This window comes from Meles meles, chromosome 10 (genome assembly GCF_922984935.1).
Source record: "Meles meles chromosome 10, mMelMel3.1 paternal haplotype, whole genome shotgun sequence".
NCBI lineage: Eukaryota > Metazoa > Chordata > Mammalia > Carnivora > Mustelidae > Meles > Meles meles.
Genome location: NC_060075.1, coordinates 102,648,972 through 102,721,060, shown reverse-complemented (window position 1 = coordinate 102,721,060; position 72,089 = coordinate 102,648,972). Strand labels below are relative to the sequence as shown.

The 72,089-nt window shown below is 35.2% G+C and overlaps 1 pseudogene; it reads left to right on the top strand.

Moving 5' to 3' along the window:
- Positions 1–28,262: 28,262 nt before the first annotated feature.
- On the top strand, positions 28,263–48,188 carry LOC123951565 (annotated as a pseudogene).
- The last annotated feature ends 23,901 nt before the right edge of the window (positions 48,189–72,089 follow it).

Below are 72,089 nucleotides of genomic sequence, written 5' to 3'. Positions count from 1 at the left end.
GCAATTAAGTTCAATTAAATTTCAATCTCTTCTTTTTTTGTCATATTGCTTTGTTAGAACTCCCAGAAAAAACATTTAAAAATATAAACAAATCCAGGCATGCTTTTCTTACCTTTATTTTAGGGAAAATCTTTGGGGGATTTTTGGAGTTAAGTGTAAGGCCAATAGTAGTTTTAAATTTGTGTTTTATAATTAAAGAACTAATTATTGGAAACTAAGTGTGCTTTGGTCAGAAATTGATTTGGAATTTTAGTTGTATATCAAAATTTTGAATAGTTAATTCTGTTCTATTCTTAACAAAATGCTTTTTTTTAAAGCTAAATTATAGAGATTTCTATAACCAATGTGGGATTCAAACTCATGACCCCAAGATCAAGAGTTCCATATTCTACTAAGCCAGCTAAGCATGTCTTAACAAAATACTTTCAGTTCTGATTTTAACATTAGTTTAAGTTCACTGGAGAACATAAAATATTACAAAAAAGTTAGGAGGAAGCAATACTACTTATAAGCTCACTTAAAAACAAATTGACATGATAATGTATGGATTTTAATTCTTTTCTATGAAATGTCCATATACATAAGACTTTCTAAAAATGGGATTTTAATACTCAGGTTTTTTACACACTGCTGTTTTTGTTTTTTGTTTTTGTTTTTTTTTAAAGATTTTATTTATTTATTTGACACAGAGAGAGAGATCACAAGTAGGCAGAGAGGCAGGCAGAGAGAGAGGAGGAAGCAGGCTCCCTGCGGAGCAGAGAGCCTGATGTGGGGCTCGATCCCAGGACCCTGAGATCATGACCTGAGCCAAAGGCAGCGGCTTAATCCACTGAGCCACCCAGGCGCCCCCACACTGCTGTTTTAATATCACGATTTATTGTAGATCCATATCGATACAAGTGAGATATACACTTACATCATTATTTAATTAGTAAATAGCTTTCTTTTTTTTTTATTTTTTAAGTCCCACATTTAAATATTTACGTGGTTTAACATCTGGCTTTGGTTCCTAGAAAATGTATTTATATTTCCTTTTCATTTTGTCTGTCTTTCTCCAGACAAGGCTGCAGTTGTGCATGTGTGCATACACACACAGAATGAGAAGAAGATCCCCAAAGTTTAGAAAGAACACAAACAAGGGTAATAGCTTGATTGTTTACCCCACAGTGACCAGGGTGGTGAAGGATGGAGGGGGCAGAGGCTAAGATTAACTATCCCCATAAACTGCAGGGAAAAAAATCTCATGAATTCATGAGTCTCTCATAATAGAGAGTTAATAGTTGGATTTGACCTAGAGAAAATGAGTATATTTAGCAATAATAAAATATAATTAATCACCCTAATGCCTGAGATTCATTTCCACCTATGTACATCTAAAAGACATAGGATTGCCTTTTAAAAATATGGCTACAATCCCTCTACTTTTTGTACAATAAAAAAATATTGGTGTGACTGCTGGGTATTTACCCCAAAGATACAGATGTAGTGAAAAGAAGAGCCATCTGTACCCCAATGTTTATTACAGCAATGGCCACGGTCGCCAAACTGTGGAAAGGACCAAGATACCCTTCAACGGATGAATGGATAAGGAAGATGTGGTCCATATACACGATGGAGTATTATGCCTGCATCAGAAAGGATGAATACCCAACTTTTGTAGCAACATGGACGGGACTGGAAGAGATTGTGCTGAGTGAAATAAGTCAAGCAGAGAGAGTCAAGTATCATATAATTTCACTTATTTGTGGAGCATAACAAAGAACACGTGGACATGGGGAGATGGAGAGGAGAGGGAGTTGAGGGAAACTGGAAGGGGAGATGAACCATGAGAGACTATGGACTCTGAAAAACAACCAGAGGGTTTTGAAGGGGTGGGGGGTGGGAGGTTGAGGAACCAGGTGGTGGGTAATAGGGAGGGCACATACTGCATGGAGCACTGGGTGTGATGCCAAAACAATGAACACTGTTACGCTGAAAATAAACAAATTTAAAAAAAATTAAATAAATAAAATCTTCAAAAAAAATATTGGCATGATCATAGATCTTAAATTCAACCTACTTGATCTGAACTTAATAGAAAAAGTACCACATGATTCAAAAGTTCTAGAACACAATATATATATTATGATCTTCATGTTGTGTAATTACTACTACATAACTAAAACAAGTAAAAAAATGATTAGGGTTAAGGAGAAGAGGAAGCAAGAACTTTGTCACTAGGGGTGCCTGGGTGGCTTAGTTGGTTAAATGTCTGCCTTCAGCTCAGTTCACGATCCCAGGGTCCTGGGACTGAGTCTCACACTGAGTTCTTTGCCCAGCCTGCTTCTCTCTCTGCCTCTGCCTGCTTGTGCTCTCTCTCTCTTTGACATATAAATAAATAAATAAAATCTTAAAAAACAAAACAAAACAAACAACAACAATAAAACCTCTCTGCCTCTGCCTACTTGTGCTCTCTCTCTCTGACAAATAAATAAACAAAATCTTAAAACAAACAAACAGACAAAAAAACTTTTCCACCAGATATTTGTTAAAACCAGTCTTAGATCATAGTGGTAAATGTAAAGACATAATGAAAAATAAAATAACAAGACCATTAAAGAACAAAATTTGTGGATGAGCACAAGGCTATCAAAGCAAAATTAATTCTGTGGTGCTATCATTGGATAGGAAGGAAAATAAAACAATTTGAGACTGAGTTTATGATAATATAAACAGAAGAAAAAGTAAACTTATGTAAAGAAAGAGAAATTCAACCGTTTATTATATAGACTGTTCTAGATTCCCTATAGCATTCAGGTGGATTCTACCACTGATCAAGGACCCAACAATGAGCAAAACAGACAATAGACACAAAGTCTTCCCCACAGAACTTACAGTCTGGGTGAAGGAAATACACAGTTAGCACATATCCCACAACATATTCAGTGATAAGGCTACAGAGAGAAGGGAGCAAGAGAAAGGGTAGGGAGAGGACCGGGGCAGTGTATGAAGAGGAGGAGTGGCTCCTTTTCATGGGATGGTCAGAGGAGTCTTCTGCTAAGGTGATGGCTGGGTAGGAATCTGAGGAAAGTAAGGGTCATGCTGACAGAGTTCAAGCAAAATGCAAAGAGCCTGGGATGGAAGAATGCTTGAAGTGTTTGTGGCACAGTTGGGAGACCAGTGTGGCTGAAGAGGAGTAGCCAATGGAGACAGGTTGGGAAATGTATCAGAGAGGTTGTGGCCCTTGAAAACCACTGTGTGTGGTGGATAAACAATGAATTTTGGAACACTGAAAATAAAATAAAATAAAATAAAATTAAGAAAAGTAAAGAAAAAAAAGACAGAAAGAAACCCACTGGTGGTATTTCTGACATTCCTCCTCCTTGCAATGATTCCTGGCTTTAGCTACACACTTGGAATCCTCTGCAGAGTTTATAAAACCACAGATGTCTTGGTCTCACTTTCAGAAAGGGACTTAGGTATAGGTTAGGCATTAAAGATAAAATAAAAAGTCCCCAGATGATTATAATTTGCAGCCAATGAAGGACCACTGGGATAAAGTGAAGCAAGGTGAAGTAAAAGAAAAATCAAGGGAGAGTGATGTTCTGGAAGTCAAGATAAGAAAGTGACCTGAAGGGCGCCTGGGTGGCTCAGTTGGTTAAGCGACTGCCTTCAGCTCAGGTCATGATCCCAGGGTCCTAGGATGAGTCCCACATCGGGCTCCCAGCTCCACGGGGAGTCTGCTTCTCCCGCTGACTTTCTCCTCATTCATGCTCTCACTGTCTCTCTCTCAAACAAATAAAATGTTAAAAAAAAAAAAAAAAGAAAGAAAGAAAGTGACTTGAAAAAGGAGAAAAAATCGTGTTTTGTCAAATGCAGACTTTCTTGGGTCCACAAAATAAAACCCGATTCACCTATAGGAATTGACATTTTAGGGATCATTAGAGATTCTAAGAGTTGTTTGAGTTATGGTGATGAAATCCTGATTGGCATGGCTTCAAGGGACAAAATGAGGACAGAGAAAATGAACATGCTCAGTATATACAACTGTTTCAGAGACTTTTCCGGTGGAGCTCAGCAGAAGAATGTCCCATTTCTAAAGCAGGATTTGTGCTGGAGAAGCGCTTATTGGAGATGAGGTCATGCTTTCTAATAGAAATAATTTAGTAGAGAGAAAAATCTGATAATTAAATGAGTTAATAATTGTAAAGCATTTTGGAACATTGCCTAGCTCATAGTAAATGCGATATAAATGTTTGTTTAATGGATGAAATATTCAAGAGAATGGATTGGTGGGGGACTTAGCAGAAGAAAATTAGTGATGAGCCTGAGACAGGTGACTTAGCTCAATGATGGGGAACTGTCCTTAAATGGTTTCTCACCTTCCTACTTGGTAGAGTGTTAGTTATGTGATTTGACTTGATGGAAAGAGTGTAGAGTTTTATTCAAAGTTTCTTAACCTAAGTGAAATAAAAAGCAATGTCATCTGTTGAAAGTAATGGGGTAAGAAGTATTCGAGTTCGGGGAGCCTAGAAACTGAGACAGAGAATGATTTGAGGTTTCGGTCTGGAAGTTAATGTGAGACCACCCAACAAGGTTGCATACCCTGTCCATTAGTTACTGATCTGTATGTTTTGTTTTTTGCAAATACATATATAGTATTCTTCCCAATTTCATCCTAATAAACTATGTAACACTTCATGTTAACTGGGGTACACTTCATAATGAAAATGGATACCACTGTATCAAATGTAGATAATTGAACTGTTTCCAGTATTTTGATATAAAAATATGTATAAAACTAATAATTTTATACATATTTCATATTTTTGCTAGAATTTGACAACTTGTTGGGTCAAAGGATAAATGCATGTGTCATTTTGCTCATTTGTTTTCATTTGATATTTGTACCATATCAGACAATTAAGCACACTGTTTTAGAAAATCTTATAGAACTGAAGACAGATATTTCCACAAATATACGATAATTAACTTCCAATATGTTCTCAGCCACACGCAGCACTATTAACTATCTCTGTCTCCCTTTAGACCTACTCTTCCTACTCCTTCCTGTCCCTCATTGGTCACACAGCATATTCTCTGGATGGGACGTTCTTGCTACTGTACCTACAACCCACCTCCATCTCTAATCCCCTCTCCTTCTTTTTAAATTTAATAGGAGAGACATACCTCCTCCAAATAAAGTCTGGTCTTTATTACCCCTTCTGCCTTATTGGAAACCACTCATTATTGATTATCTCTTCAGTATGTAGTAAACATGGTTCAGTGGAGTAAGTCTCATTAGCATTTAAGTTTCTTGAGTTTTTTACATCTTAAAAACACTCTCCATTTTCGACTTCTATGATCCCACATTCTTAGTGTTATCTCACCACTTCTTTGGGTCTGAAAGCTTCTCTTCCTCTGCTAGACCATTATTCTTAGGAACTGACTCTCCTCTTTTTTCATTCTGTGATTTCTCCCAGGGCAAATTTATCCCTATCCGCAGCCTTATCATAAACACTCACTGTTAGTACCTAAGGCTGAACATTCACGTTGCTAGCTCTGATGGACTTCTTTTCACTCCACATTCCTATATTCATTGCTAAAGACCGTAGCCCAAATCTTGGCCCCATTTTTCTATTTTCCAGGAGCTAAGAATGTTTTCTTTAATCTTTTTAACGAATTCCAGATATACAAAAAGCAAGTAAGTAAATCAACAGAAGAATTTGTACTACGGACTGTATGTGACCTGCAGAACCCCAAATATTTACTACTCTGTCCTTTACAGACAAAATGTGTTAACTACTATTTTAGATGATTCAAAGTCCTGTGAAATCGCATGAACTAAGACAGAATTCATAGTCTGGATATTCCACATTCTTAAACAATGTTTCTTCATTGAATGACATCATTATTCACTGAAGCAGACTCATCTAAAACCTAGTGCTTATGCTTGTACACCTTTACCTCCCATGTCCAGTCTGTTATTACGCCTTATATTGTAAAGCATTCTGAAGTCAATCTGCTAGCATTTATTTCAATATTATCATCCCAGTCCAATATATTATCATTTTGTACCTACCCTCTCCTTTGTCCAGCCCACCCCTCCAACTGCCCTTCATATTCTTACTAGAATCACCTTTCCTTAGTGAATTGCTAATCATTCAACTCCTAATTAATACTCTTCAGTGATTTCTGGGTGATTTTAGGATTATAAAGATTTATTACATTGTCCTGTAGGGTTCTGCGTGGTCTGACTCTCATCCTGTTCAAGACTTACCCCATATCACCCTGTCCTTCCCTTTCTCAGTTCAGCCACACTAGTTTTCTTTCTACAGTTTAGTGAGACCAGCTCCCTCAAAATACAGGGCATTTCTACAGGTGATTCCCTATGCCCGATACCTTTCTTGTTTATTAAATCCAACCCTACTTCTCCACTAAACTGCACCTCAACATCACTTCTTCGGAGAGGATGTCCTTTATACATTATTTAGGTCAGGTCCCATTTTAATATGCTCTCCTACAATAACCCTTTGTGTGATATTTGGCTAACACATCTTCCCCGCTCATGATGATAAAGATCATGAGAGGAGATCTGTCTGCTGCTTGCTCTTGTGTTTCCTGAACTTAAACCTGTACCCGTTAACTATAGCACTGGAAATAAATATGTCATCAATGAATGGATTGAGTCTCTATTATAAAAATTTGTTATATAAAAGCAGTGGAGAAATGACATATTAATTCAATAAATAAGTATATATACAATGGACCATTTTTATTTATTTATTTTTATTTATTTATTTATTTATTTATTTTAAGAAAGGCAGACTGCCACGTGCAGCGCCTCATTTGGATGTGTCTGGAGTCTTGGAAGCTTGACTACCCTACGTTCTCCTACAAATGGACCTTGAGAGCTTGTTTGGAGGTTCTAGCAGGGGAGCGCAGCTACTCGTATACCCTTGACCGAAGAACGGTCCTCTCCTCTATCGGGGAAGGTCGTCCTCTTCGACCGAGCGCGCAGCTTCGGGAGGGACGCACATGGAGCGGTGGGGGAGGACGGGGACACCCGCCTAGCCAGCCAGATCACCGAATCAACCCTGGCGATCAATGGGGTGACAGATGTCGCAGCCAGATCGCCCTCCCATCCTACAATGGACCATTTTTAAAACTTATTTAGTTATTTACTTAAAAATTACTTTTAAAATCTTTACCCATGTTATTAATAAAAACAAGTGCAGGAAGTTAAATTATTTTATGTGAAGGAAGCAATACATTTACGGAAAGACTTTTTAAGCATAATTCTAAAGGTTGAAATGAAAAAGGAAAAAATGAAGGGATTTGACTGCATTAAGGAATAAAAAAAGCCAACACATATCCACATTCAAAAATTCTCCATGGAAAAGATTATAACCAATGTTAAAAGTGGAAATTAGAAAAATAAAATGTAAAACAGATTGTTTCTAGTCTGCAATCATGTGAAATTCACTCCATCGCCATTGTTTGTCACATGCATTTCAGGTGAAATCTCAGTAAACATGTATTGCTATGTTTATTTGTATAGCTTTGTGCCTATCCAGCATTCATTTGGACCCATTTATAATAAATTTATCAATGAATTGTTAAGAATCAATAATGACTGATAAACAGTAGTAGTCATTAATGTGAGACAAATTTAAAGCTACTTCCTCCCACTCCATCTCCCACTGGAGTGCATTATTATTTCTGAGAGGAAGCACTGGCTGCAGACAGAAATAGAAAAATTGTACTCCACTCAGTGAACAATATTCTACCAAGACGCCTTACATGAATGGAATGCTTCAAGAGACACACCTTATGGGGCCCTTGTGTTTTACTTCCTAAGAGACTCTTCTTTTCTTGTCAGGTAATGATCCCATCTTTTGAGCTTTGGATCATTAAATTTTCTGTGTTATGTATCTTAAATTCACTAAAGAATTTCTTTTCTTCCCCCTCCTTGTGTGTAAATGACTCTATATTGATTGGTTGAAAAGTGAAAACTCCCGTCATTCCTTTAAACATTTTTCATGCAATTTAAACATGAATTGATGGTTCAGTATTTTGTAAGTATAAGAAAACACATTTTTTGAACATGAAATAACTGCATTAGGAAGATGATGAAATATGTTATTCTGCTTTCATAAATATAAGCAGATTTAGCATTAAGACAGTTTTTGAGAATAATCTTTCCTTGCGCAATAATAACATTTTTTAAATGAATGATGGGACTATATATAATTTTTTTAGTGATTGGCACTTCAATTTTATTATTATTATACTTATTTTTGGCGTTTTACTTTTTAAAATTTTTAAGTCAAAGCAAAACTGAATATAGTACCAAATACCACAAGGAAGTCACGAGCATTGAAATAAATTTCTTGGACTGTTTCCAAAATTTCAGATGATGTTGAGACTTTGGAGATCTGTGTGACAGCCTCTTCTTACCTGTGATTATTAAAAAAAACAAACAAACAAACAAAAAAAAACTTAGGCCCTCTTGAACTGAGCCCATGTTTTGCTGGCTAGATTAGCTTTAGGAAACATGTTATAAGAGTCGAAACTTATCATTTCATTAAATTTATAATGTAACTGTAACTTGAAAACTAGTTGAATAAAATAGTCCAGAGGCAGATAGATGGACAAATCAGACCCAGCACAAAATTATGAAGCTTATTAGGAAAGATGCTTATTAAGTAGGAGAATGAGCTCCTCTCATACCTTTCTTTCTTCTATTTCCTTTTTTTTTTTTTTTAAGATTTATTTATTTGACAGATAGAGATCACAAGTAGGCAGAGAGGCAGGCAGAGAGAGAAAGAGGGGAGGAAGCAGGCTCCCAGCCAAGCAGAGAGCCCGATGCGGGGCTCGATCCCAGGACCCTGGGATCATGACCTGAGCTGAAGGCAGAGGCTTTAACCTGCTGAGCCACCCAGGCGCCCCTCTTTCTTCTATTTCAATAACAGCTTTATGGTTAAGAACCCCCTCCTCAGCAGAAATTTTATATGACTCAATGTAACAACAGAACAGTAATAAAAATTACATTCTAATTACTGCAAAAAACCCAGAGCAAACAGGCAGGGAAATGGCTTCTATTATTGCCTAATTTAAACCACAGAGCTTCAGTAGTCTCTGTGGTTCTAAGTTCAAATCCCAGTTCAGTGCATCATGGGAGCATTAACGGATTAAGGACCTGGTGTTTTGGTTTCATCAACTCAATTTACGGACTGGCCAACTCCACGTTAGCACTGTCTGTTACCAGTGATCTCTTCCCAGTCCGTCTTAAGTTAGCAATCTCCCTTGTAAACCTAAGTGGATAGGTCAACAATCTATTTGACAATTTTTCACTGTTATAAATGGCAATTTCATGTAGTTCAACCTAATAATGAAAATGCAGACAACAGAGGATTTCTTTCTCATTTTTAAGATTTTGTTTATTTTAGAGAGAAAGAGGGAACATGGAAAAGGGGAGAAGAGGAGGGAGAGGGAGAATCTCAACCAGACTCCACACTGAGTGCCCAGCCTGATGCTGGGCTGTATCTCAGGAACCTGAGACCAAGAATTGGACATTTAACTGGCTGAGTCACCCAGGTGACCCAGGTGATTTTTTTTTTCTTAAATGTTGTCATTCTGGTAGATATAAATACATCCATTAGACAAATCCACATAGGATACTGGGTTTTCCTTGAATTTCCTTATCTTTCCAAATGACTGGGTTTATAAAGCACTGATAACAAAATCTGAGGTAAAAAGAGCCTTGGAAAATACATACTTTACAAAGTGCTTCTTCATAAAATATCTCCTTTAATTTTTGTAAAAAACCCTAGGACCTCAGTATTATCTTCTGCATTTTCTAGCTGAACTAAGATTCAACTTTATTCAGATTTCTTTGTCCATGCTCACACCTGCTGAACTGTATTGCTCTCATGTGCAAACCCATTGAGATAGACTTCAAATTTTAACTTCATTTCCAAGATAAAAAAAAACAAACAAAACAAAACTAAAATCAAAAGAGGTTACACCCTTAACCCAGGTCACATTTTCTACTCTGCTCCAGTTCTCTTCACAGCTGGGTCTAAAATAGATTAAAATGTCAGAGCAGTGTTCTTTCCCATAAATACACATTTAGCTCAAAATAGTCTTCTATTTATTCTTTCAATCACAGCAGATGATAGTATCTTAATTATATGCAATTTTGTGGTTCCTATTTGTCAACTAGGGCTCTTTAATGTTACAAGGAGTCAAAAGCAATAAGAACAATGAAAATAGGTTTAAATAAACAAAAAAAAAATTGAATTGAGTCCCTCATCAAATTTTGAAGTCCACAGATAGGACAAGCTCTGGGTTTGTCTTGATTTAGTGGTTACAAGTTGACGAAGAACCAATTTCTTTCTCTTTCCAAGTATGGCAGATTTTTTGTTTGTTTTTGTTTTGTTTTGTTTTGTTTCTCCTAAGGCTGGATTCTCACATATGGTAACAATACGAGGCTTTAAATTCATGACTTCTATTAGCTCTTTCTGATGATCAAGGAATACTATTTCACTAGAGTCTCAACAAGTCTTCTTTCATGGTTGACTTTAATTGGGTCGATGCTAATTGCTGATCAATTCTTATAGCCCCAGTACTCTGTATGTTAAATGGCTTAGTCCTGATTAGGTTAGTTCAGATTCTAACTAAAGGCGATAGTGTGATCTGATTGAAGCAATCAACGTTCAGCTAAGGAACTAGGTCAATGGTATTCCCACCCCCACCCACCAAAAAAACAAAACCAAAGAGTGATGCTTAACAGGAGAGGAACAGAAGGATTGTTGTTGAGATGTAAAACGCCAGCAAAGCCATGGTCCAGGAAATTCACAATGTGACAGTGATCCTTTCCTAAGGAGGCACCCTGGGTACCTTCTGGAACATTTGTGTTATTGTTCTTATGTTTTAACCTTTTATTTTATTTGTTTTTCAAGATTTTATTTTTTTATTTATTTGTGAGAGAGAGAGAAAGAGAGAGAGCATGAGCAGGGAGGAGGGGCTGAGACAGAGGGAGAAGCAGGCTCCCCGCCTGAGCAGGGAGCCTAATGGGCTGGATCCCAGTATCATGACCTGAGCAGAAGGCAAACACTCAACCGACTGAGCTACCCAGGCACCCTTTATGTTTTAAACTTTTAACTGTGAAATATAATTTACACACTGAAAAGTCCATTAAATATAAATGTATGACATCATTAATCATTGTCAGTAGAACATTGGTATAACCTTTATCTAGGTCAAATAAAAACACACTGTCAGACCTGAAAAGGCTTCTCATGGGCACCGTCATAACCACAAATTCCTTTCGATTTCCCTGAAGGTTACCATTATTACACGTTATGGTAACCTTGTCCTGGCTTTACTTAACACTTCTACTGCCTACCACCTTAATGTGACTTCCTAAGCATTATAACTTAGATTTTCCCATTTGTAGCACTTCACAGAAATCAAGTTGTACAGTGTGGGGACTGGCTCTGAAAGTCTGTAAAATTCCTTCATGTTGTTGTGGGTGTGTCTGCATTCCAGTGAGTAAAGCTATCACATTTGATTTTTACATTTTACTGTTAATGAACATTCATGTTAGCTACCATGAACATTCTTGAATGTGTCTCATGGGACACACTTGACTTCATTTCTGTCAGATATATGCCTCTAGATTTGAGTCATGAAAAATATATCTGTTTAGCCTATTAGATACCGTTAAAGGGTTTCCCAAAGTAATCTAACCATTTTATTGTCCTGCTAGCAATCATGGAGTTTCTCTTCTTCCACATCCATTGCTAAATCATGATACTGCCAGGTGAATTTCAGCTGTTCTGGTTGTAGCTTTACTGTGTATATTCCTGGTTAGAAAAAGATCTGTTGGTCTTTTCTCTGTTCTTTTCTGTTAAGTGACTGTTAAGTACTTTGCATGATCTTTTTCTCAATTAGATTATCTGATTTCTTTTGTACTTAGAGGTTTCATATATTCTGATATGAGTTACTTGACGATTTTTTTTGTATTGCAAATATCTTCTCCTGTTTTTCATTTTCACTTTCTTGATGCTTCCTTTGACAAATAGTAGTCAAATCTATCAGTATTTTAATTTATACTTACTGATTTTGTGTTCTACAAAACTACCTATGATAGATCAAAAACTAAATTATTTAAGTTTCATTGCTTTCTTTTTTTTCTTTGACATATATAGTTACAACAAACAGAATTGCTACTTGTGTATGTATGGTATGCAATATTATTTTATATATCATTTTCTATTTATCTTTACATATTATCTCCAATGCCACAGCACCAGTTTATGGGGGAAAATCTGTTTTGGCTATTTTAGATAATGCTGCAATAAATATGCAGGTGCTCTTCAAACTAGTGATTTTGTTTCTTTTGGGAATATACTGCAAAGTGGAATTGGATCATATTGAAGTTCTGTTTTTAATTATTTGAGCAAAATCCATGTTTTCCATAATGACGTACCAATTTATATTCCCACTAAGAGAGCACAAAGGTTCCTTTTCTCCACAACCTCGCCAACACTTATCTCTCAACTTTTTGACAATAGCTATTCTAAAAGGTGTGAGGTGACTTCTTATTTTGGTTTTGATTTGCATTTCCCTGATGATTAGTGATGTCGAGCACCTTCCCATGTACCTTCTGGCCATTTAAATATCTTCTTTGAAATAATGCTTATTCAAGTTCATTGCAGCATTATTTATAATAGCCAGGACATGGAAACACCCTAAGTGACCATTGATGGATGAACTGATGAAGAAAATGTGGTATGTATACAGACCACGGAATATTATTCAGACATAAAATGTAGGGACATCCTGCCAATTGTGACAACATGGATGGAACCTGAAGGCACTTTGAGTCAGACAAAGAGAGATCAAATAATGTAGGATCTCACTTATATGTGAAGTCTAAAAAAACAAAAACAAGAAGAACTCATACAAAGAGAGAACAGACTGGTGGTTGCCAGAGTGGGGGGAATTGGAGGAGGATGGAATGGGTAAAGGTGGCCAAAAGTCTCAAACTTCCACAGGGTGCCTGGGTGACTGAGTCAGTTAAATGTTAGACTTCTTGATTTTGGCTCAGATCATGATCTCAGGATTGCGAGATGAAGCCCCTAAGGGACCCACCCTAGGTGGGGAGCCTCCTTGGGATTTTCTCTCTCCCTCCCTCCCCACCCTTGCTCCTGCTCTCCTGCTCTCTCTCTCTGGATGGGGGCAGGGAAGTGTGGCATGGGGGGTTGCAAAGCACAAAGTTCCATTCCTAAGATAATTAAGTTCTGGGACTTTAATGCATACTATGGTGACTATAGTTAACATTACTGTGTTTTATGTTTGAAAGTTGCTAAGAGATTAGATCTTAAAAGACCTCATCGTGAAAGAAAAAACTTGCAACCCTGTGAGGTGATGGAAGGATGTCAGCTAATTTTACTGTGGTAACTATGTTTATAGCTATATATACAATGTTATATATTAAATATATTTCTATAAAACTGAAAGGGGGCACCTGGGCGACTCAGTCAGTTAAGTGTCTGCCTTTGGCTCAGGTCGTGATTTCAGGGTCCTGGGATTGAGCCCCCCAGCAGGGATTCTGCTTCCCCCTCCCGTCCGTCCCTCCCCCCAACTTGTGTTCTCCCACTCTCTCTCAAATAAATAAATATTTTAAAAAACTGGAAAAAAACTCCGTTTTCCAATCTGCAATGCTAGTAGTTCATAAATTTATATTCATATATGTGTGGATCTGTTTGGAGATCCTCAATTCTGTCCAGTTCATTTGTTTTTCCCTGGTTTGTCAGTTGGCCACTTTTAAAGACTACAATTGTATAATATGATTTGATACTGGGAACACTGAGTCTTCCCATCTAAGTTTCTATCACAGGTAACTTAGGTCTTCTTGGCTCACAGTGTTTTCACCATGGTTTATAATCAGCCCATAAGACTCTACCATAAAACCTAAAAAAAAAAAAAAAAAAAAAAAAGAGTTGACCATAAAACCTCTAATGATTGAAGATACATTGAATCTATAGGTCATTTTGGGGAATATTTTCTTCATTATAATACTTGGAATTTCATTGCATGAATGTGGTTCATTTTTCCTTTTTCTTGGGTCTTCTTTAATTTGAAAGAATTAAGTGTTATTTGGTAGTTTCCTTCATATTTTATACCCAACTTAAAAAACTATTAGTATGTTTTTGATGTGTTGAAGCTATTGAAATAGTATTCTTCTTGAATTCTCATTTTTGCATTTTGCAGCTAGCATATCCGTATGATTTATAAATTGTCCCTGTATCCAGTCTGAGTTTTGCAAAACTCACTAATTTCGTTCACTCATCTGTAGATGATTTTATCAGTGTATCAGATGTGCCTCCTTAGGAATTTCACTTTTTTTTTTTCCCTGTGGAAGAAATCAGAGATGATTGCCTGATTTCTTCCCTTTCAATGTTCATTCACCTACCCATTCACTCTCTCACTCATTCATTGTTTTATTGTACTGGCAAAATCCTCAAACACAACTAGAGCTCAAGTATTGTAGCCAAACATCCTTGCCTTGTTCTGTGTCTCAAAAGAAAAGTTTTCAACATTTCACCATTAAGGAGGATAACTGTTTGAGGTATTTCTATGTATGTTGATCACATTAAGGATATTCCTTTCTGTTCCCAAATTGCTAAGATGTTTTACTATGAGTGGATGCTTATTTTTTACCAAATATGTTTTATGCTTCTATCAGATAGTCATAAGATTGTTCTTTTTATTTTGTTTATGTGAAGAATTACACTTTTTGATTTATTACCTTTTTTAGGTAGATATCCTCTTTATCGGATTTTTCCTCCCCCCAGAAGTAATAATCAAAATAGTAAAGAACTGGCACAGCAGAGGCACCCATAAATCAGAATGGACAAAGTCTATACATATGCAGGGCAGGACTGGCATGTCAGCACACCTCCACCTGTTAAGTACCATAACCTGTACCTGGGCGTGTGGTCACGCCTCCTTGTTTATGACTGATTGCCTTTCGTTCTTTGCTTTTTTTTTTAAATTTTTTTGCATATACTACCTTTCAAAAAAAAGAGATTTTATTTATTTATTTGAGAGAGAGAATGAAAAAGAGAGAGAGAGCCTGATGGGGGGTGGAGGGGTCAGAGGGAGAAGCAGGCTCCCTGCTGGACAGGGAGCCCAATGTGGGACTCAATCCTGGGGCTTCAGAATCATGACCTAAGCTGAAGGTACTACCTTAACCAATTGAGCCACCCAGGCACCCTGCATCTACTACTTTGAATCCAACCTTTCATGCCAGCATGCCAGCTGTAGGCTGCTGAACTCACTCACACTAATTTTTTTTTTTTTTTTGCTAGTATTTGTTTAGAATTTTTGCACTTAAGTTTATAATTGTGGGCTTTAATTTTTTAAATACATACTTTCCTTTTAAAATTTTTGTGAAACAAAGTGAAGATAATATGAACTGAGTATTTAATTGCTTTCCCATTATTAGAGGTGATTGTGTAATTTGCAGATACTTTGTCTTTGAGTGTTTGATAGAACTTTTTAGGGAAGCCACCGGAAACTAGAAGTTGTGTGTGTGTGTGTGTGTGTGTGCACACGCGTGCATGTGCGTGTGTGTGTGTATGCAGGTATTATATGTGTGTAAAGGTTTTTGATGAACCTGAATAATTCAAATGAACAATTATAAGCAAATTCAAGTTTGCTAAGTTTTTGCAAGTCAGTCTTGGTCTTGATAAATTACATTTTTAAAGAAATTTGTATATTTCATAAATATTTTAATTCATTGGAATAAACACATAAGTTTGTTCATTTGTCATCTTATTATTTATAATGGTTGCATGATCTGAAATGATGTATTCTTATTCATTTCAGACATTGTTTATTTGCATTTCATTCTACTTTCTTTGGGTTTTTTTCCCCCGTAACATCTTGAGATTTTTGTAGCTTGTTTCTTATTCTAATATATGTATATAAGGTTAAAAATTTCCCTCTAAATGCTATTTAGCTGTACCACTCTTTTTGATAGTGACATTTCTCTTAGTATTCATTTTAATTTTCTTTGACCTGAGGGTTATTTAGAGCTATACATTTTAATCTTAAAACACCTGTATTTCTTTGTGTTATTTATTCTAATTTAATTAAATTGTGATCCAAGAAGTTACTGCTATGGTTTCAATCTTTTCAATATTTGAAACTAGTTTTATTCTCTAATAAAATATTCAGATATTTTATATGTGCTTGAATAGAATGTATATTTTATATTTATAGGTTCATTTGTGAGTTCATAAACATCTATACATTTTTATTAGGGGAAGTTGACTACATTGCTTAAATTTTATATATTTCAGCACTATTTTTGACAGTTTACTTAATCAGGTGCTAAAAGAGGGAATATAAATTGCTGATATAATTCTGGATTTGTTTTTACCTGCTTGTGTTTGGTCAATTTTATGTTTTATATAGTTTAAGGCCACGTTTTTAGGCGCATACTACTTCAGATTTGCAAAATACTTCTGCTGAATCCATTCTGATAAATAAAACAATTCCACTCTTAATCTCTGGTATGCTTTCAGCTTAATTTATTTATTTTTTTTGAATGAATATTTGTATTTCCCTGTAGTTGGAGCTTAAATGATGTATAACTTTCATTTTTCTTTGACTTTCAAACTTCCTGCTACCTTATGATTTAGGCATATTTCATTAAAATAGTATAGAGCAGTTAATTTAATTTAATTTTTTTATTTAGTCTAACACCTTCCTTTTCATTAGAACTTTGAGTCCACTTTACATTGAATGTAAATATTTAGATAATTTTTTTTTTTAAGATTTTATTTATTTATTTGACAGACAGAGATCACAAGTAGGCAGAGAGGCAGGCAGAGAGAGTGAGAGGGAAGCAGGCTCCCCACCGAGCAGAGAGCCCGATACGGGACTCGATCCCAGGACCCCGAGATCATGACCTGAGCCGAAGGCAGCGGCCTAAACCACTGAGCCACCCAGGCGCCCTAGATAATTTTTTTTTAAATCTACCATTTTACTCTCCATCTCTTCTTACCTCTTCTGGGTTTCTTTTTTCTCTCTTTTCTTTTTTCTTCTTTTTTAATTGACTTCTTTTGGTTAATTTTTTTTCTTTCCTTTTTAAAAATTTAAAATCAATTTAATTAATATTTTACTGTACTGTAGTTTCAGGAGTAGAATTTAGTGATTCATCACTTACATATAACACCCAGTGTTCATTATTAAATCACATGCCCTCCTTCATGCTCATCCCCCACTTACCCCATCCCCCCACCCACCTCTCCTCCTGGGACCCTTAGTTAGTTTCTTATAGTTAAGAGTCTCTTATGGGTTGTCTTCCTCTCTGATTTCATCTTATCTTATTTTTCTTCTCTTCCCCTATGTTCATCTATTTTGTTTCTTAAATTCCAGATGTGAATGAAATCATATGCTATTTGTCTTTCTTTGACTGACTTATTTTGCTTAAGAGAATGCACTCTAGTTTTATCCATGTCATTGCAAAAGGTAAGATTTCCTTCTTTCTGGTGGCTGAGTAATATTCCATCCTTCTCCATTCAACTTTATCCATTTTTATGGATATGAAATCTTTATCCATTCAACTGTCGGTAGACATCTGATCTGGCTCTTTCCCTATTCTGGCTATCGTGGACATCGCTGCTAGAAACATTGGTGTGCATGTGCCCCTTCAGATCACTATGTTCATGTCCTCTGGATAAAAACCTAGTAGTGTGATTGCTGTATCAAGGGTAGTTTTCTTTTTAACTTTTTGAGGAACCTCTATACTGTTTTCCACAGTGGCTGTGCCAGTTTGCATTCCCAGGTTTAAGAAGGTTCCTCTTTCTCCACATCTTTGCCAACAACTGTTGTTTCCTGACTTGTTAATTTTAGCCATTCTGACTCGCATGAGGTGGTATCTCATTGTAGTTTTGGTTTGTGTTTCCTTGATGCTGAGTGATGTTGATCTTTTGGCCAATTTTTGTATTTTGATGTCCCCTCTTATAGTTTGTGGGAAAGAAAGAAGCCTTCCCCTTGATATTAGGATGCAACAGCTAAAGGACAGGACCTTCAGTGATACTATCCCCTCTCTCCACCCGATCCCTCCCTTCCCAGCGTGATCCCCCTGCCCTGGCGAAGACCCTGCTCTGGATGATGAGGAGGCCGCAGGCCAGGGGGCAACATGGGGAGATTCCCTCCCACCTCAGGAAGCAGGAAGTGGGCCTAAAAATTGTCTTTTCCTCTTAGCCCCACCTTGCAGGGGGGCCAGGGGAAGGTCTGTCCCATCTTTCCTTCCTAAGTGAGTGACATGGTTTAGTAAACCTGTCTTCATTTTGGAAAATACTTGTGAATAAGTAGTTTTATGTGAAAAAAAATTTTAAAAAGAGATAAAGATTTACAGTTGACCCTAGAACAACATTAGGGTGGGAAATGTTGACCGCCATGTGTTCAAAAATCTGTCTATAACTTTTTACTCCCCCAAAACTTTACTAATAGCTTACTATGGACAAGAAGCCTTATCAATAACATAAATGGTCAATTAATACATATTTTTTGTTATGTGCATTATAGACTGTGTTCTAACAATAATGTAAACTACAGACAGAAATATTAAAAAAATTGTAAGGAAGAGAAAATACATTTGCTGTACTATACTCATTTATAAAAATATTGCTTATGAGTGGACACACACAGTTCAAACCTACATTTTTCAGGGTCAACTGTACATACATCTATGTCTATATTTATGGCTATCATCTGATATATATCTACATACTGTATATACAGACATAGATATACACATAAACACACATATATGTATAAATACACATATTTATGTATGCATACATATATTTCCTCACAAGACATTTTACCTTCATTTTTAAGTATTTAACCAGTCACCATTTATATATATTTATATGTGCATTTACATTTTTTAATTACAATCACATATTTTTCTATTTTGATTATACTTAATTATATTCCCAAATTTCTTGCCTTTAATCTGAAATTGTATTTCTCTCCCTTAAAAAATTATGTTTTTATATATCTTTTAGTATAAATGCAACGGTTAAAATTTTCCTAGTGTTTTTTTCCTCCTGAAAATGTCTTTATTTTACTTTCATTCTAGAAGTCTGTTTTGTCCACTATATTTATTTCTAGGTTGGCAATTATCTTCTTCACACTTTAAAGATATGGTTAACTGTATTTTGGCCTCAACTATTTCTGTGGGAAGTCATTTTTGGTAATGATTGTTCCTTTTAAGCTCTTCTATGTTTTACCTTTGGCTTCTTTAAAGATTTTTTTCTTAATAATTTATGTCTTATACTGTAAGTGTCTCTAGATGTGCTTTTTTATGTATTTTAATCATACTGGAGTACTTAGGGCTACTTGAATCCCTAGAACAGTATCTTGTGACCAGTTTCAAATGTTGTTTCTCATGTCTACAACAGCAAAATATGCAAAGAGCCCAGACATCCATCAACAGACAAATGGATAAAGAAGATGTGGTATGTGTATATTTACATATACACATATGAATACATGTATATTATGTACACATATACCTACATATATACATACACAATGGACTATTACTCAGCCCTCAGAAAGAATGAAATCTTGGATGAAATCTTGGATGGATGGAGCTAGAGGGTATTAAGCTAAGCAGAGTAAGTCAGTCAGAGAAGGACAAATAGCATATGATTTCACTCATATGTGGAATGTAAGAAACAAAACAGATGGACATAGGGGAAGGGGAAAAAATAAGATAAAATGAAATCAGAGAGGAAGACAAGCCATAAGAGACTCTTAACTATAGGAAACAAACTGGAGGTTGCTGGAGGAGAGGTGAGTGGGGGATGGGGTAAATAGGTGATGGGCATTGAAGAGGGCACGTGATGTGATGAGCACTGGGTGTTATATGCAACTGATGAATCACTAAATTCTACCCCTGAAACTAATGATACAGTATATGTTAATTAAATTGAATTTAAATAAAAACCTAAACAAAAAACAAAACAAAAGTAAATGCTGCTTCTCCCCTCATTCTCTCTGGCCTCCCAGTGAGACTCAGTCCACCTAAACAAATGTCAGTTTTTCTCACCTTTACCCTTTTGTTGGTTCTTTTACAATAAATCATCTTTTTCCCCCCTAGTAGTCCATTAGTCTGGCTAGATTTTTTTTTGGATCTATTTAGTTATCAATTTTCAGCTACATTTTCTAATCTGCAGTCAATCCTACATACTGAAATCATAGTATAAATTATTGCAAATTTTTTGTAGACTGTTTACATATAGATTTGTCTGTTCTTGTGCTCTTTGCCAACAAATTACTTGAATTTTTTTTCTATATTTGAACTTATAGTAACAATAATTTTAATTTAAAAATGTACAGGTAACATAGTTTGCCTAATTATTTAAAATTATATTCTTTATGACTCCAGTATTAGAAGCTTTATTGGTCTATTTCTATGGCAGATCCATTTCTGTTGATTGGCATTTGTCTCTCTTTTGTTCAGGTTCTTTTTAATTGTATGCCATTTATATAAGTTGCTTATAGAATAGAAATAAGTTGCTTGTAGAAGTAACTTTAAGTCCTAGTTTGATGTTATTATTTTCTTTGAAAGGGAAATTCTGCATTTCTTCTGGTTTATGGTTATCAAAACATTAAGTAAAACTTTATTTCAGTTTTAGGCATTGATGGAGCTTTTCTCGGTGAGATGATTTGAAGTTTGAATATAGTCTTGGCAAATGCTTGCTTCATTTTTAGTTCTTCCTTATCATACTATCCAAACCTTTGGCATTTTACCTCAAAATATACAAACACTCATCTCCTTCTGCTGGCAGACCCCAAAATGTACGTTTGTATCTCTAGTACTTTATGCCAACAGACACTGCGCAGTTCTTCAGGTGCTTTCATGGAAAAATAGCCTTTCCAGATGCTGAGCTCACCATTGTGAAGGTTTGTTTTCTCTTGTTTCTCGACTCAGTAGTTCATCCCTAGTTTATTAACTGTCTAATGCTTTTGATTCTTCTGTGCACGTCTTAGTTTTATTTTTTCAGTACATTAACCTGAACCAAAAAGTGTGTGTGTATGCGCAGAATATATACTATAGAAATTGACTCACGTGATTACGGAAGTGAGAAATCCCAAATCTTCAGTTGGCAAGCTGGAGACCCAGGAGAGCTGATGGTGTAAGTTTCAGTCAAAGTCTGAGTCCCAAGGCAAAAGAGGACTGACATCCCAACCCTAAAACAGGCAGAGAGAAAGGATTATTTACTTGAAGGAGAGAGACACAGTGAAAGAGGGAACACAAACAGGGTGAGTGGGAGAGGGAGAAGGAGGCTTCCCATCCAGCATGTGGAGCTTGACCCCAGAACCCTGGGATCATGACCTGAGCTAAAGGCAGATGCTTAACACTTAATGACTGAGTCACCCCAGTGCCCCAGAGGGAAAGAATTCTTTATTAACCTTTTATTCTATTCCAGCCACCAAAGTATTAGATAAGGCCCATCCTCCTGCTTATTTGATCTACTGATTCAAATGTTAATTTCATCCAGAATCACTCTCATAGACACACCCAAAATAATGTTTAATGAAATATCTGGGCATTCCATGGTCCAGCCACATTGCCACAAAAAGTTAACCACCACACCAAGGTTTCCAAGTTGTCCTGAGGGGGAGTTGTCTAAATTACCTCATCTGTCATTACTGGAGTTGGAATTCTTTACAGAATCTTTTAAAAATATAGAAAAACTTAGGGGTGCCTCAGTGGCTCAGTTGTTAAGGGCTGGACTCTTGATTTCAGCTCAGGTCATGAGCCCAGGGTCCTGGAATGAAGCCCGACATGGAGGTATGGTGTACCCTGCTGAGTGGGAAGTTCTCCCTCTTCCTCTCTCCCTCTGCCTTCTCACACTCTCTTTCACTCACTCTTTTAAATAAATAAATAAATAAATAAATAAATAAATAAATAAAATATCGATATGGTCTGTTCTCAGGAATCTATTCTGTGGACTGAGACACACTGATACAGCCATGGCAATCTCCAACTATCCAACATAAATGAAATAAAAATGTCATTGAATTCTACCCTTTAAATGCTCCATGAAATAAACATCTTTTTTCTCTTTCAAAGCTCCCTGAGACTAAAGAATTCTCAAACTATGATCTATAAATCCTGTTTGTAACATTTCTGCTCAAACAGATCATTATTACTTCATAATCTTTGAAGGCTGACAGTCAGGCAGAGCTCCTTGTAAAAGAAGTATATTTCAGTACATATTTTTTTACTTAAAAATACACTATGCTCTTGGGGCACCTGGGTGGCTCAGTGGGTTAAGCCTCTGCCTTCGGCTCAGGTCATGATCTCAGGGTACTGGGATCGAGCCCCGCATCGGGCTCTCTGCTCCGCAGGGAGCCTGCTTCCTCCTCTCTCTGCCTGCCTCTCTGCCTACTTGTGATCTGTCTGTCAAATAAATAAATAAAATCTTAAAGAAAAAAAAATACACTATGCTCTTAAGTTTCATTTACCTAATAATGTTTCTAACAAATATAGGTGATTTTGATGTACTTAATTCAGAGGTAACATTGTCCTTTAACGACTAACCTTAAAAAATAATTTGTACTTTGATCTTGGAGGCAGGAGTCCTTGATCTTGACCATCAGTTACTATGAACCATCCTCTGTTTTTATCACTTGCTACCTAAATCCTTTTCACTCTCTGTTCTGTGCCTATGCACTCAGAAACTTTGAAAAGTAAGTCAAATTTAGAGTCATGAAATTACAGTTCAAGTTTATCGCTAATGATGAGATGGTAAATAGATGTCTAATTTGCATTCTTTAAATATTAATGTTTAGCGGAACTAAGTTCTATAGCTTCAAAATGAATAATAAATCGACTTTCACATAATATTTTAGTCAACCTTTGTAAAATATCTCATCATGTAATTATAAATTGTTGGCCATGTAACACTCATTATAATTTACCATGGGAATACTTCTTCCTTGAGTGTCACTTTAAGGTTTTAGGAAAAAAAAAGTATACTATCAAGAAATAAATTTTTCCATATATTTGAAATATGTACACAAATATTTAAAATATAGTTCTTTACTGTATTCCCAGATAGACGCACATCTTCAATAGAAAATACATATTTTAAATAATACTCTGCAGAGTATTTTCCCTGAAGTATGCTTTATCAGTAATTTCCAATGGGAGCAAAGTAGCTAGTCTGCCTTTGAGAATCACTGCCATATTGTACCACTGCATGTTGGTATGTGTGAGTCATAACCCTCACTTTTTTAGTACTGGTAAAGAAAAAAAAAAAAAAGGATTTGGACCATTGGTCTATAATTGCACTGTTACACTTCTGAGGACTTAGGTCCCAAAGTCTGAGTTGATCAAGAGGTGTTTCATTTAAAATCAGATCACAATCTGACTTGAGCGTACAAAGTCACAAATACATATATGGGTACATATTTTCTTGAATCGTTTCAACAGTAAGTGAGAAATGAAATAGTGTTGCGAGGTTGCGTGAATCGGTTGCAGGCAGCATCTATCCTTATGACCTGGCTGACCTTAGTGCAGAAGCAAGTGTGTAGGCTGAGGAGACTGGGTGGCACGCCACCTCACCTCGCTGACCACGAGAACCCCATGGTAATTGCTACACTGACTCTGTAGCCTCCAGCTACATTTACCTCAATGGAAATTTTTTCTCGAAGTGTTGGTTCGCCCTGAAATTTCATCACAGAAATCAAACTGATCTAAGCTTTACCATTTGGAACAGCCTACCTTGCTTCACATATTGCGTTTCTACTTAAATTACTGATGATGATTTATAAAGACACTAGGAACTTTAGTGGGAGACTTCTTTGTGTAGTAAATGTAAATGCCACTTTTATTCTATGGGAAACACTGATTTAATTCTTAGTGGGACAAAAAGACCATACAAATGTCAAGATGTTATCCTGAGGTAAAACATTTGTTTCCTTTCTTCCAGATTACTGCCTCATGGATCTTTCACATAGAAAATCTGTACCTGTGCATTACGTACCCATTTACCATTTGTGGAATTTTTGTGTACATTTTGAAGATATTTCTGAGTATGTCCTAATTATGTATCTGTAGTTTTATTCTCTAAGGATTTTTCATTGTTTCCATTCTCCTTTAGGTAACCAGTAACTGATTGCTAAGTAGTAAACTGGTATTTCATTAGTTTTAATTAAAATGATTTGAAAAAAACCATGATAAAGTGCCTCATAAAATTCTTTAATAAAGATGGCTCCATGATTTCAACTGAAAATTAGAACGTTCCTAACAGCCATTCCCATCACCCCCCCTTCCTCCCTAATAAACAATAAATTAGCCCTCCAGTGTAGCTGTGCCCAGAAACCAGATATATCTTTGTGAAGCAGAAGCCTAGGGCTGGAGTTAGAGGCCACCTGGACACTGGGGTTGACATAAGAATTGTAAGAACAGTTCACCTCTTTGGAGAAGACGGGTTGCAAAATGGGGAAGAGAATCAGAAATCCCTGTGTAAAGGAGGAAGCTGGAGCAGGTCCCTCGACCTGTGAATGAAGGCTGGAAATGATGGCGACCACACTCTGGCACACCCCTTGATGAGAAACGGTTATCGTGAAGGTGGTATAACACAGGGAAGATTTACACAGCCCTCAGATGGACAGTCAGGCCAATTCAGGGGGTGACGGGTCTCTACTACCATCATGTTATCTGGTGCTTTACTGGTGGCTCTGAAACCCTGGATAAAGGTAATGCAAAACTCCAAGAAATGAAGACATGAACAAAATAAGAAAAGTTCCACTGAAGGTTATAACCAATTAAAATTTAGAGACAAACTCATATATATAAAAGTCAAATACACACACACACACATATGTATATACATATACACATTAATTATGTATATCATGTGTATATATATACACACATTAATTATGTATATTAGGCAATATTTCATATAGAAATCATATCTATATCTATTTTATTTTTTAAAGATTTTATTTATTTATTTGACAGAGATCACAAGTAGGCAGAAAGGCAGGCAGAGAGAGAGGGAGAAGCAGGCTCCCTGCTGAGCAGAGAGCCCGATATGGGGCTTGATCCCAGGACCCTGAGATCATGACCTGAGCCAAAGGCAGAGGCTTAACCCACTGAGCTACCCAGGCACCCCTCTATATCTATTTTATTTGCAAAATCCAAATCCAGAGAAATTGTTCCCTAGGAAAAACAACTAATGGACATAGAAAATGACTCTAAAATCATGTTTACAATCTTTAAGAAAATCAAGGCAAAAGCAACTTCCATTAGAAAAGAAAAAAAGAAAAAGAAAAAAAAAAAAAAGACAACGGAATGGCAACAGCAGCCTAGTTTAAAAATCTTTCCAGAACCCTACACACTGTGTTAGGCCAGACACCTTCACCATGTACAGGATAGTAAAGTCAAAGATCCAGGAACGCCACCTACAACAGTATGCGTGGACAGGGTAGCCTTGTGATCCCCAAATCACAAGAAGGTGGAGACAAACGTGGGACAACATGAGTCATTTCTGCAACTATGAGCAGAGGAGTGGATGGAAAGTAAAGTGACTTCTAATGTTTCTGTGAGCCAGAAGACATAACATCCAGTAACAGTTAATGTCCAAAAGTGAAACATGAAAAGATGAGGAAGGCAGAGAAACTGGCCATGAAATATGTAGGCTCCAGTGTGCAGGTGAGTGAAGGATTCTATAGACAGTTGGTGCTAGGGCAGTCTGGGCCCCCAAAGCTCTAAACGGATCAACTTAAATATTCCACAAGGAAAACCCCATGGGGAGGTAAAATTTCTGTGAGTGAAATCCATATAAAAGGGACAGAAATAGTATGGGCAAAAGAGAAAAAAAAAGATCCAGACAAAAGTTGGGAGAGAAAACTGTGTTTGAATATTTCAAAAAAGCTTGAAGCCATATTTTTGGTAACTGTATTGTGACAATAAAAGGAAATTCCAGAATCTAGAACTATATGGTGGTGAAACCAGAAAAGTTGCCAAGATCCATGTCCTTTTCTAAGAACACAGGAAGTCACCTCACTTAAACATGAACAAGTGAAAATATTGCAGTTGGATCCCACAAAAGTTTCATCTAAAATATATGAAGAATAGAGAGTATGAGAGTTCTAAAAAAATGACAATGCTTTACCAGAAAGACAAGACTTCAAAGCAGATGCAAACTGTAACCTAATATGTCAGAGTGAGTTAAAATAAATTATACAAACAGTAACATGTATGAAAGCAAAGCCCATCTTAGAAATACTCAGAAATGACAAGATTGAAGAAAAGAGAGTTTTGAAAAACAACTAAGGAAGAATTGCTAACGAAATAAGTAGAAACCATTTTTGAATAAAGATTTAACTAGATGGAACAAGAGTGAATTAACACCAGGGATAATGCCATAAGATGAATAAGACATATATAAAAATGACTTGACAGAAAGCAATAGCAATGCAAGATACTATCTGAGTGAAGGGACACACTAAGAAGAGAAGGAAAGCAATGGAATGGGACAAGAGGTAAAAATTATAATCTAAGGAACGTTTGCTGACATAGAGATGGCTTGAAAGTAAGTGTGTATTGAAAGAGCACATGTCATACTTGGGAAAATCCACTCTGAGTGGCCAATATGGAAGCATATTTTATTAAAATTTCTGAATTCTAAGGTAAAAGGGAGAACTCAAATTATCTCAAGAAAAAGTCTAAATTGCTTATAATTCAAGTGACCAGATAATTTTTACCCAACCCAGGAGGTGGAGAGAAAGAGGAATGAACACACAGGACAGTTGTTGTAAAGCAGGAACGTCCTGGAAGAAAGGGACATTTGATCCTCCTGTTCAGAAAAGAAAGAAAATGGAATCGACATCAGCCTTTTTGACAGCCATAGTTTGTGCCCCAAGAAGATAGCGTAGTGAATTTAAGCTCATCAAGGAAATAAAATAATAACTAAAGATTTCATATCCAGTCAGATTGACTTCAAAATGCCAAAATAAACATGACCTCAGGAAATATTTTTCCCTTGACTCACTTCTGAAATACTAAAAGATCTATACAGAAGAGACAAAACAAAATAGTTCACATAGACTACCAAAACAAAACAAAACAAAACAAAAACCCACAAAAACCCAAACGAAGCATTTGATCAGATAAATATGGATTTTGCTTATTTAAGTCACCAATTCCAAAGATTTTCAGATAGCTAACAAAGTGAAATCTGACATTTCGCCATGTATAAGAGACACCCAACTCATAAAACAGTACTTACAAAGCTTCGTATAAAAGCACGACCAATGTAAACCAAGAGTAGGTAAATGAACAGTAGAGCAGCAGTCTCATACTTGATAGTAGAACTCAGACCAGGAAGCCCTGAAAAAGCAAAGGTCACTTTATAAAGCTGAAAGGTATAGTTCACAACGAAACTATGACAATTACTCTCTTAGTTATTATGGCTCTCATACCTTACCTGCAACACCGTTCTTCCAGGAGAGCATACAGACCTACACATGGTAGGACGAATAGAACCGAACTAACAACAGATGAAATTAACACGTCTCTCAGCCCAATACAGATCAAGAAATATAGATCTAAACAATATAATTGACAATGCAGATTTTATAATACGTATCAAAATTGAAATACAAATAGAGAATATCTGTTCTTTCTAAGTTTACGGGAAGGATTGCTCTAGTTTTGACTGCAAAGAAAACCTTAATGAATTCTAAAGGATGCAAATAATCCAAAGAGCATTCTCTGACCAACATAGAGTATCATAATCAATTTTAAATAAAAGGCCTTTTTCTTAGAAATTACGGGTGTGTGTGTGGGGAAGCTATTAAGTCTACTGTGGGAGAGCTCCCACCTCACAGGCACCCTTCAGGCTGTGCTGCCAGGCCCCAGTCACGGGCTGTCCACCCGCGAGGCACAGGGACAAGAGAGCTTCGGGGGGTCAGTGCAGGGCCTGGGGGAGTGAGAAGGGGAGACGCTGTGAGCCCTGCGCCCTCCCGCAGGCGCCCCAGCGTGGCCCAGAGCAGCAGGAGGGGCGCTGCCTGAAGGCTCAGCGGATGGAGGTGTCCCTGAAGGGTTACCCACACTTCAAAGCACTTCTAGCGCCCTTGTCCACGCAGATGGTGATGAGCGACTGGAAAATGTTTAGTATCCCTACTAACTCTGCGTTTCTCCTTCTGCCCGCGGCATGAACGACCAAGTTCACATGGTCCAGACAGAGCTTTCCAGTACCCAGCTTGTGGGGTAAGAGACAGCGGTATTCAAGACCCCCAAAAATCACATGCTCCTGGGTTCAGGAATTAACCCATTTCAGTGTGACCGCTGTGGGGAAAACATCGCCTTGGAGAACACAGCCTTGAAAGCTGGAATTGGCCAGGTCTCCTCCACCCAGGACTGTGAAAGCACTTTCCCCTTGGGGTCTCTTGGTGGGCTGGTAGAGAAAGAGGAAAAAGAGCCAGAGCAGCCAAATACCTGTGTTTTTGCCAAGACAATCAGAGATGACACCGCCCACCCCCCAATCAGAGCTGTTTTCCATAAGCACTGAGTGATTTCATGATTTGGCTTCATTTCTGGTTTTTGGAAAGTGCCTCTGCTTGGTGTTAAATTTAATTTAAATTAAATTAAAAATTTTAAACAAAAGTTTGGGAGAGAGTTTTTCATGGCTGAGAGACTGTTTCTGTAAGTTCATAATAACACACTGTTGAAACATAATTGAAACTAAGATACTTCAGGAGAACCAGGGGACTTAACCCATACATCAGTTTCTTCTTCCATTGTTAAAATAGGCTGAGGAGATCAGTGGATAAAGAGGAATTCAGAGGATTATTGACCTCCCTGAGATGGAAGAGTTGAACAGAACAAATTAGGCACAGAATTCGACAGGTGGTCTAAATAGATGTTTACTCCCATACACAGGGCATTGTACAATTTTTGTAATGCCTGATGGTTTTGGAAATACTTATGGTAAACTTTCTTAAAAATTATTAGGGGAAGTACTTCTGAAACCCAATGCATTCTTTTTTTTTTTTTAACTTTGTCATTTCTATTATTTTTCACGGCGAAAATTGGCTATTGCGATAGGCATTTCCTCAACTGTTGTAGGGATAGAGGGCAATGTTTTAGGACCACTCCAAATAATCTTTCTTCTGTGAAAGAAGGCAGAGAATCATGATCGGGAATAGTCAGGCTATGCATGAAATGTGACAGGGAGAGGAAAATGAAGTACATACATCCTGCTTTACAGGAACTCTTGCAATAATGTTTTTCTGACTGAAACTGTGGTTTTACCTGGTCTTTGAATGGTAATACCTAACTAATTAGGTCACTGCCCAAATCGTTTTTCTCTTGCCTCATGAACAATACTTTCTCTTACATATACTGGCATGTCATATGAAGGAAAAATTTTGGATATTTGCTATATTTATGTATAGTTTTATGTATTGTTGGAGATGTTTTAATTGTGCTGACTTAGACAAAATAATCCTCTGTTAAGGCTAAAACCCAAACAAACACAAATTCAAAATATATTCTAGGGGAAATAGAATCCAATTATCACAGAAGAAATAAGAGAAAATGTTTTACGAACTCCTTCATAAAACCCAGCATGATTCAGTTGTTTTCACAGGGAAGTGTTTTATATGGATTTTCCTCATGTCTGTGGTAGATGCATTGCTGGAAAAATGAACTGGTTTCTCTTCAACATGCTATTAGTCCTGGACAGTACCTAACATTATTCCTTTGTTCAATAATTTCCAGTTCTTTTTTTTTACACTGAAAAATTTAACTTTTCTGATTTCTGTTTTTGTGAATTTATTTAAGCTTTGATTCTCTAAGTGGCCATGTCTTTACAGTAAAATTTGGAAATTACTCTATTCTTCAGTGTCCCAGTGACTGAAAAGTATAAATAGGTTTAGTGTATGGATGTGAGGTTCTAGGTGGCCCATGATATTTGAGAAAATCTTTCCCACAGAAGAATTTTCATGCATCCTGCATAACAGTAAAATGTCTCCAGAATACTCATGTACGTAAAAAACTTCCCATAATTATCCATTTTTTATATCAATAAATGATATTTTGAAGTATTTTTATACCAAGAATTGTTGAGGTATGCCTATAGATGTGTTATTGAGGAGATATATTTTTGCTTGGACCTTTTCGAAGAATTTACTAATTTGTAAAATTGTGTCAATAACTGAGTATATGAACCACCAACTCAAGAAATCCGTGTTAGTCTTCATTTTCTGTTGTCACATTTGTGATTATTCTATATATAACTAAATTTTTTAAAACTTCTTTCATAAAGTTTAAGATTGACATTCTATGAATAATTGAACTTATTTTTGTATCTTTGTGCACAGTTCTTCCTATGCCAAAACACTGGTTTTAATGAAGCAAGGAAACTGTCAGACTAAGTAAATATTTTGCCCATATTTATCAAAAAATTTTGAAAAGGCTTATCTTGCTTCTGACATACAGAGGGAAACTATTGAATATTATCTTTGAAATGTTTAAAAGTCTTTTAATCAGCAATACAAAAGCATCAATTTTATGTAAAAAATAGCAAGAAGCAATAACCCTCATAAACCATGGAATACTGGAGGAAAATTAACCTTACTAAATGTGAAAAGGGTTATTAATACACTAATAAAAAATTCAAGTGAAGTTATCTCTCTGTCCAATCAAGCAATGATACTGTTTTTAAGAAGAATCAATGAGATGTTAAAACATTTTACAAATAACCATGTAACAGACTACAGTACAACAAATTTTTATTACAACTCATTGAAATCATCCTATGTTACAAATGAAATTTAACTAATCGCATATATAAGTTGTCTAAGGAATGAGAAATTGACAGAGGAAATGCTATTTTAACATAATTATTTGTGATGGATACAACGGGGTTGCTAGTATACACAGTCCTTAAAAATTATTTCATAGAAAAATAATTCCTTTTGCAAATGTCATTCTTTCTATAACAGAGGAAACCAAAGTTATAATTGGTGGACAACATGGATTTACAGAACTTTGGGAGATAACATCAAATATTTTGCTTATTTATGTCATAAAAGATCTTAGTAAAATACTTAACAAACCATGGAATGACATGACATGAGTGCTATCAATTAATACAACATCAATCCTTTAAATGACAGATTATTTGGTAAAGTCCAGCAACAATGAAGATGTTAACATCTCTTACATAGAAGTAAGATGGGTCTGTAAAGGAAATTGCTTAAATATATAATGTTTATTATATTATAACAATGACATTTTATGCCCTTAGTTAAAAATTAAGGATGCTATTTTCACTTGTAGTTAGAATGTAGTAAAATGTTAATAATTGCCACTTTTAACAAAAAGAGAAAGAAAGATTAATGGATAAAATAAAGTCCTACATTTTTTATGACACTATTGAAACGCTGTGGGTACAAGAAAGGTTTGGTTGATTAAATAGAGAGAAGTACACATCCTTAGTATGTTAGCAGAGAACCATGGCATCATCGGTAGATTGGGTATGCAGAAAAGTGGGTCTGTCATCCACTGGCGATTGGAAGCTTTTCACAACTGAGAAGACATAAATCAAGCTTTGAGTGGCAGCATAAGCTAGAGAGATAGGTTGATATCTAGAGCGCCCCAAAAGGGAAAATAAATAACTTAAACACAATGTTTCTCTGTCACTCTCTTGTCAGACTGTAACCAAGGAAGCAGTGGTGAAGAGGTAGTAAATCAAAGAGAATTTCTGTAATGTCGTGTATTCTCCATGTGCTTGGATTCTGGGGTCCTGACAAAATTGAACACAAAGTTGAAGAAAAACTATCTAAAACTGGAACAATTCCCTCTCGGCTCAAACCATAGAAGATCAAAAGTTTAGCCTTTTGGTGATGCTGGCATAGAGTTTAAAGACTTCATTCAGTTTAAATGTACTCAATAAAAGTGTGGCCAGTTCCAGATCAGATCAATCATGGAGGAATCAAAACAGTCAGCTCCTCATCGTAACTGCCAGCTACAGAACAAGGCTTGTGATTTCTGTGAACACAATAAGTACAATTTAAAAAATACTCCATTCTGCACTTTTTAAATCTTTGAATAAAACCTGGAATAAAAAAATTGAAATAAATAGAAAGAAAATAAGCAGAAAGAAAATAAACACACAAAATAAACAAAGAAAACAAGCAAATTCTGAGTATCTAGTCATCGGAATTAATGCAAAGGATTTTAAACCTTTTTTTTTCCTTAAAGATTTTATTTATTTGTTTGACAGAGAGATCACAAGTAGGCAGAGAGGCAAGCAGAGAGAGAGGGAGAAGCAGGCTCCCTGCTGAGCAGAAAGCCTGATGCAGGGCTTGATCCCAGGACCCTGAGATAATGACCTGAGCTGAAAGCAGAGGCTTAACCCACTGAGCCACTCAGGCACCCCAATGTAAAGGAAGGAATAGGTGAAAAAATACAGAATTTTATAAGATAAATGAAAACTCTAAAAAAGATCAAATAGAAGTCAGAAAATAATAAAATACCTACAACTGCATCAGAACTTTTGGAGCCTTAGAGATTTGGCAGAAATTGCCTGTGAAACCATCTGTAGTTCTATGGTAAAATTTTCTATGTCATCCAGACATCAGTTCTTTACCTCTAATGGGTTAGTTGTCTTAGTCTGTATTTCAATAAGATATTATTCCCTTCCCAGAGAGGGAGGCAAACCATAAGAGACTCTGAACAGAGGGTTGCTGGAGGGGAGGGGGATAGGGGAGGGGCTAAATTGGGGATGGGCATTAAGGAGGGCACTTGTGACAAGCACTGGGTGTTATAGTATGTGTAAGTGATGAATCACTAAATTTTACTCCTGAAACAAATACTACACTACATGTTAACTAACTTGAATTTAAATTAAAAAAAAAAAATCCCTTCCAATGTGATGTTCACACTTATGTGCATAGAAGCCTTCAAAATATCTTGATTTAAAAATATACAAATTTTCTTCTGTATCAATGGTTATTTGCCCTTATTGCTTATTTCTTATTTTGAATTTTTGTGCTTTGGTAATATATTTTTAAAAATTAACCAAGTTAGGCAGTGACTTATATGTTTAATCATATTTTTCAAACACCAGGATTTTGATTCATTCGTTATTAGATTTACTCTTTTTCTATTATCTGCCACTTTAGTTTTCCCTTTTACTACTTTCCATCTTGTACCTTTTTCTGGTGTACTTTGTTGTTCCTTTTCTAGGTTTTTGGCCTGGAAGCTTAATTCACTTATATTCATTTACTTCTTTTTTTTAACTTACAAAAGTGTATAGTGCCATCAAATTTCCTCTGGTCAATGCTTTTAATATATCCTATAGGTTCTGACATATTTATTTTCCATTATAATTTTTTGTTAGAAATTCAATCATTTTAATACAAACATTGTTTAATAGAGGGTTAGCATTGATATTTTTAAGCAAAAATTATGAATATGTGTTATGGTTTACTTGGAAGTAAACCATCTAAGATTGTAGCACGAATAATGGGATAACATATAAATGGAATTATAATATTTTAAGATTTATTCGGTCTACAAAGAGTGATGTGATATTAATCCACAGAAGATTGTGATAATTTAAGGGTGGTTGTACAATTTCTACAGTACTAATTTATAAGCAAACAAAAAACCCAATGTGATACAGCTAAAAATTAATAGAGTATATAAAAAAAATACTGAAAATAAGCATTTGAATAATCAAAACAAAGCTGTAAAGGAGAAAATAAATAAAATAAATGGTAAACAAACCACAAATTCAACCACATATATAATTGCATTACATATAGTTGGACTAAACAACTAAAAAACAATTGAAAGTCTTATTAAGAAGGTAGAGATTTTTAAAAAAAGAAGGTAGAGATTGGCAATCTTGGTTTAAAAAAAAAAAAGTCTTAAGTAATTCTATTTAAAGGAGAAAGACCTGATACATGAAGACATAGACTGAAAGTGAAAGTTAAATATTGAAAAATATAGACCATGTAAATTTCAAGCATAAAAAAAGCTGGCTTGCTAATATCCAAAATAATCATTTCAAAATAAAGAGCAGCACTTTATAATGATGAAAGGGTTGATATATCAAAGAAACATAGTTCTGAGTAAGTATGTACCTAGGAGACTCACTTCAAATTAAATGAAACCAAATAACATCATTTTACAATTATTTACAAAGAAACTCTTATTATAACATTTCTTAGTTACATATTTGGTTGAAAACAGTTTCAGTACAGTTGTGCAGTTAATGCAGAAACTAAAAAATCTATTTGGGGTCTTTAAGGAATATTTAGAACTAATATTAATTTACCATCAATGAATACAAGAATCTCTTTCATTTTATTAGTAACTGTTAAATCAAAACTATGTTATTTTCAGCATATATATTTTTATAGTTATTGAGGTGGAATGAAAAAATCCATTTTGAAAATTAAATGTTATTATTATTTTTTTTAATCTTAGGGTTTCCTATTGCTCTTCACGCTTATCCTGGTATCACTCATAAGGTTTCATATTAAATTGTATATCACCTCTTTTCTCCCTTATCACCTATTTAAAATATCACCCACAAGATTAAATGTATCTGGTTATATGTGATAGGTTCACAAAATACTAAAAAAATTTCCTCATATTTTGTTACAATCACACCTCAAAACATGCTAAAGAAATTTATTTTGATATTATATCTATCTATCTATATTTTTAAAGATTTTATTTATTTATTTGCCAGACAGAGATCATAAGCAGGCAGAGAGGCAGGCTCCCTGCCAAGCAGAGAGCCCGATGCGGGGCTCAATACCAGGACCCTGAGATCATGACCTGAGCCGAAGGCAGAAGCTTTAACCCACTGAACCACCCAGGCGCCCCTTGATATTATATTTTAAATAAGGTCCAGATCATATGAAAGAACATCTTGTTTTCTCATTTTTGAAACTAATTGGTCCTGGCTTGTTATTCTTGTTATTCTTACTTAAGTTAAGTTAAGGTGATTTACCTCTTATCATACACAAATCATGACTTATTCTCAAACTAATTTTTGCTTTAATATCTAATATTTATTTATTTGTTTGCTTATTATTTATTAAGGGTGCTTGCCTATGCAAGTGGCAGGGGGAGGGACAATGGATGAGAAGGAATCTTGGAGAACAGGCTCCATGCCCAGTGCAGAACCCACTGTGGGGCTGGATCTGAACTGATTGAGCCACTCAGGGGCCCTTCTAGCGTCTAATTTAAAATCTAATTTAAAATCTCTCTGCTCTTTCATTTCTCTTTAATTTTTGCAAAAAAACTGATGCATGGTCATTTTACTTCACTTAAATCTAGACTTACTCATTATAGATATAAACTTCTGACTATTATTTTTTCTAGTTTTGAAATACATATTTTTTCCCGTAAAGTATTTCCTATAAGACCTTACATTATAAGGCCACTGTAAGTTATTTTAGAACTTTATGTGTAAATAGTTTATTAGTAAATTCTATTTAAATTTCAAGGATAAATGTTATGGTGTATTGAGTCTAAAAATGTTGACCTTTAATTTAGACTTTCTATCTAGCAAAACTTATGTCTGAGTTGTCATAGTTCTAAGTTTTATTTTCATAAATTTCCTAAATATATTTCTCTAATCCTACTATCACATATTTTAGTTTCTTTCTTTCTCTTTCTATATATTTTAATTAATTTATTTTTAACTTTTACTGAAGTGTATTATGACTCATCGTTAAACAATTTCATGTGAACAACATAATGATCCACAATTTTATACATTACTCAGAACTCCATTAAATAGGTGTAGTCACCATCTGTTATGAAATGACATTATGACTATCTTATTGATCATATTCCCTATATTGTACTTTCCAGCTTCAGGACTTATTTATTTTGTAACTGTAAGTTTCTACTTCTTACGCCCTGTATCTATTTCACCTATCTCCTGACCCACCTTCCTCTAGTAACCATTGTTTTATTTTCTGTATTTTTGAGTCTTTTTGTCTCTTTTTCTTTGTTCATTTGTTTCTTTTTTAAATCTCACACAGGAGTGAAATCATATGGTATTTGTCTTTTTCTACCTTATTTATTTTATTTAGTATTATTCCCTCTAGATTCATCCATGTTATTGCAAATGGCAAGATTTTGTTCTTTTTTATGGTTGAGAAATAACCTAAGGAATATATATATATATATATATATATATATATGATATTATATATGTATGATAAAGAATATATAATGGATAAAGAGGATATCTTCTTTATCCATTCATCTATTGATGGACACATTGGTCACTTCCGTATCTTGATGACTGTAAATAATGTTGCAAGATTCATGAGGGTGAATTTATCTTTTCAAACTGATGTTTTTGTTTTCTTTGTGTGAATACCCGGTAGTAGAATAACTATATCATATGGTATTTATCTAACTCTCTACTATCACATATTTCAGCCTATATATTTAATATAGTGGAAAGAGAGTAGATGAAAAGCCACAACATCCCTTTCTTGTCTGATTGGTTAGAAGAGCAGAAGTGTCCCTTAGTAAAGAACAATGAGACATGTGGTTGGCTGCTGGGAGACCTGTTTTTGTCACCTATCCTGTTAAAGTTTGCAGTAGATGATAGAACCAACACTTTTTGTGAAACCAGAGTTGAGATAATTAACTTTTCATTCCAGATAATTACAACACGAAGTAGTAAATCTAGGGATAGTGTTTTAGAGATACCCTGGATTTTCTTGACCGTTACCTTAATGTGGGGTGGGCAACCATGCTGTTGAAGAAGAGTCTAAAATTAGTTGAGAGAAAGAGTTGATGCTAAAATGTGGTCTTGACCAGAAGATACAGATAACAGCAAGCGTATTGGATGGAGTTCAACTGAATGTCAGCAGGCACTCAGGTGGAGAAGAACTAGCTACTTCATGAGTGCAGTTGGTCTAGGCAAAGATCAGAAGGCATAACTGTACATCGCACAATTGTTCATTATGTAAGATAAAACTACATGATGACCATCAACCAGATGCATTCTTTGATTCAGTGCTATTACATAGGACTCCCAGAACTGAGATGTCTTTTGGAGGAAAGAAAAGCAAGAAATGAGAATGCCTAATAATGGAATTAAAATAGAGTCACTCTAAAAACTCTTACCGTGATTTGCTATTACACAGAAATCAAGATTCAAACTAAAACTTCAGTAAAGTTTTAGAGGAAAACAGTTACATAATTTTTGTGTTCCCAAAACTCTAGTCTAGGAATTAATTCTTATGTTGGAATAAAAATCATTTCAGTGGCATATGTGCTTCTTTCTGGGTTAAAGGGGACTCCTTTCAAAACCATTTTCATTGGATAACACAGCAATTTGATAGTGAGCATCTCCAGAGATCAGAGAACTCTCCAGAAGAGGCATGATAAAGGAAGGGCCAAAACGTTGTGTAAAGGCTAATAAAGGGCCAGGAATTCTAATCTTCTTCTTTGTGCTACTCTTCTTAAAACTGAGTTGTCATTGCATAGAGAGTCAAATCCAATGGGAAACAGGTCAACAAATATTATTTCATAAGCATATGACATATTACTTGTATTTGCTGTATTTCATAGCAAGTCACTCCTCATTTATGATAATTTTAATCTAATTTTTTGAAGTTTTGCTCAATAATATGTCTCGTAGGAATATTTTGAAATGTTGACTTTCTAAGATAGCTTATTTTTCCTTATCAGGTTGCACACGTATATCCCATGCATTTAAATATATAAATATGTAATATACAAGTTGAAACTAGCAAATATAATTAATAGAGCTAATGGTAGTGTACATTATGTGAAAAGGAAAACTAATTTCACATTTACCTCCCTAGATGAAAGCCTGAGACAGGAAAGTCATCTTCTCAGATTCCTATTCACTTTCCTTGTGCTCTAGTTCCTCAATTATATATGACTATAATAACAATGGATTTTAAAATCTTATCTGAAAAAGGCTTTTTACATCTCTTTGTGAACTATCACTCACAACATTATGAAAAAATTAAAGTACATAGGAATCACCCAGGGATCTTGTTACAAGGTGGATTTCTGGTTTCCAGCCATAGAGATTCTAATTCAGTGGACCACATACTGCTATTGTTGCTGCTGTGTGGACCAGCCCTTGAAGAGTGCTGGTCCAGTTCACAGACAAGATTTTTTTTTTCAGTATTTAAATTTATTTATTTTTTCAGCGTAACAGTATTCATTGTTTTTGCACAACACCCAGTGCTCATGCAATACGTGCCCTCCCTATTACCCACCACCTGGTTCCCCCAACCTCCCACCCCCGACCCTTCAAAACCCTCAGGTTGTTTTTCAGAGTCCATAGTCTCTTATGGTTCGCCTCCCCTCCCAATTTTTTTTTTATAAACATATAATGTATTTTTATCCCCAGGGGTACAGGTCTGTGAATCGCCAGGTTTACACACTTCACAGCACTCATGATAGCACATACCCTTTCCAATGTCCACAACCCCCTCCCACTCTCCCAACCCCACCTCCCCCCAGCAACACCCAGTTTGTTTTGTGAGATTAAGAGTCATTTATGGTTTGTCTCTCTCCCAATTCCATCTTGTTTCATTTATTCTTCTCCTATCCCCCTAACCCCCCATGTTGCATCTCCATGTCCTCATATCAGGGAGATCATATAATAGTTGTCTTTCTCCGATTGACTTATTTCACTAAGCATGATACCCTCTAGTTCCATCCACATCGTCGCAAATGGCAAGATTTCATTTCTTTTGATGGCGGCATAGTATTCCATTGTGTATATATACCACATCTTCTTTATCCATTCATCTGTTGATGGACATCTAGGTTCTTTCCATAGTTTGGCTATTGTAGACATTGCTGCTATAAACATCCGGGTACACGTGCCCCTTCGGATCACTGCGTTTGTATCTTTAGGGTAAATACCCAGTAGTGCAATTGCTGGGTCATAGGGTAGTTCTATTTTCAACATTTTGAGGAACATCCATGCTGTTTTCCAGAGTGGTTGCACCAGCTTGCATTCCCACCAACAGTGGAGGAGGGTTCCCCTTTCTCCACATCCTCGCCAGCATCTGTCATTTCCTGACTTGTTAATTTTAGCCATTCTGACGGGTGTGAGGTGATATCTCATTGTGGTTTTGATTTGTATTTTCCTGATGCCGAGTGACGTGGAGCACTTTTTCATGTGTCTGTTGGCCATCTGGATGTCTTCTTTGCAGAAATGTCTGTTCATGTCCTCTGCCCATTTCTTGATTGGATTGTTTGTTCTTTGGGTGTTGAGTTTGCTAAGTTCCTTATAGATTTTGGATACTAGCCCTTTATCTGATATGTCGTTTGCAAATATCTTCTCCCATTCTGTCAGTTGTCTTTTGGTTTTGTTAACTGTTTCCTTTGCTGTGCAAAAGCTTTTGATCTTGATGAAATCCCAATAGTTCATTTTTGCCCTTGCTTCCCTTGCCTTTGCCGATGTTCCTCGAAAGATGTTGCTGCAGCTGAGGTCAACTACAGACCAATATCCTTGATGAACACAGATGCAAAAATTCTCGCCAAAATACTTTCCAATAGGATTCAACAGTACATTAAAAGGATTATTCACCACGATCAAGTGGGATTTATTCCAGGGCTGCAGGGTTGGTTCAACATCCACAAATCAATCAATGTGATAGAACACATTAATAAAAGAAAGAACAAGAACCATATGATACTCTCAATAGATGCTGAAAAAGCATTTGACAAAGTACAGCATCCCTTCCTGATCAAAACTCTTCAAAGTGTAGGGACAGAGGGCACATACCTCAATATTATCAAAGCCATCTATGAAAAACCCACCGCAAATATCATTCTCAATGGAGAAAAACTGAAAGCTTTTCCGCTAAGGTCAGGAACACGGCAGGGATGTCCAAGATTTTTTTTTTTTAAGATTTTATTTATTTATTTGACAGAGAGAGACCACAAGTAGGCAGACAGACCACAAGTAGGCAGAGAGAGAGGAAGGGAAGAAGACTCCCTGCTGAGCAGAGAGCCAAATATGGGACTCAATCCCAGGACCCTGGGATCAGGACCTGAGCCAAAGGCAGATGCTTTAACCCACTGAACCACCCAGGCACTCATTCCTAAATGGTTCTCTCTACCTCTGACGGAACATGAATTTGGATTCCACTTTTGCTCATAGTTTTTGTAACCTCTAAGATCTGACTTCGTATATTATGTCTCTCTTTAAAACTCCCACTTTTAGCTCTTTCCTCTAGATTGGAAACATCTTATTGTTTAACAACAATAACAATATCCCTTTTCCCTCATCCCACCTTTCTTTCTTGCTGCTGTTTTCCTCTGACTGTCCCATCTCTACGTTTATCAACCAGTCTTCATACAGGCATAGTTTGCTCATTGACTTCCTACCTCTCATTGCCTGATAACTCAAGACACTAAATCTGCCATAATTCACTCTGCAGTGCAATAACTGACAAGACCATCCAATGCTCAACACCTTGCCAAGTGCAATGGGCTCTGCTCTTCTTATTTTACTATACCTAAGTTTGACTAAGTTATTGTTTATACTGTGGGCCACTCATTTGTTGAAACTCTATTCTCTTGGTCCCATTACTAGCCTCTCTCATAGTTCTTCTTACCCTATAAGTTCTCACTTTTCTGCCTTTCCCACAAAATCCTCCACCTCCTCCTTTGTTGATAATACATCAAGTTCTCCAGCATTCTGTCTTTAGCTCATCCTTTTCCTAATTAATGCTGTCTCACTTTCTGCTTTTGTCCTGACATCCTTTCCGAGTTTTGGACTAAAATGCAGAAATGTTACTCTGGATTTCTATAATAAGCTTAAGCATATTCAATATTTTCCTTTCCATCCCCTGTTCTTCCTGTCTCAATGTGTAGATCCATTTCATCCTAGCTCTAATCATGAAAGCCAGATACATGGCATTCGGCTTCCCACCATCCTCATGTCTGGCCACTCTTAGTTCTTTAATGCTTTGCTCCTCAGTCCTGTTCTCACCGGCTTTACATTCACTGTTGAATGGGCATCATCTCTCATTTGGACAATTACTGTGTCCTTCTAATTGCGTTCTCTGCCTCTTCTCTTGACTTCTCAGTTTTACCTAACACATCATAGACAGGTGAATTATCTATAATAGGAAGCATGATCACTTACTAAAATTCATCAAGGATCCATCTACCTTATATATATTAGTCTGGCAAATGTTGAAATGACACTATTTCTCTAGGTGCATTTGTGAATGCATCTTACTTTGCCCCCTACCTATGAGGAAGAGTGAACAAACACTGTTGTATTTTACCACTAACCCTCTGCTTACTTAGAATATACTTTGCTTCATTTCTTCTTATTAAAATTTTTGGTAGAGAAAAACTTACCAAATTATGTCACAGAAACATACATCAACAATTACTTTATACTTTAGATTTTTTAAAATTGGAGCTGTGTTAGATTTTTAAATTAGGTAGTGTTCATTTGGGGTGCCTGGGTGGCTCAGTCTTTAAGCATCTGCCTTCGACTCTGGTCGTGATCTCAGGGTCCTGGGATCGAGCCCCGCATTGGGCTCCCTGCTTGGCAGGAAGCCTGCTTCTCCCTCTCCCACTCTCCCTGATTGTGTTCCCTCTCTCACTGTGTCTCTCTCAGTCAAATGAATAAATACAATCTTAAAAAAATTAAAAAATTAAAAAGAATAATTAGATAGTGTTTATTCCACTTCTGCTTCTTACTTCCATTGTGATAGTAAGTAAGTGTTAACCTTTGCCTGCCTGGTTTTGTACCTTCAAAATGAACATGATTGTTGTGAAATTTCAGAATGATATAAGAATTAAGTAAAGTATATTTTGTAAAGTACATGGAAAAGGTGCTTGACACATGGAAGATGCTCAGTAAAATTTGGCTTTAATTATTTTTTACTTTAATTATTATTATTAATTATAATTGTATTTCTTTATTCATGAAATGGGCTCTCTCATTTTTTTGCTTCATCTTTTATGTATTTTAATAATGTTTTTATCATTTTTTCCCAAAATTATTTTTCTAAATAGACTTTTTTGATAGAAAAGGTAAAACATCTTACTGGCATTTTATTTTTCTAAGTGGCTACTGCTTTTACAATGCCACTGGTATTCCCATTTTTTAAATTTATCCAGCAAATCAGCATGCTCTACAATTTGTAGAGTCCTTTGCATTTTCTGAATAGATGAAGTAAAATTTTAAAGCAAGGAAAAATTAGCTTTTCTTTTCAAATTTTTGTTACTTTTTTTTTCTTACTTCATTGCTTATCTTGAATTTTTAATAAAATAAGGTGACACGATGCTTCCTTGGCCAAACTTCAGTCAGGTTGTTTTTGACAAGGTCGCTGTCCTTGTCGGAAATGCACAGCTTAGTTTTAGCAAGAACCCTGCTGCTCCTTTAGATAGAATCTACCTCCCTCTTAAGTGATTAGTCTCAATATCTAGTCAAATTCCTTAACCTTCCTTCCTCATACTTGGTCATCCTGGCCTCCTCAGCAAGAATCCCCTCTAATATTTGATGTCTCCTCTTTTTTGTAATTTTCCATACACTGAACCACACCCCCATTCCTAGCTATAAATCCTCAGCTGTCTTATTGTATTCAAAATTGAGCCCTGTTCTATACAGGGGTCTCTTTTCCCATATTGAAAGTTTCTAAATAAAATCAGTCTTTATCCTTTTAAGAAGAGTCTGGAACTGGTTTTGTTTGGTTATAATGGTTATGACTGGTTTCCACCTGAATTTAATTGGAATACTTCTAAAATGGAATACTAAGTGTGGAGTTTACTGTAGGTTTTTGTAAAAAATATTTTTCATTTAAAGTTTTTTACATTTTTTCCCTCTGCTCAGAACTTTTATCACTGTATTAAATATCTCAGATTATTTCATCATTAATGTTTGTTAATTTTATTTTTTATGTATTTTCTTGTATTCTAATAATGTTTTTTTCAAAATAGATTTTAACCATTAAATCCATTAATGGGGTGATTCACATGAATAGATTTATAATGTTGAAATATTGTCTGCATACCTGAGGCCAAATTTGCCTAGTAATTTTTCTTGCACGTTTAAATTTGCTATCTTTTTTTTTTCCATTTTATTTATTTTTTCAGCGTAACAGTATTCATTGTTTTTGCACAACACCCAGTGCTCCATGCAATACGTGCCCTCCCCATTACCCACCACCTGTTCCCCCAACCTCCCACCCCTGACCCTTCAAAACCCTCAGTTTGTTTTTCAGAGTCCATAGTCTCTTATGGTTCGCATCCCCTTCCAATTTTTTTTTTTTTAAATAAACATATAATGTATTTTTATCCCCAGGGGTACAGGTCTGTGAATCGCCAGGTTTACACACTTCACAGCACTCACGATAGCACATACCCTCCCCAATGTCCATAGCCCCCTCCCCCTCCCCCCTCCCAATCCCACCTCTCCCCAGCAACCCCCAGTTTGTTTTGTGAGATTAAGAGTCATTTATGGTTTGTCTCCCTCCCAATCCCATCTTGTTTCATTTATTCTTCTCCTATCCCCCTAACCCCCATGTTGCTTCTCCATGTCCTCATATCAGGGAGATCATATGATAGTTGTCTTTCTCCGATTGACTTATTTCACTAAGCATGATACGCTCTAGTTCCATCCACGTTGTCGCAAATGGCAAGATTTCATTTCTTTTGATGGCTGCATAGCTTTTTTTTAAAGGACTTTTTGCATCTATGCTTATAAATTAGATTGAGCCATACTTTTCTATTTTTTGTCTCTATTTGTCTTACTTTGGATTGATGTTACAATACCCTCATAAAATGAAATAGATAATTGCATTCCTTTTCAATTCTCTGAATCATCTTGCAATTATTTCTTCCTCATCTTTCTTGCACTTGGCAGAACTTATTTATAAAACCACATCTGTAACTAGATCTTTTTGATGAAAAAGTAGAGGTTACAGCAATTTAATTTCTCTATTTCATTGTTTTACTTAAACATCCTACTTATTTTAAAATACTTTTAAAAAATAAATACTTTTAATTGGTAAATTTCTAAAGATTCTTTTCACAACAAAATAAGTTCAAAATAATAAATAAAATATTGGCATAATTTGTGCATAGTATTCTTTAATAATTAACAGTATTCTAGATATAGTCATGCTCCAGTTTTATTTATTATAGTATTTGGTTAGGCTTTTCTATTCTTTTATAATTATTTCGATCTGCACTTTGTCCTGTGGCTGCTTATCTTTCGAACCAGTTTTGGTTTGTAGAGGATGAGGAACATTGCAGATTGCTACGTTGTATCCATTCCCCTTGAACATTTCCAAGGGAGCTGGAATAAGGACTCAGAGACACTGACCTTAGCCTCATCTACAAGGATGGACCTTGTAAGACTAGAGTCAGTTCTATCTTCCTGGAGAGAGATTAATTCTAAAATAAGTATGTGAACATTTGGCCCAAAGTGATGCTACCTGATATCTCAAAGGGGTTTGAGCACATTCTTTTTTGTTTGTTTGTTTGTGTGAGCTCATAAAAGCTGTGTTTTTCTTTTTTAGGATTTGTCCTGCACAAATGAAAGGGTTCTGGGATCTACCTGTCTAAAGAGAAAGCCAAAACATGGATGGGAAGAACCAAGAGAACTGGAGAAAAGGCCCCAAAGTCACTAGATGAAGCAACCTTGAATCCCATTTCAACTCTGCCTTTATGTGCAAGGGTGATGATTAATATTATGTCTCAATGTGGTGTTTGGTCAAACACCAGAAGCTGCTGAGAAGTATTTTTTAGATGAGACTAACATTTAAAACATTTTACTTTAGCCAAAAGAGATTACTTTCCATAATGTGGGTGGACTTTATCTAATTAACTAAAGGCTTTAAGAGCAAAGACAGGTTTCTCAGAGAAGAAAGAATTCTACTTCCAGTCTGCCACACAGAAACTCTGCATGAGTTTCCAGTCTTTGAATTTAATACTGAAATCAACTTCTACCCGAATCCTCAGGCTGCCAGCTTGCTCAAGATTCAGACTTGTCACCAGCCCCTACAACTGTATGAGTCACTTCTTTAAATATCTTGCTTTTCTTCTCTCTCTTGTTTCTAATATATATATCTCATCTGTAACTATATCTATATTATAAAGAGAGAGAAGAATACATAAACTGTAGCATTATTACTGGATTTAAAGGATATTTTTATGCTAAGACCATTATTTAGAGTCCTAGGTCTTTGGTTTCAGTGAAGCTTTATTAGCCAGTATGGATATTGAAAAACAATATATAGGAAAGCACGTCCAGAATTAAGGGGTTAGTTACCTCTGAAAATTTTCTCCTTTATAAAAGCATGAGAACGCTGGTAAAAATTATTAAAATTAACTTTTACAGAATTCTGTAAATTAACCAAAGCCTGGCAATAATCCAAAGAATATTTATTCAAGAAAAATAGCTGAATCTCAGTAAGATTGAGTTTTGTAAAATGTTAAATTGCTCTTTCCTCCTTCTGCTGTCCCTAGCTCCAAGGGAGGCTTACAAACCAATAGTTTTGTAATAATGGTAGCCATGAAAACCAGCAGCCAATACCTGTTGGAGAGAGAAGAATAGGTTTGGAGCGTTCCCAACCGCCCAAATAATTGTTATTATTTCACGTATCTGGCAGTTACTTGAAACACATCACGCCAGGCTTATTTGTATTAGAAGTGATTTGGAGTTTGTTCAATTCTTTTTCATGGCATGTTTGGAAAAAAATCAGTGTTGATTGGTTTAACACTATAGCTGCCTCAGGTGGTGATGTAGCTGGGGCAAACAAGAAACTCACTGAAAAACTTAAAAGGAAAAGCTGTGGCATGAGATAAACATAAAGAGCTTTGAAAAGTTTGACATATTCTTGGGAATCTAGAAAACCACATCCATGCCCAGGACTGGGCACATGCTGAAAAGAGATCTGAGACTGCCCTAATCTCATTCCTCTGGCTGATCTTAAGGCTGTGCAACGGGGACGTGAAGAAAAAGGGAGTGTTGTAATCTGTCTGTCAGAGCATTGAATGCATGCCACATAAGCCTTCAGCACAAATTGGGAGTCCTAGTATTCCATGCAAACCAATATCCAATCATTACTTGATCACTGACCTAACTGAAGAGTCTCCGATGGCTATACATGACAAAGAGTATAGAGTTTGCAGAATTAGTATGGGAAAGTCACTAAATAAACAAGCCACAATAGCAACAACATGGAAAAAAAAAAAGCAAGAATAGCAACAACAATAAACTCTGAGGAGAATCTGATTTTCAGATTTGTAGAGTGTCCAACTTAGAAAAATGTATAAGATATGCAAAGAAGTGGGAAAGTATGGTCAACACACACACAAAAATAAGTCAGTGCATATGGTCCCTAAGTAACTCAAACATTGAACTCACTAGCAAGAATTGTAAGTTAGCTATCTTAAACATGTTTTAATAACTAAATAACTAAAAGAACCATGGCTATAGAATGAAAGGAAAGTATCTGAACGATCTCTCACTAATAGAGAATACTGATACAAATGCAAATTGTAAAAATAAACCAAGCAAATATTCTGGAGTTGAAGAGTACAATATATGAGATACAGTGTCTTCTGAATAGCAGAAGAGTTGGTGAACTTGAAGGAAGGTTACTTGAGATTATCTGCTCTGAAGACCAGAAGATAAAAAATGAAGAAAAAAATTTTAAAAATAAAGCTTGGAAATCTACAAGGCACCATTGAACATATCCACATACAAATTGTGGGAGTTCCAGAAAGGCGATAAAGAATACTTAAGGAAATAGTGGCTAAAAGTTCTCAAACGTGATGAACACTGTTATTCTACCCATACAAAAAAACTAAAAAAATATTTCCAAGTAGAACAAATTCAAAGAGATTCAGTCCTAGACATATCATAATAAAACCACCAAAAGCCAAAATCAAATAGAGAATCTTCAAAACAGCAAGGGCAATGAGACTTTCTATACAAGGATCCCTAGTAGGATTAACAGATGATTTATCATAAGAACCCATGGAGGGAGGGGTGCCTGGTGTCTTAGTCGGTTAAGCATGTGACTTCCACTCAGGTCATGATTGCAGAGTCCTGGGATCAAACCCCACATCAGGCTTTCTGTTCAGCTGGGAGCTTGCTTCCTCCTCTCTCTCTCTGCCTGCCCCTCTGTCTGCCATTCTGCCTACTTGTGCTCACTCTATCATAAAAATAAATAATTTTTTTTTTAAAGAAGAAGCCATGGAAGGGGGGGAAAAAACAGTAGGATGGCATACTTAAAGAGCTGAAAGAAAATGACCAGCAATGAAAATTTTAATATCCAGCAAATCTGTGCTTCAAAGATGAACTAGAAGATATAACAATCCCAGATAAACAAAAACAGGATTTGTCTCAGATTTGGCTTATAAAAAATAATATAGGGCGTTTTTCAAGCTGAAATAAAAGAACATTAGATAGTAATTTAAACCCATATAAAGAAATAATAACACCAGGGGTTGGTGAACATGTGGAGATTTATGGGGAGATACTTGCCTGGAGAAGGCATGGAAGCTCTGTGCTCTGGAGGGATGCATCTATCTGGCTGTTCCTGAGTTACATCTTCTTTACAGTAAATCAGTGATCTAAAATATGGCTACATATTGAAAGGAAGAACCCAGATTCACAGTATAGTGAACTCACTGAAAAGTACATTAAAGATGGAAAGATGGTGCCAGTTGAGATAATCATCAGTTTAAGAGGGAAATGGATCAGACAATGGCTGCCAATACTCAGAAGAATAAATTCTTACTATATAGGATTCCAAGAAATCAAGACAACCTCCAAGGTTAGAAGAAGACCATGGATGGGAAGGCAGATATGTCTTTCATTCTGTTTTTTGACTGTAATAATGAAATCTGTATGAATTACGTTTTGAGAGGGGAAAGAGGTAGAATTGATGACAACAGAGAGAGCTTGGAAAAAAGAATTCGGCCCTATCTTTAGTCAGCAAAGCCGATTATTGACTTATATGAAGAAATGAAGAAAGTCAAGAGAATAGATACCTCTAAATCTGTAGATAAAGTTTTTCATGTAATTGTGAAGATTTTTGACAAAGAAGGCTAACTATAAATGTGAAAGCATCCTCAAAATCATGCTTGAATATTGCTTTGATAGCTGTGTTACCACGCCTTTTTAAAGCAATTTTAGATCTTTCATAATTATATCTCAATTAATGACTGGAAAGCATGTAATAAGACAAATTAATTTTTTTTATCTTAGTATTTTTTTTTTTTTTTGACTATAGGAGTAGACAGTGAACTCAGGTCTAACTATCTCTTAGCTCTGGTGCTCACAAAACAAAGAAGGATATCAGCTAGTTCTTGGTTTTCACTCAGAAAGCATATCCTTCTTACAGTGTGTCTTCTGTGAGTGAAACTTTTTAGTATGTGTGTATATCCCTTTAATAATTACAACATGTTAGGATTAGGTATTACCCACTTCCTCATTTTCTTGCAGGTTTTAAATTTCCAAACTGTTAAGTGAATTTGTGGACCAAATTGCAAAGGAACTTTTTGTATAGTTGGTTCTTGCAAGATGTGTTTGGTAAACAAACTTATAAAATGAATTTCTAGAAGTGCTTTAGTACTTATATAACTGACCATTTCCTATAGAAAGGTAAGAAAACTCAGGTTTTGTTTTATTACAATTTATACTAAGTTGTGAGACAGGGCATCTTCTTTGCTTCCAGGAATTGGATGAGGCAATTGGGTGTTCAGAACCTGGCAGGTTTGTCAGTTGTATTCTGACATAAATCTGAGGGTAAGGGGCAAGGTCACATCTAACAGCATGCGTTCCTGTGTTCTGTTATGTAGTGTTATTAATGATTAAACTGATCTTAAAATTCCCAACAATGGAACTTGAAATGAATGTACTAGATTTATGGTCAATGATTTGGTTAGCATTTTAGTAACATTCATTCAAAGTGTTTTTGTTTGTTTTCTAGACTAAATGTAGAGTTGGTATGAAATAAAAACATTTAATTATTAATTTTCCATTGTGTTTTATTTTTTTGAATACTTTTTTCAGTTATTTGTTTAAAGAGATTTAAAAATAATTGCACTTTGGTCAGAAAAATAATAAGTGTACTTTATAAATGTTAGAAAAGAAAATAAATAATAACACCATAAAGGTAACTATAAAAAATCATTTAAATGCATTTTTTTTCCCTTTTTATTTATTTATTTTTTTTTCAGCGTAACAGTATTCATTCTTTTTGCACAACACCCAGTGCTCCATGCAAAACGTGCCCTCCCCATCACCCACCACCTGTTCCCCCAACCTCCCACCCCTGACCCTTCAAAACCCTCAGGTTGTTTTTCAGAGTCCATAGTCTCTTATGGTTCGCCTCCCCTCCCCAATGTCCATAGCCCGCTCTGACTCTTAATCTCACAAAACAAACTGGGGGTTGCTGGGGGGAGGTGGGATTGGGAGAGGGGGAGCGGGCTAAATGCATTTTTATTTGTGACTGTCTCTTCTGCCAAAGTAAGAGACAGCTGCATAAAACAATAAATATAAAACTATGTTGATGGATTTATTATGTATAAATATGTAATTTTTATAACAATAACAGCACAAGGGGAAAAAGAGGGGATGGGGCTACATAGGAACAGATTATTTAATAATGAAATAAAATTTGTATTAATCTAAACTATGTAAATTTAAATTAAGATGTTTACTGTAACCTCAAGGTCAACCACTAAGATAAAACTAAAACTTACATTGTAAACAAATGGCAAAGAGATTAAAATGGTACACTAGAAAGTATTTAACACAATTAAAAATAGTAATGGAGAAATAAAGAACAACAACAACAACAAAACCCAATAAGATATATACAAAGTAAATAACAGTGGCAGACATGAATACTACCTTATCAGTAATTACATTAAATATAAATCAATGAATCCTTCCAATCAAAAGGCAGATAGATTAAAAAATAAACATGAGTCAATTATATGTTGCCTGCAAGATTACACATTTTATGTTCAAAGACACAAATCGGTTAAAAGTAAGAGAATAGAAAAGATATACAATGCAAACAAAACAAAAGAGAGCTGGAATAGTTATATTAAGAAGAGAAAATAGACTTTAAAAAAACTGTTGCTAGGATAAAAGGATATATTATGATGATAAAAATGTCAATCCATGGGGTGCTTAGGTGACTCAGTGGGCTAAAGCCTCTGCTTTCGGCGCAGGTCATGATCCCAGCACCCTGGGATTGAGCCCTGCATAGGGCTTTCTGCTCAGCCAGAAGCCTTCTTACTCCTCTCTCTGCCTACTTGTGATCTCTGTCTGTCAAAAAAATATATATATATCAATCTATGGGGGCCCTGGGTGGCTCAGTGGGTTAAAGCCTCTGCTTTAGGCTCAGGTCATGGTCCCACAGTCCTGGGATTGAGCTCTGCATCGGGCTCTCTGCTCAGCTGGAAGCCTGCTTCCGCACTGCCCCCCACCTGCCTCTCTGCTTACTTGTGATCTCTGTCAAGTAAATAAATAAAATCTTTTAAAAAAAGTCAATCCATAAGAAAGATATAATAATTATAAATATATATGTATCTAACAATCAAGACCCAAAGTATACAGAATGAAAACTGATAGAAATGACAGGGAAAAGAAACAATTTAACAATAATAGTAGAGAATTAAATTTTCTACTTTCAATAATGGTTAAAACAGACATCAATCAACAAGGAAGATCTGAACAACCATATAAATCATTTAGTCCTAACAAATATCTGTAGAACACTCCACCCCAAAATAACAGACTATACATTTTTTTTCAATCTTATGTAGAACATTACCAAGTATAGATTATATGTTAGGCCACAAAACAAGTCTCAATAAATTTAAAATGATTAAAATCATATAGAGTATCTTACCATGATCAAATAAAAGTAGGAACTAAAAACATTTGAAAAATGAGAAATTTAAAGATACATGGAAATGTAAAAATACAGCCCTAAATAACTAATGGGTCAAAGAATAAGTTGCATAAGGAGTTAGAAAAATATTTTGAGATAATTGGAAATGAAAACAAGATATACCAAAATTTATGTGTTGTAGCTAGTGCAGTGTGAAGAGAGAAATGTGTAGCAGACCTATATTTTAAAAACTCTAGAAATCAATAACCCAACATTCTGCTTTTAAAAACTAAAGGAAAGGAACTAGGAAAAAATAAAGCAAGCAGAAGGAATGTAGCAATAAAGATTAGAACAGAAATAAAATAAAATAAAATAATTGGAAAATGTACTATATCAATAAACCAAAAGTTGGTTCTTGAAAAGACCAACAAATCTGGCAAAACTTTACTTAGACTGGACCAAGAAAAAAGTCAGAAGACTGAAATCATTAAAATCAGGAATGAAATGTAGAACATTATTACACACCTTACAGGAAAATAAAAACAATGAAATAGAATACTATGAATAATTGCATTTCAATAAATCATATGACCCAGATAAAATAGACCAATTGCCAAGAATACATAAACAACCATAACTGAGTCAAAAAGGAATAGAAAAATCTGACTAGACTGAAAACTATAGAGATTTAATTAGTTATTAATTTTTTAAAATGTCAAAAGTAATTACCATGTCCAGATGGCTTCATTGATTAGTTCTACTAAATGTTTAAAGGAAAAGTATTACTAATCCTTTATGAAATTGTCCCAAAGATAGAATAAGAAAGAACACTCCTCAACTCTTCCTATAAGGCAATATTGTTCTCATAGAAGAGCCCAGAAAAGACCATAGAGGAAAAGAAAACTATCTACCAATAACTCCTGTGAATATCTACACAAACTCCCCCACTCCCCAAATAATAGCAAATTGAATCCAGGACTACGTAAAAAATGATTTTAAATCATGATCCAGGTGAGATTTATACAAGGAATGAAAAATTATTTCAACAGAGCAAAGTCAATCAATGTAATAGACCATATTAATGGAATTAAGAGGAAAAAAATCTTGATCCTCTTAGTGTAGAAAAAACATTTGAGAACTCCCAAGACCCTTCATGATAGAACATTCTACAAACTAGGAAACGAGAGGAACTTCCTAAACCTGATAATGTATATCTATAAAAACCACACAGCTAATGTCATGCATAATGGTGAAATACTGAATGCTTGTCCCCTAAATTTAGGATCAAAGACAAGAATGTCTGATCTTCCTATTTATATTCAACATTATACCAAAGATATTAGCCAGGGCAATTATGCAAAAAGAAATAAAAGACATTAAAATTGGAAAGGAAGTAAAACTATCTCTATTTGCAGATGAGCTGATATTTATATATCTTAAAGATAACACTAACATTATTAGAATTCATACATTCATCAAGGTTGCAAAATACATTATTGACATACAAAAAAACAGTTGTATTTCTATGTTTTAGCAATAAACAATTCAAAAATAAAATTAAGTCATTTCATTTACAATAGTGTCCAAAAGGATAAAAATATTTAGGAATAAATCTTAGTGTTATGAATTGAAAACTGCAAGACATTGTTGAAAGAAATTAAAGTAAATCTGAATAAAGGGAAAGATACCCATATTTATTGATCAAAAATCTTCAAACTGTTAAGGATGGCGATACTTCCCAAACTGATCTACAGATTCAGTATACTCCTATCAAAATCCAATTGTCACTTTTGCAGAACATGATACGCTGATCCTAAAGTTCATATGGAGTTGCAAGAGGTCAAGAGTAGTAACAACAAAGTTGAAAAAGAAGAACAAAGTTGAGTCATTAATACTTATGATTTAAAAATTTACACTGAAGCCAGATAATTAAAACAGTATGATACTAGTATAAGGATAGACATATAAATCAATAAAATAAAATTGAGATTTCAAAAGCAAACTCCTACATTTATAATCAATTAATTTTTGAAGAGTTTCTAGGAAAAAAAAATGGGGAAGATCTTTTCCAAAGCCGGTGTTGGGACAACTGTATATGTATGAGAAAGAATGAAGATGGATCCCTACGTGAAAAGACACACAAAAATGAACTCAAAATGGATCATTGACTTAAATGTAAGGACTAAAATAAAATCTTTAGAAGAAAATACAGGAGTAAATCTTTTAGACTTGGATTAGGCAATTTTGTCTTAGATATGATACCAAAATTATAAGTGACAAAACAAAATATGGAGAAACTGAACTTCACCAAAATTAACAATTTTGTGTACGTCAACCCCTGGAAAGGGGGGGAATATTTGCTAGTCATATACATGAGATAAAAGACTTGTATTCAGAATCTGTAAATAACACAGCAATGTTTACAACACAGCAATGAAAAGACAAACAACCCAATTAAAATAAATGGACCAGATACCTGAAAAGGCATTTACCCAAAAAAGATCTTTTAAAAAATCCAGTGGTAAATGTAGATGTCAATGAAGCCTAAGACTACCTTAATATTTTCATCCTTCAATACTTATTTTATTGAGTGTAGATTTCTGGACTGTTACTTGACCCTATTATTTGAAAAATGTTATTCCAGAAACTTCCAACATTTGTATATACTGATGTGAATACAGTGTGGCTCAGTCAGTCAAGCATCTAACTCTTGATTTTGGCTCAGTTCCCGGTCTCAGCAGGGGGTGGGTGGGCAGGAGGGGGTGGTCCTGAGATGGAGCTGGGAGTCAGGCTCAGTGCTCAGCAGGCAGTCTGTTTGAGATCCTCTCTCCCTCTCCCTCTGTCCCTCTCCCCCTCCCCTTGTGTGATGTCTTCATTGTGAAGTTTGTTCCTATTTAAGTGACCTATATTACCCCTTCAGGATTTTTAATAAATTTCATTTTGCTTGCTATTGTTCATTGTCACTAGATGAGTCCAGATATGAATTTGATTGTATTTACCTTTTTCAGGATATAGAATGCTTTATTCTACCTTAGAATATATGTCTTCCCTCAATTAAAAATAAAAAAATCCTGGTTTTATTTTCAATGTTGTCTCCTCAAATGTCCTAATTTTGTTTAAAACAAAACAAAAAACTAGAGTTCCATCTCCTTAACCTGCACAGTTTATTCAGTTTGAATGACTAATTCCCCCATGTGGTTGTGAAAATTCCAACCACTGAGCTTTTTCTGTTTTTCATATACCTCTGAGAGTTTGGCTTCAATTCCTACTTTTTTCCACTCTTGATTTTTGATATATTTTAGTTTTTATCCAACAACTGAAAATTTGCTTCATTTCTTTAATATTCACATATTTGTATTACTGTGTGTATATAAATTATTGCAGTTTATACTAAATATCAATGCAACTGGTGTGTAAGCACTGTGGAGAGGAGAAATTTCCACATGATCTCTATCCACCATATTGATTTTTCATTGTTTCCCCCGGAGTACTTCTATGCACCTTTCAAGACTCAGTTATCTTTTGATTTCACCATAATAGCCATCTCTGGGGAAACAGACTATTTCTGAGCTCCTCCTATGTGTTCCCATGAGTCATTATTGTACATCTAATAGTATATTATATCTATACCACAATCTATTACTTTAGCTTGTCTGTACTGCCAAGTTACATTTTGCCAAGCATTGAAAATAAATTTCAAGTATTCTTAAATGTTCTCTTTAATGAACACAAAGAACCCCATCTGATATATATATATTTTAAGTTCCTAAAATAACTAATACTAAATAGGTAACAAGTAATATTACAGAGATTCTATTATAGAGAAAAATTAAGATGTTAAAATTATAATGCCATATCTCCAGAATAATCTTTGTTTTCCTGTAGACAATCAATCTCTCAGGGGTGTAGGTAAAAGATCGCTCATGAAGGATGGCCTCAGCTTCCAGACCAATTTAACTTCAAAGCTTCTGATATTGGTTATTTCTCAGGGGTTGTGGTTTTTTCCTCTATCACAACCACAGTTGGTCTAAAGGTAATAATTTCCTGGGCAGGAATCCAATTTTGTAACTATCTCTGTCAGCATGCCGATTTTGTATTGTGCCTTATAAGACTCAGTAGGATCCATCAACATAAGCTCAGATAGTTCTACCACAATACTTAAATGTGTTCTTAAACTAAGGCATTAGAGACAAAGTTAACAACTGGAAATACCTACAGTAAATTTCTGAGATAAGCATTTTGAAATTTACTGGCAAAGATAATTATTTGTATATATCATGCAGTTTTGGTTTTTATTTTACCTGCTGAATGTCTTCTCAAAGGACCATTACTCTTTTTTCTACTTTACTGATGTTCTTATTAATTTCATTTCACTCTCTAGGTAGGATTCTTCCCTTGGTTTCATGGTCATTAATAAGGATGAATAAAGTATAGTAGGTAGATTTAAAAAGAATTTCCAAGTTTAAGGAGGTGGTATATTTAAATACCCATATATAATCTAGGGGAGTGAAAAGAAGGTAAAATGGTAGAAAAGAGTAAGGTGAAAGACTTCAGTAAGGTATTAATACTGAAGAAATCTGGCTTGGGTGCCGAAAAGACCACCAGTGATGAAAGCCCACATAATCACAAATACTTATGAAATAACAAAATGTGAACTCAGTAATATTTAGAAATATTTATTTCCAAAGATTTAAATGTTTTAGTTTCTGTTGAACACATCGTTACCTTGCTATAGCAGGAGGTTTTGTGCTATGTCTAAGCAGAGACATATGGATAATCTTAAGGAAACACTTCATGGATAAGATGGAATGAAATTCTATTTTCTTACAGACTGGAGATGGACCTCTACATCTTATTTTTATCCTTCTCTATTTCTGGGCCAAATATTAATATAAAATATTGCACATTAATGAGGTTAAACTGGTATCATTTACACCACAATTTAAAAAAATTAAAATATGTGAAAACTGAGTGTTACATTAGAAATTTACAAGCAAAGGTTTGATTTAAGCCTCTTAAAAATTTTTGAAATAAACATAAGTATAAACATAAATTTGATTGTTTGTATGTCCATTTTTCTTTTTCTTGTGACAGGAGTATAGGTGATATACACTGTGGGTGTAAGTGCATATTTGCCAGATGTTATAATTCAGGACTTTGCTCTGTGGTGAGCCACAAGGAAAATAGACTCTCTTTGACTGAATTGAACAACATACACATCAACTCTTCAGTCTTGGATGTTTTTTATAATTCCATAAGCCATATTTGGATGTTGTGGCTGATCATATAATGAAATTAAAAAATTAAGTTATTTTAAAAATAAAGTTAATATAGTTTGGTAACCATTAACCATATAGTAACAATTAACAGTTTATTAAACCTGAATTTTAAGTTAAGCAATTACAATTTTATTTCCAAATGCAAGTATTTGAAGATACAGTACATTTGATCCATATTATAAGGCAAACATTGTAAAGAAACAAATTGACAAATCAGTTTTCATGATCAAAGTGATCTAATGTATAGTTGATACAATTCATGAGTTCCTCTCAAATGAGAAAGATGTCAAGTATATAGACTCTTTATCAGTTTAGAGATATAAATTGTTAATAATAAAGGAAATTTCCACTTTTTATATAGCATCTAATGATAAAAATAACATATATTTTTCATATCTTCACATTTCTTAAACTTAAATCAAATAACTTGACTAAAAGGAGGTATACCCAGACCGAATAAAACATATATTCAACTTTTCTTCCATCTCAGGTCTCTTTGAATGGGAAGACTGGAGGTCTCTGAAACATTTCCTTACCACAGAACATGGGATTAGGAGTCTAAGAAGACCCAGTTGGCTGGAGTTCATGAGACAAAGGACTAAAGAGAAGAGAGCTGCATGGAAGGTTCTCTGGAGATCTGTGGAGGGTCATTTTTGGGCATTATTTAGCAAATACTGATCAATGTGTGAAGAAACCACTTCCAAGGCTGGGGAGAGACCAGCTGAAAAGATCATCTGTAAGACTGTCTGAAATTCACACAGGGCTCCAAATAGTGTAAGCATCACTGGCAAAAACTTTGTGTAAGCAGTGGGACACACTCTAGAGCCATTAATATTTATCATTTGTAGGTATTGATAGAGATCAAAGAATCACTTTGATGAAAGCAAGTAGTATGAAAACTAGAAAAAAGATTAAACACATGCAATGTGCTAAAGGAAGAAACAGAAGAATAAATTAAAATCAAGAATTTATATCTAGAGAGGCAAAGCAAAAAAGAAATGAAGAAGTTATCACATCTATAAAACAAGAACAGGCTGTTACAAGAAATAATAATCAATCTTTCAAAATATATATGCAATTGCTAATAAAAAATCAGCAAAATAATTGAATAGCAAAAGATGCATGCTTGAAGACTGGTAACACAGGAGTAGTATAATGTGAGGAGACAGTTTCGAGAATAATTGAAAAGAGTTTTGTTGATTTATGTGCATCAAATACCCCTGTTTTAAAAAAACGAGAAAATTCTGGTATAATGGTAAAGACATACAGCTGTTCCTTTTCACCTAAAGCTAATATGAAATAAAATACAATTACTGTTGAAACTAGAAAACATTTAAATTGCAAACCAAGTGTGCAAAACTGCTAAAAGCAGTGGAGATTGAAGAGGAAGTTCTGTAAAAGCAATCAGGAGAAAACATTGTGGCAGCCAGTAAAGAATGCTTCTTGGAAAGGTAGAGGTAGAGAGTAGGAAAGGTAGAGAGGTAGCATCTAAATTGCTTATTTGTAATAAGAGAGTGAGGCCCAATACCTGGCTGTAGAAGTTCCCTTGAACCCAGTTTGGTTCCAAAGAGCATAGGAAATAGAGCTAAATGACTCACAGCCAAGTCATATTTGCAAAAGTGTGTTAGTAGCTGCGCCCGAGTGAAAGGATTAAAGATTCACAATGTGGTTATAGCTGCCTCTCTGCATTTAGCAGATCTGAATACATTCCTATACTAACTAGCTCTTTTTCACTAACTAGGTGTGGGCCATGTGAAAATTTAACTTCTATTTTGGTGTTATGAACTCAGAATGCCACCTTCCTAGCATGGTCGTATCCTCAACAGACAAGATGAAGGACTAGAAGCAGAAAAGTGGCATTGGGGTATGCAAACATGAGAGAGGATCTACTATAAATAATCTGTTCCATGGTAAGTATGTAATTCTAGACTAAGTATCCAGAAACACAGTAGGACTTTAGTAGACATTAGAACACAGAAGTCTTGGTGGTAACCCAGATATGGTGGACAGTGTAATTTCATCCCAACAACCTTTAATAACCTTTGAGGAGTGCAATGTGATTTTGATGGATTGACCCCTTCCCTAGCCTCCTCTTTCCATCCTCACATCACAGTCACTGGTGTAGGGATAAGTGTCCAACCCACATTTAAGACCATCAGCATGTAGTCTGGACATCCTGAATGTTTCAGGGTTGACATATGCCTTTCGTTTGGAGTCGAGCTAGGGGTTTTTGTGCAGGTGTTGAACATAGGATCCCAGGAATTGTTGGCATTCATTTATAGCCACGTAAAGCAATCTTGAAATATAACTGTTAATTTAGAAGGCAGAACAGAAAGACAGAAAGGAAATCATTCCTCAGTTATGTCACTGATCTGATGTACCGAATCTAATCTGACTGGCATTACAGGACTGAGAACTTACTCCATTTAGCTTTACATTGGTTTCTTGTGACTTAAGATAGAGGTATCTTGCCAAAGCAGTTTCCCAGATGTACCGCCAGCCTAGAGGTTGGTGGTTTCTGAGTCTAGTTGGCAATAGAAATACTAAACGATAACCTAAAATGATGACTCAGTTACTGATACTGGCATTTATAAGGGTGATGTGACTTTAAATTACATCCATTCTGGTCTTCATGCTGGAGGTAAACAAAGAAAGGAAATTGTTGATGTACCAATGGCTACATAATTCAAGATTGTCTTAGAACTAGGTGGTGAGCAGCTGCAAAGTGAGAGAGGGAAAAAAATAACAAGATTTTAAAAAAATTGCAACTATGGTCTTTGGTTGAGGTTATGTCTCTATTCCAAAATGAGAAAGCTGAGCACTAGAGATTTTATTTAACTTTCTCAGGGTTATTTACTGGAAAAGTAGATCAAGGATTTAAATTCATGTCTACCGATCCCAAAAGATAACACTTCGCCTTCTGCATAATTAGTTCTCCAAAACCAGGAATATTCAAGCACTTGTGGGCAAACATATTTCAAGGCTGCATAGAACCAATCCTCTCATCGATTATCTGCCCCTTCTTTTTCCAACTGTGAGAATCTATGTTTCTATAGAAAATTTCAACATGTTCTCTGAAATAGCCTGTTGTCAAATACTTACTGATTCCGGTCATAGTTTTCTTTACTGAAATACAAGGAAGAAAGCAGAGGTAGGATGGTGTGATTGCTAAGGTAGATGGGTCAGTTTGGAGTACTCTGGTACCTTGTTGTCAATGACACATAAATGGCTCTCATGTTTTGTTGGTGTTGTTCTTTTTCTTATTTGCCTTTTCTTGGTTCCTCTCTACCTTCTGCTATACATGCTATTAACACCAGATATTGTCAAATCTGATTTTCTTGTTTGGTAGTTGAGTTTTTTGTTTATTAGAACTGCTGCCAGCACAGCAAAATTCAGTGGAATCTTTCACATCTGACTCACCCATATGCAATTTGGACAGCATGTGGATTATGCTTAGTGTAGACTGTGACATGAATTCAGTTTCTTTGAAATTAATTGTCAGCTCTTACAGCTATAGTGACTGCAGAATAGTCAGCAAAATGCTGCAATCACCATCATTAAGAAATTTTGAATGACTGCCTATAGATGCAGCATAAAGCTTATTGATGTGGAGGAAAAAAAGATCATTTCAGAATACTGAACATTTATCATGGTACTATTGCCAAGTTCCTAATTATATCTTAAGGCATGGCTTTGTGAAAGAAACTGTATAGAACTGAATCTATTGTCAAATTCCACTGATGTTGGTAACAAGAACTGACAGAGCAGCGTTAAAGGCAACGTGCACACCCGCATTCATTGTTGTTACTAATAATGCAATAAACTTGATTATTAAGTAACTCACAGACAAAGTGACTAAAGAGAGAGCAGAGAAATTTTGACTTGCAGTAACCAAGTAGGAAGGAAACTGTCAGTATGGAGATAAGGGTTCTCTCCATGACATAATGGCAACACTGTCTACAGACATAACTGTGAGTTAGAGAGAGGCTGAGCTGAAGGCAAGGTTCTTGTCAGAGCTACAGCACCTGTTCAGAAAACACAGCAGTAATTGTAAGGCCCAGTAGAAGCAAAAAAATTAGGTGACAATACCGTAAGTTTTACAAATAAAACCCTTGTTCTATAAAAATTTCAAATCATAGAGAACAAAATGCACCTCCTTAACTTTAAGTGCCATAAATTTTATTTGCATGCTGCTAGTCAAATACACGATGGGCTTGTGTCCTATGGTTTTGGTTATTTCCTGACACTTCCCACAAGTAATATGTACTAAAGCCAGTGGTTGCTATTTATCCAGGATTTCCTTCATCTCATCTATATGTGTACTTTTTGATCTTTTGACCCTATTACTGAGGTTGATATGGTAATGAGCTGAGAATTGTTTGTGTCTATATATAAATTCCATTTTTTTTTAACTAGCAGTGTTCTATTTTCAGTGCTTATTCAGAGCTCAGGAGTGTCAGTTTATTTCATTTAAATATCTCAAACTATTTGTGAGTTCAATGTTGCTATCCACCTGATTGCCAGGTGAGAATAATGACAATCAGGCTAACAATTTATGAAAACATACAAGAGTAATGAGTGGGAGATCTGTAGACTTAAGCCTACATCTACTACACGTAAATTTTATGACCTGCGTGCAGCCTTCTGGCAAGAGAGCCTTCACATTCTTACTTCAAGATACAAAAAAAAAAAAGAAAGTATCAGTGCACAGAATTTCGAGTAAGTAGATAATAGAATCAAATAATTTACATTTTTATCATTTCATTTTACTTTGTGAATTAACTGATAAAATTACAGGGTGATCTATAAAAATAATAAATACTAATATCTTTAATCTTTACAAGCATAATAGGAAAATTCTATAATCCTGTAATAAATACTTATCTTCTTATTATATATCTTTCTCCTTTTGACAAAAGTTGATATTGCCCTGTTTTAGGAGGTGGTGGTCTATGATAAAATACTGCAATTTAAGTAAAGGAAAATCTGGGCTGAGGCAGAAAAGCTTACTTTTGAAATTATATCTCACAAGGCACGTATGAATCAAATTGCAGTAAAACCCAGAGTAAAAAATGTGAAGAACAAATGTCAAACTGTAGGAATGAAATTAGCTATATAGTGGATAACTTGAGAAATTCTCAGAATGGGAACTGAAACACGCAGAGAATTAAAGAAAAAAATAACTAAGAACAGATTCAGTTTCCAGTTTAAGGGTCCAATGTGGGATCCAGACTCCAAAACCTCTGCTTTCTCATAAATTAACTGCTATCATTCCATTATTTTAATTTGCTGCTGGTTCTTTCCTGTCATCAAGTAAACCCGTAGACTTTATTTAAATTTAAAATGTAACCAAAGTGATCTCTATGGATCACATCACCAATGCCATTCAATGACCAATAATTTCCCCCCACCGATTGATGACTCTTTGATTCATGACATCTTTGGCATTGCCAAACACCTTTGCTAAAGACGTCCATTACCTTGATGTCCTTAATTAAAAGCAACACTTTTAAGGTTGTGTTATGCTTGGCTTCCCTATGGCACTTGACATTCTGAGACATTCAGTTGTTTTAATTTTTTTTTAATTTGTTGAAGTATGGTTGATAGTGATTTAACAATTACATACATCAGGCTGAGTATAGCTAACATCTGTCACCACACAAAGTTATTACAATGTTACTGACTCTATTCCTTATGCTGTCCTCTTTATCCCTTTATTTTACAACCTCTCAATCCACTTCACCTATTCTACCCGTCCCTCAGCCTCTTCTGCCTGGCAACCGCTGGTGTGTTCTCTGTACTTATGAGTCAGTTTCTCTTTTTGTTGTTCTTGTAGTTTTTGTTCATTCCTTTTGTTTTTCAGATTCCACATATAAGCGAAACCATATGGTGTTTGTCTATTTCTGCCTGACTTATTTTGCTTAGCAGAATATGCTCTAGGTCTGTCCACATTGTCACAACTGGCAAGATTTTATTCTTTTTATGGCTGAATAATATTTCATTGTGTAGACATACCATATGCTATCAATGCCACTTAGGTTGCTTCCCAAAGTTAGTGGTTTAAAACATGTAGTGCCTCTCACAAGTCTATAGGTTTACTAGCTATAGATTATTTGTATTCTTTCCACAGTAAAATACATACAACTGCTTCCAAGATTCACAGATTCTCGTTTCATTGCAGCCGCAAGTGCAGGTGACAGGTGGTGACGGATTGGGGGTCGGGGCTGGAACATCTAAGATGGCTGACTTATAGTACGCAGTAGGTGCTGGTCCCCACTGGAAGTTAAGATAAGGGTCCTATCGGGTCACCTTGGTTTCCATTCACTTGAACAAACCATGTGGCTTAGACCTCTCATTTCATGACTGGGTTCCAAAGGGAGCATTCCAAGAAGTGAAGAAGGAATTTGCAGATTTCTTGAAGTCTCTGACTTGGAAGCTACATTTCATCAGCCTCACTGTCAACTGAAAGACCACTAATATTTCAAGATGTATTTTAATTATCCATTATCTGGGAAGCCTTTTTAATTCATCTATTAGATAATGGCTTTTTTTTTTCATTTTAATTAAATTATAATGTTCTTCATGACCAGCATAGTACTTGTATAATATATTCATTTCTATCTTCACTGGAATGCAAACAAGTTGAGAAAAAGACTGCTTTATCCATATTTTTTTTTACCAAGTACCTATCATTGTTGATAATTATAAATAATTAATTATAAATAATTATTGAATTATTATTGAATATTTAATAAATAAATAATAAATAATTATTGAATATTTGATGCTTTAAATGTTGAAATTAAACATGACCTCAACATAGGTTTACAAAATTTAGTGAGAAATAAATTAACTTGATAAAAATAAACGTTTTCTAAAAAAACACATATACTTTTAAATAGTTTTAGATTTACATGAAAATTATGAAGATGACACAGAGAATTCCACTATAACTGACATAGGTTTACTTAGTATTAACATCTTATATTAATAGGGTACATTTGTTACAGTTAAGAACCAGTATCAATGCCTTTTTAATTAAAGTCTATACTTTATTCAGATTATCCTACTTTTGACCTAATGTCCATTTTGTGCTACAGGATCCCATCCAAGATAGCACATTATATATGTAAGCTTCTCTTGGTTATGACAGTTTCTCAGACTATCCTTGTTTTCGACGATCTGGATAGTTTAGAAGCACTGATCAGGTATTTGTAGAATGCCCTTCTAATTGTGATTCACCTAACGTTTGCTTCATGATCAGCCTTGGGTTTGTGTGTTTTGGGGTGGAGGATCACAGAGATATAGTGCCATCTTTATCACATTTTTTCAAGCATACATACTGACAACATGATTCATCACTGTTGATGTTAACCGTGCTCACCTGACTGAGGTAGAATTTTTCAGGTTTCTCCACTGGAATCTTTCCCTCTCTTTCCCCACTATTCTCCATGGTCACTACATGTATTATGCTCTGCTTCTTTGTGGTAGAATATCTACATCAATTATTTTCAGTTTTTCTGCATAGAGGTCTGTCCATTGTCTCCAATTTAGGTATTTATTTAATTATTTGTACTTATCAGCATGGACTCATAGATAAATTGTAATACTATTTTAATTACTTTTTTGCACAAATTGTTCCAGTCTGAGTATTGGGAGCTTGGTTCTTGTCACCCTTTGACATACCTCCATGATTGTGCATTTTGGTTTTATTTTATTTTATTTTTATTTTTTTAAAGATTTATTTATTTATTTATTTGACAGACAGAGATCACAAGTAGGCAGAGAGGCAGGCAGAGAGAGAGAGGAGGAAGCAGGCTCCCCGCCGAGCAGAGAGCCCAATGTGGGGCTCCATCCCAGGAACCTGGGATCGTGACCTGAGCCAGAGGCAGAGGCTTTAACCCACTGAGCCACCCAGGTGCCCCTGCGTTTTGGTTTTAAATAACTTCCTTACTTTCAGGCACTACAAGATGTTTCAGTCTCATCTTGTATATTTCCTCCCTTAATCTTGGAGTCAGTCATTTCTCCAAGGAGTGCTGATTTTTTTTTTTATGAAAATTATTTATGGCATGGAAATCAAATCTGGGTGCTAGATGTTGCTACTTGATGTCTTGGGCCCTCTAGCTGATAGAGAAAAGTTATATATACAAACCCTTCTTTACCTGCATGTCTATAAATACTTCTATATTTAAGTATATGTATCTATATTAAGCTGAACATGAGTTCATACAGATGTCTCCAACTCTAGTCCATTACCATAATACCACTGTGCAATCTTCCACTGGCTTATTTGTGATATCCAACTTTAACAATGAGAAACCTAGCTCCCACCATTGCCACCCATTTAGTTAATTGTTTAATTCCAGTATACGCATGTGGTGGGCTCAGTTGCTAACCTGTACCCTGTCAGAAACAATTTTATCAACTAGAGTACAGTATGCTTTATAATTTCCATTTACAAAATTATGTATAATTTCTTCTGCCTTTAATCTTCTATCCCTTAATGTCCAAAGATAGTTAGGTCAGTACCTGCTCTCCCCTCCCTGTTCAGTGTGGCTGTTTCATATATATGTAATACATGTAGATCATTTTGTCATTTTCTGCATTCCATCTTGGGATTCCTGAACGCCTGACTTCTTAAAAATTCGCATACAATAGGTTAATTGTTATCATGTAAAGTTCCATGAGTTTTTGACAAATAGTATGCTACGTTCACCATTACAGTATCATACAGAGTGGTTACACTGCCCTAAGAATTCCCTGCCCTTCACCTTTTCTACCTTCTCACCACAGCAATAGTTGGTCAGGCAGGTAACTGCAATGGAACAGTTCACAGTCTCTCAGACTGTCTTCTTTAACTTGGTAACACACATTTAAGTTTCATCTATGTCTTTTGTAGCTTGATAGCTCATCCTTTTTTTTAATCTCTGAGTAATAATTCTTTGTACATTGTTTCATAGTTGTTTATCTCTTTATAGGTTGAAGGACGTCTCTGTTGCTTCTAGTCTTTAGACATTATGAATAAAGCTGCTACTAACATTTACATGCAGGTTTCTATGCAGACATACATTTCAAATCTGCAGATTAAATACCTAGGAACACAGTTGCTGGATCATATGGTAAGACTAAGTTTTTTCATTGTAAGAAACTGCAGTATTGGCAAGATGACTTTAATATTTATTTTAACTACAGGTATTTTTATTACAAATTATAATAAAATGTATTATATTATAAATAAAATAGAAATATACTCTATGAATATGTTCTATAGCTATAAAATAAAACTTAAATAAATAAGATAAATACAAAGAAGAAAATAAAGGTTACCCATAATCCATCATTTATAGTCACTCAGAGTTTCGTTGAATATTCTTTTTATGCACATTCTTAACTTTTTCTAAAAGTAACATACATGGTATTTTTGGCTCTTTAAACTTTGTGTTGACTCACACAAATCTAATGCTTCTCACTAATAACAACTGAGAACAAAAATCCCCAATATTAGGGCTACGGGAACAAATCCCCTAACAATAGGGCTAGGGCAGACCCTTCAGTTTATCCTATAGTACATAGTAAATTTGTAGAAAATGATTAAGTTTTTCTGTCTTTAGCTCTTCATGATATGCATGGTAAGGTAACATTTTATAATTTCCATTTATCAAGTTATAATGAAATTATGTCAAATCATAAATTGCCTCAAATTAAAAAACCAAATGATCTTCTTTAATATCATCTTAATGGAATTAATAATTTTTGCATTTTTCAAGGACTTTTTATATAAAAAGTCAACTTTTTATAATCTAAATATTGGACTATATAACTTTTAGATAAGACTATGTGTACATTGAAGATATTTTGGATAAATTATAAGGAGTGGGATGGCTGAGAAAAGCAGGCTACATCAATAGTATACAAAAAAAATTTAAAAAGAGTTCTACTTGTTTTTACAAATGGATACTCCTTGATGGTTTCATTTCATTTATTTATTTTTTTAAAGATTTTATTTATTTATTTGACAGACAGTGATCACAAGCAGACAGAGAGGCGCCGGGGGGGGGGGGGGGTCAGGCTCCCTGCTGACCAGAGAGCCTGTTGTGGGGCTCGATCCCAGGACCCTGGGATCATGACCTGAGCTGAAGGCAGAGGCTCTAACCCACTGAGCCACTCAGGCACCTCTTGATGATTTCATTTTAGTAGTTAAGAGTCTATAATATATTTTCTAATGTTATTTCCTTTGTAGTTCATTTATGCTAATGTGCATATGTTGCTTTTCATAATTTCTTATAATTTGTTTCTAAATTAACAAACAAGATTCACTTCCACTTTTTTAAAAAATATTTTTTTCAAAGAAAAACACAAAAAAACTAATAATTTAGAAGGCAGAGGTAGTTATGAAAATTAAAGAAATTAGAAGTAATTTGAACTTAATATCACTAAAGTTATTATAAGGGCCACAGAATAAGCAAACATTGATAATCACACACTATCATAGTTTAATTTTTAGGGAACTGGACAATGATATTAAATAATATTGTGGGGGTTTATTTAGTCAGAGAAAAGTGAGATCATAATGAGGAAAAACAATAACTTCAAAATACTTTACCTTCTCTATCTTAAAGAGATTCATTGGTGTTATTATAACAAATAAATGATTCAATAAAATATTGCACGCAGGGGCGCCTGGGTGGCTCAGTGGGTTAAGCCGCTGCCTTCGGCTCAGGTCATGATCTCAGGGTCCTGGGATCGAGTCCCGCATCAGGCTCTCTGCTCCGCGGGGAGCCTGCTTCCCTCTCTCTCTCTCTGCCTGCCTCTCTATCTACTTGTGATCTCTCTCTGTCAAATAAATAAATAAAATCTTTAAAAAAAAATATTGCACGCAGATAAAATCCCATAGTAGATATAAATGGTCAAATAGTTATTGTCTGAAAGATATACCTTAAAATACAGCAATGAAGTGCATTGAAGAAGCCAAGTTTGGACAGTTCTTACATATTCTGTATTCCAAATGTCCTGAATATTTCCAGTACTAATAGGTTGTGAATAACTTATAAATTAAAAATACTACTGCTTTTAAAAATCAGGCTGGGGTGCCTGGTGACCAAGTCTTTATTTCTGCTTAGGTCATGATCTTATGGTGCTGGGATCAAACCCCATGACAGATTCTGTGCTCAGCGGGGAGTTTGCTTGAGATTCTCTCCCTCCCTCTCCCTCCGTCTCACTCTACCCCTCCCCCTGTTCATGAGCATATTCTTGCTCTCTCTCTAAAAATAAATAAATAAATAAATCTTTAAAAATATTATTATGGCTTAAAAAGAATGCTGGCCAAGAGAGATGTTGGCTGTTCCCTTTGGAAATGGCATATTTGATAGCTCCATTATCATTATTAACAATAGTTGAATGGGAAAAATTTGACAACAAGGATGCATGCTATTAAGTGAAGGAAAATGTTAAAATTGTAATGCATCTGCATCATTTTTGAATATGCAAAGTATACATTCTGTCACATTTTTTTTTAAAGATTTTATTTATTTGATAGAGAGAGATCACAAGTAGGCAGAGAGTCAGGCAGAGAGAGAAGGGGAAGCAGGGTCTCTGCTGAGCAGAGAGCCTGATGGGGGCTCGATCCCGGGACACTGAGATCATGACCTGAGCTGAAGGCAGAGGCTTAACCCACTGAGCCATCCAGGTGCCCTTACATTCTCTTTTAACACCCAGAGAAGTATCATGATTCATTTTCACTTTCAAGTAATATTTTAAAATTATGGTCTTCAAGAGCAAATATCCGAATCACCTATGTTACTGGCAAAGCATATAATATATGAACCCAATTACAAACATGTAGTACAATATAAACAATATATGAGCCCAGTTATTTTACCAAATTGCAGTTTGTGGGGGTAAGCTATGGATATTAGTGCGTTCAATGAACTCAACATTTTTTATGAGTTCTGCAGTTTGCTAAAGTATGTTTCCTTTGTTATAAGTTAGAAAATAAAGTTGTCAAGTATGACATATTGACACTCTGTGGGCCAATCATTTGATTATATGCAAGACAAGGGATTAGTGAGAGGTGAGTCTGCCATCAGAGCTGTTTTCTCCTATACAAGGGACATTTGAGCTGATTCCCCATGTTTAATGGTATTTGAGATGATAAAGTAAGTAGAACTTTTGGTGGGCTTATGGGATCCAGGACCCGCCAAGGTTGAAAAGTCCCAATTACCTCCTAGGATTTCACTTGGGGACACCATGGACTATTCAAAGGGCTAAACCAAGCAATCCACAGAGATATTATAGCAGTTTCCCTTGTTATGTTGATTCACCTTCAGACTACTTGTCCACTGTTAGCACAAAGAATTTCTGAAGTAGAATAGCAAACAGAAATTACATAAACAGAATTATATGTCTGAACATTAAAAAATCAAATGCCTAGGAACTAGTCCAGCTAAAGTTATACAAGACCTTATATGGGAAATAATAAAATATTATCAAGAGAAAAAAATAAATGCTTAAAAAATGGAAGTATATAACATGGTCATTAATCATAAGTGTCTAAATTTTAAATAATCCAGTTATCCTCTATGATCTAAAAATTCAGTGTAATCATAATAAAAATGCTTAGCAAGCTGTTTTGTGGAAATTTGCAAGCTGCTTCTGAAGACATTTAGAAATAGAAAGGGCCAAGAATAGTTAAGACAATGATCAAGGAGGAAATGGAAGACTTTCATTACCATAAAATCAACATGTACAATAAAGTTATAATAACTAAAACGGTGTGATATCAGTACCAAAATAAACCACGAAACACAATAAAGAATCCAGAAACCAACCCCCCAAATTGGGTGGAATGAGCTTTATGACAATAGCGACAAGTCAAGGTAATTTACAAGATCAAGATCAGAAGCATTTGTAATTTGCTCCCCCAGCAGAAGCTTGTGAAATCCCAAAGCACCTGTTCCCTCTTAACCCCTCACTTTACACTGGGATCCACTTTCACGTGTACGCACTCAGAGGGCTGGAGAAAATATTTCCCCTTTGGAACATCCATGAGGAAATGAATGATTCTGCACCTGCCTTACATGATACACAAAAACTATACAGGGCTGAGTGTGGATCTAAATGTGAAATGTGAAATGAAGCTTAAAGGCAATAGCGGGTTGATCTTACTGATGGTGGGGTGGGAAAAGATTTCCTCAGGGTATACAGAAGGCACTCACTGTAAGGAAAAACCTAAAAAACTGGATGACATTCATCAAGAGAGATGATCTTCTCTTCATAAGAATTCATTGTTAAGAAATTAAAAATTATGCCACCGACTGGGATAGATTATTACTGGTACATATAACCAACAAAGAAGTCATACCCAGAATATATCAAGAAAAATAAATCAATAAGAAAAAAAAAAGACAACCAAAGGAATATGGGCAAAGAACTTAAATAGTCACTTCACAAAAGTGGCAAGAAGTAATTATCTTTCATCAAGAAAATGTAAATTAATTCTTCCATATTTGTACACAGAAAAATGGCTAAAATTATAAATACCAATAATATCAAATGTTGGTGAGAATATAAAACAAATGGAATGCTCACAGACTGGTGGTTGGAATGTAAACTGTATCAGAACATTGGAAAACTGTTTTCTATTGTCTAGATGAACATATGTTTTGATCTAAAGAGTATACTTCTTAATACATTCTCAACAGAATGTATATGTATGTGCACAAAAATATTCATAACAGCATTACATACCATAGTTCCAAACTGGGAGAAAATGACATTTTCTGATGGATAAAAATGTTTAATTCATTCCTCAAGTAGACTACCACCCAGCAAACAGAATGAACAAGCTATAGATACCTGTAAAACATGATGAATCTGACAAATTTTGAACAAAAAGAGAAAGACAAAATTATCAATATTTGTTGAAACATAATCAATTATTTGCATCATAATCAATTATTTTTGGATGTGTAATACAAAATAGTTTAGAGTTGTTCTTTTTCCCTTACTGTAACTTGACTTTTTCATGGTCAAAATCAATGATGAGTGATTTCACCGAAGATACTCTGGGATCAACATTTTTGAATATTATAACTGAAGATACTAACATGGTATTGATTAGCATTTTTATGTATTTAATAATTTTTTTGGCTGCTCATTTCTTTTTTTTTTAAAGATTTTATTTATTTATTTGACAGAGAGAGATCACAAGTAGATAGAGAAGCAGGCAGAGAGAGAGAGAGAGAGAGGGAAGCAGGCTCCCTGCTGAGCAGAGAGCCCGACACGGGACTCGATCCCAGGACCCCGAGATCATGACCTGAGCGGAAGGCAGCGGCTTAACCCACTGAGCCACCCAGGTGCCCCTGGCTACTCATTTCTAAGCTATGGCCTATTATGTTTGAAGTCAAAAAGTTAAGGTAAATTTAATTAATTTAAAAACAAATTATAAGCACTTATGAAAAGTGACATATGCATATTGATATAAATGCATGGCAAAGCAAAGATCTATCACAGAAAATTAACTATCAGAATGATCCAAGAGGAATATCATTTGTAAAAACAAATTAACATTGTCTTCCCTTTTAAAAAAAATCATATGTTGCAATTTTTCTCAGTTGTTCCGTTTCACCTAGTTTATCTAAAAGACAAAGAATAATCTTTAGTGAAGAGGCAGTTTTAACTAAACAATATTCATTTCAACAATATGTAAAATAGTAAAATAATTTTTATAATACAAAAGATCTTAAGTAATGGAATAGTTATATAAGAACATCTGTTTTTTAAACTAATTAATTTGGAAAAATATATGTTATTAATTTTAGGTAAATTTTTATAATTTTTAAAACAGAAAATTTCCCTATAATACACAGGAAAAAAATATTAATTGCTTTTCAGAAAAACATGAAGACATCAGCATTTCATTATTTTCTTTTTTAAAAAAATATTTTATTTATTTATTTGACAGACAGAGATCACAAGTAGGCAGAGAGAGGGCAGGGAAGTAGGCTCCCCATGGAGCAGAGAGCCTGATGTGGGGCTCGATCTTGGGACCCTGGGATCATGACCTGAGCTGAAGGCAGAGGGTTTAACCCACTGAGCCATCCAGGTGCCCCAAAACTTCGTTATTTTCTAATGCAGAATGAATACTAGAGATGAAACTAAAGAGTCACTCTGGCTACAAAATATTAGTTATGGTAACTTTTGCTTTTATCGTTGTTATTTTGTGAAACATATTAAAATTGTATTTCTTAACTTTAAATATGAGAAGAACAAAATTTGGAATGCAGAAATGTCACGAATATTCCCCAAAAATAATTCAAAGTGTCGATAAAAATAGGGAGTTCAAACAATTCATCAGTCACAATTTAGTTGTGATTATCTGAGTCATGAAATTATGAATTTTTGTCTCTTTTTCCTTTGTTCGTAGTTTCGAACTTTTCTACAATAAGTAGAATAAGAGAAATACAAAAATACATACTGCTAAAATAAATATTCAACTAATTCTACCCATCACACAGCTTCTTTTGTTGAATATTTAATGCCATGTTTAATTCATGTTGTAATTTAACATCAACTATTCAACAATTATTTATTAAGAGCTAATAAAATAGATGCAGTTATAGTGACTTGGGAATAATTATGAATAAAATATTGTTCCTTTCTCAAATTGTTTACTATGTCACACAGAAAGGAATTTAATATAAATCTGAAGTATGTTGCTGGGTATGAAAAATGTTTTAATGCAATTAATGTGAAGTGAAAGTCATGATTTTTGATGGAAGAATAAAAGCTGTATCTTCCCAGAGAATGGGGTGGTAAACCAAACCT